Source organism: Coregonus lavaretus (assembly GCF_964263955.1).
Source record: "Coregonus lavaretus genome assembly, contig: HAP1_SCAFFOLD_2041, whole genome shotgun sequence".
Classification (NCBI taxonomy): Eukaryota; Metazoa; Chordata; class Actinopteri; order Salmoniformes; family Salmonidae; genus Coregonus; species Coregonus lavaretus.
This window is the reverse complement of record NW_028162739.1, coordinates 10,338-77,500: the sequence shown is the minus strand read 5'-3', so window position 1 is coordinate 77,500 and position 67,163 is coordinate 10,338. Positions and strand designations below refer to the sequence as shown.

The following is a 67,163-nucleotide window of genomic DNA, read 5'->3' as shown; positions in this document are numbered from 1 at the left end:
ACAAACCCCAACATGCAGATTACAGCAGGAAACAGCAGGATTAGTGTTATCCTCTGAGCCGGACTCCTTCACTAATTTGATGGAGACTTTCCCTATTAGATTGATTTCTCTCTCAATGGGTCGCTCCGACCCCTGGTATGATACTAGATGGTTAGCTAACACTGATTTCCTCAGTGCTAACGTCCTAGTGTTTTCCCCAAGGAGGAAGGATCATAGCTTTCCCGTACCTGGTTTAAAAACAGGTAGAGAAACGATGCAGTAGCCCATCCTAAACTTCCATTCACACTGTATGTCACGATCGTTACATGAAGCGGACCAAGGCGCAGCGTGATATGCGTACATACTTTTATTGTACTGAATACACGATCTAAACAAAACAAACGATACGCGAAGTCCTAGGTTAAATAACACCAACACAAACCTTCCGGAACAAGATCCCACAAATAACTAGTGCCAACAGGCTGCCTAAGTATGGTTCCCAATCAGAGACAACGAGAATCAGCTGCCTCTGATTGGGAACCACCCTGGCCAACATAGAAAACACGAACTAGAACACAACATAGAAAATCACACATAGAAAATCCACACCCTGGCTCAACATATAAGAGTCCCCAGAGCCAGGGCTGGCTAGCTGGCTGACTCCACTGCAGAACGACAACTGTTCCGGCTGGTACTATCCTCTGGCTTGCGGCAGGCCTTTGCAGTGTCTAGACTATTATAAACCATGCAGCATCTGTCTGGGGTTGAACACCATCTCCCAGAAACACAACTCCTCTGTGGACTACAGTGATGAAGAGGTCAGGGAGGACAGGAAGGCTGGAGGGAGATACAGACACAGGAAGGAGGGGCTGGGTTGGCACGATAAGCTATGCTGTAGAACCTGTGCTGTGCTAAACAGTTTGGGATTTACTTGTGGTAATGGCAGCATTCTGATCTTGTCAATTCCTTGAATTGAACAGTGACTTTACCAGCATGTCCTTGTATTCAACAGCAATGTTCTTGTCTAATGAAAACATTCCAGTTGTTACGGTGACCATATTACTGACACACCGGCGGTCACGGGTCATGACGGCAGTCAAATTCCACGTGACCGTTTAGTCACGGTAATTAGGCTTCTCCGAGCTCTGATGCTGCTGATGGTCATTAGTAGCCTACCAAACTTGCTAACTGCCTGGTACTCAGCACTCTATTGTCCCTCTAATCACTCTGACATCAATGAAAATCTGATCAAAAATCTAATCAAACACTTCATGAGAGCCCATGAGCTCATGTTGTGGCCTCTATTAAAAAGAGGAGGATCCCATCAGCTTTCTATAGGCTAGCCCTACTATATTTATTTCTCAACTTTCCTAATATTAAGCACATTGCTTCTCTTTACAACAGGAGTATAGCCTACCTGGCTGGCATGAAAATGAACCATGGGAAAAGCGTCCTCCATTCGCTATTTAAGTGCATAGATTGCATGTATTTTTTTCCCCTGCCCCTGTTTCGAGACAGGCGCATGATAATGGTCCATTCTAAATCAAAACAAATTTCACATATATTATTTAGTATATGTAAAGACAAGATTAAATCAAGAATAGTCTGATGGGTGACAATATTAGCCTATCACTTGTGAATGATATATTATCACTTGTGAATGATGCCCAGCTTGTAAGGCAAGAAACAGCACATGCCTTTTTTTGAGACTATTTCAAATCACACCTCATGTAGCCTAGCCCATAGGCCTATATGTTTTGATAAGGTTTGTATCACAACTAAAGTGGCCAAATAACGTTTTAAAAATGAAGCACATTAATCCGCTTTACAACGGGTGTAGAGCCTAACTGGCATGCAGCGCGTGAGTTTCAAGTTTGGGGAAGATCATTTTCACCAGTGTTTCTATACCAGTATTTTCTGTTTGTCTGTTGCCAGTTCCGTCACGTCCTACCAGCGTGTTCCCGTGCTCTAGTCTTTCCAGTTCTGACCTTTCTGCCTGTCCTGCCTGCCTGCCTGCCTGCCTGCCTGCCTGCCTGCCTGCCTGCCTGACTCTGATTTGGATTACGACTCTTTGCCTGCCTTGACCTACCTATTTCCTGCTCCTTGTACTGTAATAAACTCTGAGACTCGTGTTATCCACCTCCTGGGTCCGTGACACTACTACGCTTATAATATCAACATTTTAAGCTTAATGTTCTGATCTGTTGTGTCAGCCTCATTGCTTAAAAAATGTTTTGTTGATACTAGTGCTTGTGTTAATTTGGGATCTATCGCATCCCACAACTGTCCCAGACTATGTTTGGAATATTTCCTTCTCACACAGAATAGAATAGGTCAACTTTTGTACTATGGGGGATAGTAGATTGGTTGACGAAAAGTAAAATGTGGACTGTTCTTCCAATATCTTCAATATGCGCCTCGGAATTGGATAAGGACGCACGTAGTTGCGTCCCCGATGTGTCTGTCTTCACTTATAGCCTGTGAGAAAGACCTGATCACGTGACTGAGAGCCATGTGAGTGAGAGATGCTTCGGAGCACGCATCCGGGAGAAGGGAATTATAATTATTATATTCAGCCCAAGGGAACAATGGCCTCTGGCCGCAAAAGGCATGGATGTTTTAGGGGGCATTACGGCCATACAAAGGGGATGCCGCTGGGAAATTCGAGGCATATTCAAGTACTTGTCAAATTGTGAATGAGAGACTGATGAAGTGTGTATAGCCTGAGCAAAAAAACAAAGCAGAGCTCATACCTTTCATGCTACTTTTTTCAAATCATAATTAGAGTCGCATCATGCAGCCTTAGAATGTATTAAACATCTAAACATATAGCCCAACGTTTGTATCACAACTTAAAGTTGCATAAATAACTCTAAATTAAGCATATAGGAGGACCAGTTTCTTTGTTAACCGCTCAACACAGAATAGCCGCATGTATGCACTCCCTCAAATCGTTTGGAGAAAATATCATTTCGAATTTTATTCAGCTATGTTCAATTGTATTCTTCATACTATAAAATAATATAAAATAATGCCACCGAATTCTAAGCAAATTCTTGTCTGCTAAATGAGCCAGTGTAGCCCACAGCCATATGGCATAGCCAGATCAGGACCTAACATAAGGACAACTCAGAGTACGCTATTCTGTTCTTCTGAAATAGACTACATTTTCTTCATATCATGTTTCTTTAGACCTGTCTAAAATAAATAATGGATTTATTGTGATGGTGTAGGCTATATTACATGGATTTATTAGACTTTTTAAAATGTAGATGTTCCAAAGGTCTGCATCAGTGGCTTGTAGGCTATGTGTGGAAGCCAGGAAATGTTACATGTTTTTATGTTAATTAACAGTCAATTACCGTGAGACCGGCAGTTATTTGCTTAACAATCACCGGCTGACAAGATTTCATGACAGCCACAGCCCTAGTTACTGCTGTTGTCATAGTAACACCGGTAAGTTATTTCTGACATAATGAAGAAGAAATGTGTGAATGAGATTGCACTAAAATAGGAACAAGGAACTGAGTAGCTGCCAGACAATTATTGAATGTAGTGTAAAAGAATGGTGGTAAAGAAACTAAAGTATGTGGCTCTCCAATAATTCACCCATCACACAACAACGTTTCAGAAGAAAAGGAAGGATCCAGCAGCGAATCTCTCTCTCTCTCTCTCTCTCTCTGTCTCTCTGTCTCTCTCTCTCTCTCTCTCTCTCTCTCTCTCTCTCTGTCTCTCTCTGTCTCTCTCTGTCTCTCTCTCTGTCTCTCTGTCTCTCTCTCTCTCTCTCTCTCTCTCTCTCTCTCTCTCTCTCTCTCTCTCTCTCTGTCTGTCTGTCTGTCTGTCTGTCTGTCTGTCTGTCTGTCTGTCTGTCTGTCTGTCTGTCTGTCTGTCTGTCTGTCTGTCTGTCTGTCTGTCTGTCTGTCTGTTTCTCTGTCTGTATGTGTCTCTCTATGGTTGCTTCCCAATAATCTCTTCTTCCTCCTGAAGTGTGCACTTGTTCACTACTCCCTAGAGAGGTGGTGTCAGGGTGTGTGATATTATCAGAATAGAAAGCGAGCATCATGTTGAAATATCTGCAATCCTCCTAAAATGACACATATTGCCATGTATTACAGTATGGTACCTCTATAGATTCCCTGGTTTACCAGTGCGATGGGGGATAGATTTACCAGGACAATTCTAGATTTAGCGTTTTTACACACTTTCCTTAACATACTGTATATACAGTATTGCAAGGAAATGACCACGTCTGATTCAACCTGCTCCCTACCTCTCTGGCCCTATCCCCTGCTCCCTACCTCTCTGGCCCTATCCCCTGCTCCCTACCTCTCTGGCCCTATCCCCTGCTCCCTACCTCTCTGGCCCTATCCCCTGCTCCCTGTCTTTCTGGCCATATCCCCTGCTCCCTACCTCTCTGGCCCTATCTCCTGCTCCCTACCTCTCTGGCCCTATCCCCTGCTCCCTACCTCTCTGGCCCTATCCCCTGCTCCCTACCTCTCTGGCCCTATCCCCTGCTCCCTACCTCTCTGGCCCTATCCCCTGCTCCCTGTCTCTCTGGCCCAATCCCCTGCTCCCTGTCTCTCTGGCCCTATCCCCTGCTCCCTACCTCTCTGGCCCTATCCCCTGCTCCCTACCTCTCTGGCCCTATCCCCTGCTCCCTACCTCTCTGGCCCTATCCCCTGCTCCCTACCTCTCTGGCCCGTTCCCCTGCTCCCTACCTCTCTGGCCCTATCCCCTGCTCCCTACCTCTCTGGCCCTATCTTCCGCTCCCTACCTCTCTGGCCCTATCATATGTTCCCTACCTCTCTGGCCCTATCTTCTGCTCCCTACCTCTCTGGCCCTATCACATGTTCCCTACCTCTCTGGCCCTATCCCCTGCTCCCTACCTCTCTGACCCTATGACATGTTCCCTACCTCTCTGGCCCTATCCCCTGCTCCCTACCTCTCTGGCCCTATCCCCTGCTCCCTACCTCTCTGGCCCTATCTTCCGCTCCCTACCTCTCTGGCCCTATCATATGTTCCCTACCTCTCTGGCCCTATCTTCTGCTCCCTACCTCTCTGGCCCTATCACATGTTCCCTACCTCTCTGGCCCTATCCCCTGCTCCCTACCTCTCTGGCCCTATCCCCTGCTCCCTACCTCTCTGGCCCTATCTTCCGCTCCCTACCTCTCTGGCCCTATCTTCTGCTCCCTACCTCTCTGGCCCTATCACATGTTCCCTACCTCTCTGGCCCTATCCCCTGCTCCCTACCTCTCTGGCCCTATCTTCTGCTCCCTACCTCTCTGGCCCTATCCCCTGCTCCCTACCTCTCTGGCCCTATCCCCTGCTCCCTACCTCTCTGGCCCTATCCCCTGCTCCCTACCTCTCTGGCCCTATCCCCTGCTCCCTACCTCTCTGGCCCTATCCCCTGCTCCCTACCTCTCTGGCCCTATCCCCTGCTCCCTACCTCTCTGGACCTATCCCCTGCTCCCTGCTCCCTACCTCTCTGGCCCTATCCCCTGCTCCCTGTCTCTCTGGCCCTATCCCCTGCTCCCTACCTCTCTGGCCCTATCCCCTGCTCCCTACCTCTCTGGCCCTATCCCCTGCTCCCTACCTCTCTGGCCCTATCCCCTGCTCCCTACCTCTCTGGCCCTATCCCCTGCTCCCTACCTCTCTGGCCCTATCCCCTGCTCCCTACCTCTCTGGACCTATCCCCTGCTCCCTGCTCCCTACCTCTCTGGCCCTATCCCCTGCTCCCTGTCTCTCTGGCCCTATCCCCTGCTCCCTACCTCTCTGGCCCTATCCCCTGCTCCCTACCTCTCTGGCCCTATCCCCTGCTCCCTACCTCTCTGGCCCTATCCCCTGCTCCCTACCTCTCTGGCCCTATCCCCTGCTCCCTACCTCTCTGGCCCTATCCCCTGCTCCCTACCTCTCTGGCCCTATCCCCTGCTCCCTACCTCTCTGGCCCTATCCCCTGCTCCCTACCTCTCTGGCCCTATCTTCTGCTCCCTACCTCTCTGGCCCTATCACATGTTCCCTACCTCTCTGGCCCTATCCCCTGCTCCCTGTCTCTCTGGCCCTATATTCTGCTCCCTACCTCTCTGGCCCTATATTCTGCTCCCTACCTCTCTGGCCCTATCCCCTGCTCCCTACCTCTCTGGCCCTATCCCCTGCTCCCTACCTCTCTGGCCCTATCTTCTGCTCCCTACCTCTCTGGCCCTATCACATGTTCCCTACCTCTCTGGCCCTATCCCCTGCTCCCTGTCTCTCTGGCCCTATATTCTGCTCCCTACCTCTCTGGCCCTATATTCTGCTCCCTACCTCTCTGGCCCTATCCCCTGCTCCCTACCTCTCTGGCCCTATCCCCTGCTCCCTACCTCTCTGGACCTATATTCTGCTCCCCACCTATCTGGCCCTATCCCCTGCTCCATGTCTCTCTGGCCCGTTCCCCTGCTCCCTACCTCTCTGGACCTATCCCCTGCTCCCTGCTCCCTACCTCTCTGGCCCTATATTCTGCTCCCCACCTATCTGGCCCTATCCCCTGCTCCATGTCTCTCTGGCCCGTTCCCCTGCTCCCTACCTCTCTGGCCCTATCCCCTGCTCCCTACCTCTCTGGCCCTATCCCCTGCTCCCTACCTCTCTGGCCCTATCCCCTGTTCCCTACCTCTCTGGCCCTATATTCTGCTCCCTACCTCTCTGGCCCTATCCCCTGTTCCCTACCTCTCTGGCCCTATCCCCTGCTCCCTACCTCTCTGGCCCTATATTCTGCTCCCTACTTCTCTGGCCCTATCCCCTGCTCCCTACCTCTCTGGCCCTATATTCTGCTCCCTACTTCTCTGGCCCTATCCCCTGCTCCCTACCTCTCTGGCCCTATCCCCTGCTCCCTACCTCTCTGTGTCACTGGAGGTTGAAGGATGCAGACTTTCAGCTGCCCCATACATATAATGAACAGTAATGTATATAATGACCTTGCAGCAGAGCCCAGAAATTGCTGTCTCTGGATCTGTCTGATGATAGACAGCTCTACACTGAGGTGTCTGAGTGATGATAGGTCCATTAATCAACTGAATGGTCTCTCCTCCCCAGCAGCTGACAGCTCTACACTGAGGTGTCTGAGTGATGATAGGTCAGACTGTGCAGCTGGAGGTTTTACCACCATTTCACTACTTATCTTCTTAATTGTGTTGAGGTCAATAACCTCTAAACAAGGTGTTTTTATATGAAGTGATTTAGATAGTAATTAGTAACACCCAGGGATAGAACTGAAGGATTTTGGGCTGGCCAGTCTGGCTAGTAGGCCGCAATTCATTCTAGCCTGGGTAGCGTTCAGGTCCAACATCTGAGCCGTGCGATACCTCCTTCCTTCCTTCCTCTCTCTCTCTCTCTCTCTCTCTCTCTCTCTCTCTCTCTCTCTCTCTCTCTCTCTCTCTCTCTCTCTCTCTCTCTCTCTCTCTCTCTCTCTCTCTCTCTCTCCTCTCTCCCTCCCCCTCTCTCCCTTCCTCTCTCTTCTCTGTGAGCTTCAGCCTGGCTTCTCCCTCCTCAGAGAGATCTATTTTGCTATTTTCCAACTCCTTGCAGCTATACTGATTTGAATATCGATACTTGTTTTGATAACAGCCGGGCCAATGAGATTTGAGGGTTTAGCAACTCACACTTCAGGCCTGTTTTGCTTTTGGAACACCAATATGAGTTTGATGACCTCCTGCGTCTGGTGAGGTGCATGCCGGGACATTAGATGTTGTCACGAGGAATCAAATGGAAGAAGATGGTCTGAAACAGGGAGTTTTTATTTTCAGTTGCAAAATGTTTTTGCTACAGTGTGCACTAATGAACATGACCCAGTATAGCAGGTGGATCATTAGATGGCAATACATAAAGTAGAATCTCCTCTGTCTCGTGAAGGACTTTACTATCCATCCAGCCAGTAAGCCTATCAGGGGTCTGTTCAGGAGGGCAAAACATTACAGAATGTATTGTGTAGAATACATTTGATTGATTTCATTTTTACTAAAGTATAAACAATTCATTTAATGAGAATATCTAGATCTAGCCCAGTAACATTACAATTAATTAATTTCAGGGGGTTTGACACCACAGAAAAAATGACCAGTTGCTCTGTGCAAGGCTAATGGTTTAGTGACATCTGGTGTTACCATGATGTTACTGCAGTCCAAAATGAGCAACCTGAAGTTTATGCTTTTCCTACACTAGATGGCGCTCCAAACAACTAAGCGAAAACTATTTCATAATTGATTTCTACATGTTGCCTGTGATTCAATATAAAAGCTGTTTTTATAATTTCCCATCAGTTACACTTTTATTATAGCGGCATAAGGTAAGTCTTAAAAGTATGTGGACACCTGCTTGTTGAACATCTCATTCCAAAACCATGGGCATTAATATGGAGTTGGTCCTCCCCTTTGCTGCTATAACAGCCTCCACTCTTCTGGGAAGGCTTTCCACTAGATGTTGGAACATTGCTGCGGGGACTTGCTTCCATTCTGCCACAAGAGCATTAGTGAGGTCGGGGCACTGATGTTGGGAAATTAGGCCTGGCTCGCAGTCGGCCTTCCAATTCATCTCAAAGGTGTTCGATGGGGTTGAGGTCAGGGCTCTGTGCAAGGCCAGTCAAGTTCTTCCACACCGATCTCGACAAACCATTTCTGTATGGACCTTGCTTTGTGCACGGGGGGGCATTGTCATGCTGAAATAGGAAAGGGCCTTCCCCAAACTCTTGCCACAAAGTCGGAAGCACAGAATCGTCTAGAATGTCATTGTATGCTGTAGTGTTAAGATTTCCCTTCACTGGAACGAAGGGACCTAGCCTGAACTATGAAAAACAGCCCCAGACCATTATTCCTCCTCCACCAAACTTTACAGTTGGCACTATGCATTGGGGCAGGTAGCGTTCTCCTGGCATCCGCCAAACCCAGATTCGTCTGTCGGACTGCCAGATGGTTAAGCGTGATTCATCACACCAGCTGACGCAAGGCATTGCGCATGGTGATCTTAGGCTTGTGTGCGGCTGCTCGGCCATGGAAACCGACGAACAGTTCTTGTGCTGACGTTGCTTCCAGAGGCAGTTTGGAACTCAGTAGTGAGTGTTACAACCGAGGACAGACGATTTTAACGCGCTACGCACTTCAGCACTTGGCAGTCCCATTGTTGCTCCTAGACATTTCCACTTCACAATAACAGTATTTACAGTTGACCGGGGCAGCTCTAGCAGGGCAGAAATTTGAGGAACTGACTCGTTGGAAAGGTGGCATCCTATGACGGTGCCACGTTGAAAGTCACTGAGCTCTTCAGTAAGGCTGTTCTACTGCCAATGTTTGTCTATGGAGATTGCATGGCTGTGTGCTCAATTTTATACACCTGTCAGCAACGGGTGTGGCTGAAATAGAATCCACTAATTTGAAGGGGTGTCCACATACTGCTGTATATATAGTGTATCTCTATGTTCATGTACTACACCACAGGTAATCAATTGATCCTTTCAGTCACAAACAAAACCAACAGAGGAAATCCATTTAGACACACACACACGAACACACACACGAACACACACAGATAGACACAACGTCAGCAAAACAAAAGAGCTGATTGTGGACTTCAGGAGGAACCAGGCTGGGCACGGCCCCATCCTCATCAACGGGGCCGCCATGGAGACGGTCAAAAAACGTCAAGTTCCTCTCAGAGGAGCTGAAATGGTCAAAACCACACGGACACCGTTGAAGAAGGCATGACAACGACTCTTTAACCTCAGGGGCTGAAGAAATCTGGGAACTCCACCGCCACTGACCGCAAGTCACTACAGATGTTGTTGGTACTCTCAGCCGAACGAACCACTGGGTGGACACTGCCTGAACCTCCAGGACAGCTACAACACCAGGAAGAAAGCTAAGAAGACCATCAGGGACCCCAGCCACCCGAGCCATGCCCTGTTCTCCCCGCTTCAATCACTCAGACGCCCCCCCCCCCCAACTGACATTTTCCCTGCCCCCACCCCATTGGTCATTTATCATGTCAGAGTTGTAAATATGTACAGTGCATTCGGAAAGTATTCAGACTTTTTTCCACATTTTGTTAACGTTACAGCCCTATTCTAAAATGGATTAAATAAAACATTGTCCTCATCAATCTACACACAATACCCCATAATGACAAGGTGAAAACAGTTTTTTATAAAATAAATGTCACATTTATAAAAAAAAATCTAAACAGAAATACCTTATTTACATCAGTATTCAGACCAGTTGCTATGAGACTCGAAATTGAGCTCAGGTGCATCTTGTTTCCATTGATCATCCTTGAGATGTCTTTACAACTTGATTGGAGTCCAGCTGTGGTAAATTCAATTGATTGGACATGATTTGGAAAGGCACACACCTGTCTATATAAGGTCCCACAGTTGACTGTGTATGTCAGAGCAAAAACTAAGCCATGAGGTCGAAGGAATTGTCCGTAGAGCTCCGAGACAGGATTGTGTCGAAGCACAGATCTGGAGAAGGGTACCAAAAAATATCTGCAGCATTGAAGGTCCCCAAGAACACAGTGGCCTCCATCATTCTTAAATGGAAGAAGTTTGGGACCACCACGACTCTTCCTAGAGCTGGCCGCCGGGCCAAACTGAGCAATTGGGGGAGAAGGGCCTTGGTCAGGGAGGTGACCAAGAACCTGATGGTCACTCTGACAGAACTCCAGAGTTCCTCTGTGGAGATGGGAATACCTTCCAGAAGGACAACCATCTCTGCAGCACTCCACCAATCAGGCCTTTATGGTAGAGTGGCCAGACAGAAACCACTCCTCAGTAAAAGGCACATGACAGGCCGCTCTGAGTTTGCCAAAAGGCACCTAAAAGACTTTCAGACCATGAGAAACAAGATTATCTGGTCTGATGAAACCAAGATTGAACACTTTGGCCTGAATGCCAAGCGTCACATCTGGAGGAAACCTGGCACCCTCCCTACGGTGAAGCATGGTGGTGGCAGCATCATGCTGTGGGTATGGTTTTCAGCGGCAGGGATTGGGAGACTAGTCAGTATCAAGGGAAAGCTGAACAGAGCAAAGTACAGAGAGATCATTGATGAAAACCTGCTCCAGAGACCTCAGGATCTCAGACTGGGGCAAAGGTTCACCTTCCAACAGGACAACGACCCTAAGCACACAGCCAAGACAACACAGGAGTGGCTTCGGGAAAAGTCTCTGAATGTCCTTGAGTGGCCCAGCCAGAGCCTGGACTTGAACCCGATCAAACATCTCTGAAGAGACCTGGAAATAGCTGTGCAGCGACGCTCCCCATACAACCTGATAGAGCTTGAGAGGATCTGCAGAGAAGAATGGGAGAAACTCCCCAAATACAGGTGTGCCAAGCTTGTAGTGTCATACCCAAGAAGACTTGAGGCTGTAATTGCTGCCAAAGGTGCTTCACCAAATTACTGAGTAAAGGGTCTGAATACTTATGTAAATGTAATATTTCCGTTTTTTATTTTTAATACATTTGCTAACATTTCTAAAAACCTGTTTTTGCTTTGTCGTTATGGGGTATTGTGTGTAGATTGATGAGGGGTTAAAACTATTTCATCAACTTTAGAATAAGGCTGTAACATAACAAAATGTGGAAAAAGTGAAGGGGTCTGAATACTTTCCGAATGCTCATGAGAGGAAGGGGCCGAGAAAGGGGAGGGGTAAACTCTGGTGGGCGGGACCTGTGGCTGCATCCAGCCTCTCTGTCCCTGGTGTTGCGTCTGGGGGCCAGAGATGGTGGCTCCTCCTGGGGAGGGGGGAGGAGACCTAAGGGAGGGAGAGGGGGTGCTGGGATGGAGGGAGAGAGGGGGTGCTGAGAGGGAGAGGGAGAGAGGGGGTGCTGAGAGGGAGAGGGAGAGAGGGGGTGCTGAGAGGGAGAAGGAGAGAGGGGGTGCTGGGAAGGAAGACTGGGTCTCAGAGGAAAGATGTACTGAGTGCTTCATTGGACTTGCTATTCATGCATTGCACCCATCTCTAACATCTGCTCCTTTCTATAATAAAGCAAAATCACTATTAACGTTTTAGATACTATAATTACATTGCTCGCTTTCAAGATTTCATAGTCTACGATTCGTAAATCAACAAATAAAACCAAAATCACAACATTGTCACAACTAGATGCAATAATCAACAGCTAGACAGTAAGACCCAGTTGGTAAAGTGAAGATGGTGAGAGATCTTACATTGCACATGAGCTGCCTGGTGCAGAGTTTCTTCCTCTCTGGATCCAAAAGTCCACAGTGTTTGTCAAGGTCACTCTTTCTCTGGGGAAAGACAAACACAGGAGTCAGTCAGTCCGTCAGCAGCGGGATACAGAGTATCTACTGAAGGAGCTGGACCGTGAGACCACTACAGATTCTAATAAAGACCCATCAGATCCAATATAAAAGTCCAAAGGATGGACAGCATCAGCATGCGATTTGCGGTGAATCGGAACTGCTAAAAATGTCATTCTAAAAACAGGGTTATCACCAAAAGAAACAACTAAAAAAAACATGAAAAAAAGCCAAAGACTTGGCACTAAGAAGGCATGTGAAGGGATGACACCCAGACGCACTGTAGACTTTCTTGTAAGTCCTGCTGTACGTCCTGCTGTAAGTCCTGCTGTAAGTCCTGCTGTAAGTCCTGCTGTACGTCCTGCTGTAAGTCCTGCTGTAAGTCCTGCTGTAAGTCCTGCTGTACGTCCTGCTGTACGTCCTGCTGTAAGTCCTGCTGTAAGTCCTGCTGTAAGTCCTGCTGTAGGTCCTGCTGTAAGTCCTGCTGTAAGTCCTGCTGTAAGTCCTGTTGTACGTCCTGCTGTAAGTCCTGCTGTAGGTCCTGCTGTAGGTCCTGCTGTAAGTCCTGCTGTAAGTCCTGCTGTACGTCCTGCGTCCTCGGAGGTCCTGAGGCTTGTGAGTGTCTTCCTCCTCAATCAATCAATCAATCAATCAATCAATCAATCAAATGTTATTTATAAAGCCCTTTTTACATCAGCAGATGTCACAAAGTGCTATACAAAAACCCAGCCTAAAACCCCAAACAGCAAGCAATGCAGATGTAGAAGCACGGTGGCTAGGAAAAACTCCCTAGAAAGGCAGAAACCTAGGAAGAAACCTAGAGAGGAACCAGGCTCTGAGGGGTGGCCCTAGTCAAGATTCTAGCAGCCGTGTTTAGCACTAACTGAAGTTTATTTAGTGCTTTATCCGGGTAGATGGAGAGTAGAGCATTGCAGTAGTCTAATCTAGAAGTGACAAAAACATGGATGAGCTTTTCTGCATCATTTTAAGACAAAAAGTTTCTGATTTTTGCAATGTTACGAAGATGTCCTCCATCCTCCTCAGGCTGCCCTGTCCCTGTCCTAGACAGTTCTCAATTGCTATGAATAAGATGGTGTGAAGAGCTTGAGAATGTGTCACTTTTCGCAATATTCCAAAGAATCTCATCATCCAGGTATTTGACACGCTGAGGTGTAGAATGTAGTTGTCACCTGACTCTGTCCTGTTCTGAGGGGGCTGAATCTGTAGAGCTGTGGAGGGTTTACTGTCCTGGGGCTGAATCTGTAGAGCTGTGGAGGGTTTACTGTCCTGGGGCTGAATCTGTAGAGGTGCTGTGGAGGGTTTACTGTCCTGGGGCTGAATCTGTAGAGGTGCTGTGGAGGGTTTACTGTCCTGGGGCTGTATCTGTAGAGGTGCTGTGGAGGGTTTACTGTCCTGGGGCTGAATCTGTAGAGGTGCTGTGGAGGGTTTACTGTCCTGGGGCTGTATCTGTAGAGCTGTGGAGGGTTTACTGTCCTGGGGCTGTATCTGTAGAGGTGCTGTGGAGGGTTTACTGTCCTGGGGCTGTATCTGTAGAGGTGCTGTGGAGGGTTTACTGTCCTGGGGCTGTATCTGTAGAGGTGCTGTGGAGGGTTTACTGTCCTGGGGCTGTATCTGTAGAGGTGCTGTGGAGGGTTTACTGTCCTGGGGCTAAGGGGGCTGTATCTGTAGAGCTGTGGAGGGTTTACTGTCCTGGGGCTGTATCTGTAGAGCTGTGGAGGGTTTACTGTCCTGGGGCTGTATCTGTAGAGCTGTGGGGGGTTTACTGTCCTGGGGCTGTATCTGTAGAGGTGCTGTGGAGGGTTTACTGTCCTGGGGCTGAATCTGTAGAGGTGCTGTGGAGGGTTTACTGTCCTGGGGCTGTATCTGTACAGCTGTGGAGGGTTTACTGTCCTGGGGCTGTATCTGTAGAGGTGTGGAGGGTTTACTGTCCTGGGGCTGTATCTGTAGAGGTGCTGTGGAGGGTTTACTGTCCTGGGGCTGTATCTGTAGAGGTGCTGTGGAGGGTTTACTGTCCTGGGGCTGAATCTGTAGAGGTGCTGTGGAGGGTTTACTGTCCTGGGGCTGTATCTGTAGAGGTGCTGTGGAGGGTTTACTGTCCTGGGGCTAAGGGGGCTGTATCTGTAGAGCTGTGGAGGGTATACTGTCCTGGGGCTGTATCTGTAGAGCTGTGGGGGGTTTACTGTCCTGGGGCTGTATCTGTAGAGGTGCTGTGGAGGGTTTACTGTCCTGGGGCTGAATCTGTAGAGGTGCTGTGGAGGGTTTACTGTCCTGGGGCTGTATCTGTACAGCTGTGGAGGGTTTACTGTCCTGGGGCTGTATCTGTAGAGCTGTGGAGGGTTTACTGTCCTGGGGCTGTATCTGTAGAGCTGTGGAGGGTTTACTGTCCTGGGGCTGAATCTGTAGAGGTGCTGTGGAGGGTTTACTGTCCTGGGGCTGAATCTGTAGAGCTGTGGAGGGTATACTGTCCTGGGGCTGTATCTGTAGAGGTGGTGTGGAGGGTTTACTGTCCTGGGGCTGTATCTGTAGAGGTGCTGTGGAGGGTTTACTGTCCTGGGGCTGTATCTGTAGAGCTGTGGAGGGTTTACTGTCCTGGGGCTGTATCTGTAGAGGTGCTGTGGAGGGTTTACTGTACTGGGGCTGTATCTGTAGAGCTGTGGAGGGTTTACTGTCCTGGGGCTGAATCTGTAGAGGTGCTGTGGAGGGTTTACTGTCCTGGGGCTGTATCTGTAGAGGTGCTGTGGAGGGTTTACTGTCCTGGGGCTGTATCTGTAGAGGTGCTGTGGAGGGTTTACTGTCCTGGGGCTAAGGGGGCTGTATCTGTAGAGCTGTGGAGGGTTTACTGTCCTGGGGCTGTATCTGTAGAGCTGTGGAGGGTTTACTGTCCTGGGGCTGTATCTGTAGAGGTGCTGTGGAGGGTTTACTGTCCTGGGGCTGTATCTGTAGAGGTGCTGTGGAGGGTTTACTGTCCTGGGGCTGAATCTGTAGAGGTGCTGTGGAGGGTTTACTGTCCTGGGGCTGTATCTGTAGAGGTGCTGTGGAGGGTTTACTGTCCTGGGGCTAAGGGGGCTGTATCTGTAGAGCTGTGGAGGGTATACTGTCCTGGGGCTGTATCTGTAGAGCTGTGGAGGGTTTACTGTCCTGGGGCTGTATCTGTAGAGGTGCTGTGGAGGGTTTACTGTCCTGGGGCTGAATCTGTAGAGGTGCTGTGGAGGGTTTACTGTCCTGGGGCTGTATCTGTAGAGCTGTGGAGGGTTTACTGTCCTGGGGCTGTATCTGTAGAGCTGTGGAGGGTTTACTGTCCTGGGGCTGTATCTGTAGAGCTGTGGAGGGTTTACTGTCCTGGGGCTGAATCTGTAGAGGTGCTGTGGAGGGTTTACTGTCCTGGGGCTGAATCTGTAGAGCTGTGGAGGGTATACTGTCCTGGGGCTGTATCTGTAGAGGTGGTGTGGAGGGTTTACTGTCCTGGGGCTGTATCTGTAGAGGTGCTGTGGAGGGTTTACTGTCCTGGGGATGAATCTGTAGAGGTGCTGTGGAGGGTATACTGTCCTGGGGCTGTATCTGTAGAGGTGCTGTGGAGGGTTTACTGTCCTGGGGCTGTATCTGTAGAGGTGCTGTGGAGGGTTTACTGTCCTGGGGCTGTATCTGTAGAGCTGTGGAGGGTTTACTGTCCTGGGGCTGTATCTGTAGAGGTGCTGTGGAGGGTTTACTGTCCTGGGGCTGTATCTGTAGAGCTGTGGAGGGTTTACTGTCCTGGGGCTGTATCTGTAGAGGTGCTGTGGAGGGTTTACTGTCCTGGGGATGAATCTGTAGAGGTGCTGTGGAGGGTTTACTGTCCTGGGGCTGTATCTGTAGAGGTGCTGTGGAGGGTTTACTGTCCTGGGGCTGAATCTGTAGAGGTGCTGTGGAGGGTTTACTGTCCTGGGGCTGTATCTGTAGAGGTGCTGTGGAGGGTTTACTGTCCTGGGGCTGTATCTGTAGAGGTGCTGTGGAGGGTTTACTGTCCTGGGGCTGTATCTGTAGAGGTGCTGTGGAGGGTTTACTGTCCTGGGGCTGAATCTGTAGAGGTGCTGTGGAGGGTTTACTGTCCTGGGGCTGTATCTGTAGAGGTGCTGTGGAGGGTTTACTGTCCTGGGGCTGAATCTGTAGAGGTGCTGTGGAGGGTTTACTGTCCTGGGGCTGAATCTGTAGAGGTGCTGTGGAGGGTTTACTGTCCTGGGGCTGAATCTGTAGAGGTGCTGTGGAGGGTTTACTGTCCTGGGGCTGTATCTGTAGAGGTGCTGTGGAGGGTTTACTGTCCTGGGGCTGTATCTGTAGAGGTGCTGTGGAGGGTTTACTGTCCTGGGGCTGTATCTGTAGAGGTGCTGTGGAGGGTTTACTGTCCTGGGGCTGAATCTGTAGAGGTGCTGTGGAGGGTATACTGTCCTGGGGCTGTATCTGTAGAGGTGCTGTGGAGGGTTTACTGTCCTGGGGCTGTATCTGTAGAGGTGCTGTGGAGGGTTTACTGTCCTGGGGCTGAATCTGTAGAGGTGCTGTGGAGGGTTTACTGTCCTGGGGCTGTATCTGTAGAGCTGTGGAGGGTTTACTGTCCTGGGGCTGAATCTGTAGAGGTGGAGGGTTTACTGTCCTGGGGCTGAATCTGTAGAGGTGGAGGGTTTACTGTCCTGGGGCTGTATCTGTAGAGCTGTGGAGGGTTTACTGTCCTGGGGCTGTATCTGTAGAGCTGTGGAGGGTTTACTGTCCTGGGGCTGTATCTGTAGAGGTGCTGTGGAGGGTTTACTGTCCTGGGGCTGTATCTGTAGAGGTGCTGTGGAGGGTTTACTGTCCTGGGGCTGAATCTGTAGAGGTGGAGGGTTTACTGTCCTGGGGCTGTATCTGTAGAGCTGTGGAGGGTTTACTGTCCTGGGGCTGTATCTGTAGAGCTGTGGAGGGTTTACTGTCCTGGGGCTGTATCTGTAGAGGTGCTGTGGAGGGTTTACTGTCCTGGGGCTGTATCTGTAGAGGTGCTGTGGAGGGTTTACTGTCCTGGGGCTGAATCTGTAGAGCTGTGGAGGGTTTACTGTCCTGGGGCTGTATCTGTAGAGGTGCTGTGGAGGGTTTACTGTCCTGGGGCTGAATCTGTAGAGCTGTGGAGGGTTTACTGTCCTGGGGCTGAATCTGTAGAGCTGTGGAGGGTTTACTGTCCTGGGGCTGTATCTGTAGAGGTGCTCTGTCCTGGGTCTGTATCTGTAGAGGGTATACTGTCCTGGGGCTAAGGGGGCTGTATATGTAGAGGTGGAGGGTTTACTGTCAATGTAATGTTTTGTACACTGTATTTTTCAAGGTACACATATTTCTGGTAGTAAACTCAGTGCATACATGAACAAGACAAATGCTCATTATAGAAGACACACTTACCAGCTAGTTCTCTTTAATAATTTACAGCTTTTTAATGTTCAATTTAGACCGCTTTGTTTGCAATGGTGTGTTACATTACATTTGTCTATAAACCATACTGAATGAGAACTACCATTTGAAATATTTTTTTAAAAAGTGAGTGAAAAGGTTCCGCCTTCGCTTATCACACAACTGAGGTAGAAGAGACCCAAGGCCATACAGAACACAGAGTAACTAATTGAAATGTATTTTTGAACAGAGTTTAAACGGTCGTGACAAAACTCTTGTTAAATTTAAAACACATTAAATATTACAAACCCATGCAGCACAAAGAAAGAAAGGCACATTTCAAAGACTACATAAAAGGACTGTAGAACTGATCATGGCATCACAGAAATGTGGTAAATAACAAGTCCTTGTTGTAACGTTGTAATAAGCACAGTTTTTTTTTGGTTTATACATGAACAGCAAAAACAAGAAACTATAATAATAATAATAATAATATGCCAGTTAGCAGACGCTTTTATCCAAAGCGACTTAGTCATGTATGCATCAATTTTTACATATGGGTGATCCCGGGGATCGAACCCACTACCCTGGCGTTACAAGCGCCGTGCTCTACCAATTGAGCTACAGAGGACCACGGTCCACAACTATCCACAAAGTAACAAAAATAAATAATCACACAGCGACTCTTTTTAATAAACTGATTTGGATTGTTGCTTTGGGTTAGATATACTGTTAAATCAACTAAAGAGTTAACTACATGAAACAAAACTAGTTCTGACGTACATTTATGGTCTGCAAACCCCCCCCCCCAAAAAAGTATCCTTCCATATTTGCTGGATTCAATTTTGTACCTATTTAGAGAACTTAAAATGCACCACTTCGAACGCTTTTGAATAATAAATGTGGACCGGTCAATGTTGGCAATGCATGAAAGAAACTGTGGTTAAGTTTCCAGAAGACATTTCTAAGCAGCACTGTTCCAGATCGTCTGCAAAGCAGTCACACACACACCAAATCTCAAAACACCTGGATAAGTGTTTAACAAGTCAGAAATCGCATAGAGGGGGAAAAATCTTCCACAAAGTCACATTTTCTCCTATTGGCATCAATGCATGACAAAGTGAGAATTTGAGTGGAAGTTTGGATTCGCCTCCCAAAGATTGGTTAATTTATGCAGTGACTGCATTGCAGGCAGTCTGGAACGCAGCCGTTGACAGCAGAGACCTGCCCAGTTAGGAAGGCAGGGGCCTGACCCCTGACCGTTCCTCTACATCCGCAGGGGGGTTGGCAGACTTGTGGAAGGACGTCTCCTTGAAGAGGAACCAGCAGTTGCCACCCCACAATATCAGATTGAGGAATCCAAAGATCTGCCATAAGAGGGGGACAAAAACCATGTTTCTTAGTAAGGAAGTGTTACATTTTTCAATGACATGTTGCTACGTGCATCAGTTTCTTCGTGAGATTGAGAGAGGGCATTCTAAAAGAGGACTTAAGGTGAAGCAAGGCTCAATTCTATTTCAATCCAGTCAATTCAGGAAGTAAACAGATTTTTTTTTTTTATTTAATTTAAGCAGTTTCCTTGAATTTAAATTGAATTAATTGAGGTGCAGATTTTAACCAACATTAATGATGCGTATAGCCTACCACAGAGGAGTTGAGTCGCCCCATGTGAGGCACTGCTCCAGGTGTGCACTTGTTGCTGACGTCCTTGCAGGTGGAGATTAAGCCTACCAGGTTAGAGGGGCTGGTGGCCCACTTCACGTCAGTCAGGCCTTTACCCCAGGCAGAGGAGGACACCAGCCACAGGATGGCGAAGGCTCCTGTCACCAGCAGGTCCTGTTGGAAGGATGGGAGACGTGGTAAATAAACTTGACAATAAATTCAGGTTCAGGATGAAAGCTGGACTGTAAATCAGAGAAACCCACCTACACACAGTGCAGCGCCTTCAGAAAGTATTCACACCCCTTGACTTATTCCACATTTTGTTGTGTTACCTGAATTAAAAATGGATTAAATATATAATTTTTTTCCTCACAATACCCCAGAAAGACAAAGTGAAAACATGATAAGAAATATGCAAAAACATTTTTTTTTTTACATTTGCATTAGTAATTATTTTATTTCAGTTTACTAAATAGTTTACTAATTAGTAATATACTGGTAGTATTATATCAAATAGTATTATATTGTGTTGAATATTATAGCCGTCTTTTAGTAATATAATATCAAATAGTATTATATTGTTTTGAATATTATAGCCGTCTTTTAGTAATATACTGGTAATATTATATCAAATAGTATTATATTGTGTTGAATATTATAGCCGTCTTTTAGTAATATAATATCAAATAGTATTATAGTGTTGAATATTATAGCCGTCTTTTAGTAATATACTGGTAGTATTATATCAAATAGTATTATATTGTGTTGAATATTATAGCCGTCTTTTAGTAATATACTGGTAGTATTATATCAAATAGTATTATATTGTGTTGAATATTATAGCCGTCTTTTAGTAATATACTGGTAATATTATATCAAATAGTATTATATTGTGTTGAACATTATAGCAGTCTTTTAGTAATATACTGGTAGTATTATATCAAATAGTAGTATATTGTGTTGAATATTATAGCCGTCTTTTAGTAATATACTGGTAGTATTATATCACATTTCCAGCAAGATGAAAACAAGAACCTAAAGAGTTATGGGCTACCGTCTTCTGTAACTACACAATGTGTTGGTGTTTCAATCAATTAGAAACCCATTCTGCCATGCGATGCATATCTGAATATCCTTGAGTGGCCCAGCCAGAGGCCGGACTTGAACCCGATCTAACATCTCTGGAGAGACCTGAAAATAGCTGTGCAGCGACGCTCCCCACCTAACCTGACAGAGCTTGAGAGGATCTGCAGAAAAGAATGGGAGAAACTCCCCAAATACAGGTGTGCCAAGCTTGTAGCGTCATACCCAAGAAGACTCGAGGCTGTAATCGCTGCCAAAGGTGCTTCAACAAAGTACTGAGTAAAGGGTCTGAATACTTATGTAAATATGATTTCAGTTTTTTTAATTTTTTATACATTTGCTAAAATGTCTAAAAACCTGTTTTGGCTTTGTCATTATGGGGTATTGTGTGTAGATTGATGAGGAGGGAAAAAACTATTTCATCCATTTTACAATAAGGCTGTAACGTAATGCACTGTATGTGACTTGTTAAGCACATTTTTTGTCCTGAACTTATTTAGGCTTGCCATAACAAAGGGGTTGAATACATATGCACAAGACATTTCAGCTTTTCATTTTTTTATTAAATTTGTAAACATTTTGGAAAAACATAATTCCACTTTGACATTATTGGGTATTGTGTGTAGTAGGCCAGTGACAAAAAAAATCTCAATTTAATCCATTTTCAATTCAGGCTATAACAAAATGTGGAAAAAGTCAAGAGGTGTGAATACTTTCTGAAGGCATGTGTATTTAAACAGATCATATAACAACCTCACTTCCTACCAGCTTATTCCTGCATTCCACAATAATGAGTTATCAGACCTCCGTTTTTATGCATCTGATTGTGTGGGGCATAATCTAGTGAAGGAGACCTAGGTTAAATAAACAATGTCAAAAGACTTGAAAGTATTTGATGTGCGCGTGATTTAGCACTTTTGTGACAATTCCATTGGTTCCGTTGTGCCAGGCAAACTAAATCAAGCGTTTGACAAAAGTCTTTGACCCAGATCGGTTGGTCCACAAGTCTTTGACCCAGATCGGTTGGTCCACAAGTCTTTGACCCAGATCGGTTGGTCCACAAGTCTTTGACCCAGATCGGTTGGTCCACAAGTCTTTGACCCAGATCGGTTGGTCCACAAGTCTTTGACCCAGATCGATTGGTCCACAAGTCTTTGACCCAGATCGATTGGTCCACAAGTCTTTGACCCAGATCGGTTGGTCCACAAGTCTTTGACCCAGATCGGTTGGTCCACAAGTCTTTGACCCAGATCGGTTGGTCCACAAGTCTTTGACCCAGATCGGTTGGTCCACAAGTCTTTGACCCAGATCGGTTGGTCCACAAGTCTTTGACCCAGATCGATTGGTCCACAAGTCTTTGACCCAGATCGATTGGTCCACAAGTCTTTGACCCAGATCGGTTGGTCCACAAGTCTTTGACCCAGATCGGTTGGTCCACAAGTCTTTGACCCAGATCGATTGGTCCAAAAGTCTTTGACCCAGATCGGTTGGTCCACAAGTCTTTGACCCAGATCGGTTGGTCCACAAGTCTTTGACCCAGATCGGTTGGTCCAAAAGTCTTTGACCCAGATCGGTTGGTCCACAAGCAACCAAAACGTTCAATGACCGTTTCTTGGAATATGACTTTAAAAAGAGGCTCCACTATTGACATGAGTGTAGTTTTTCTTTTTGCAGAGCAGCTGATTCCATGAGGAACACACCCCTCACCCTCCCCAGTTCCAGCAGATGATTCCATGAGGAACACACCCCTCACCCTCCCCAGTTCCAGCAGCTGATTCCATGAGGAACCCCACCCCTCACCCTCCCCAGATCACCCCACCCCTCACCCTCCCCAGTTCCAGCAGCTGATTCCATGAGGCACCCCACCCCTCACCCTCCCCAGATCACCCCACCCCTCACCCTCCCCAGATCCAGCAGCTGATTCCATGAGGAACCCCACCCCTCACCCTCCCCAGATCACCCCACCCCTCACCCTCCCCAGTTCCAGCAGCTGATTCCATGAGGAACACACCCATCACCCTCCCCAGATCCAGGTCATCATTGACACACCCATTAAGTGTGCTTTCTCTGACCTTGTTTTAGACTCCATGGAGGTGATGTTAAGACTTCCTTGTAGTGAAACAGAGCTAGAACAAGAGCCTGAGTTGTTCATTGTAGAAGAATCCGAATGTGATCCAAATTGTTTGCAGAATGTTTTCAAAAGTGCAGATATCTGTCTTGATTTACACTCCAGCCGTTTAGTGGGTTTCATGCCACCCTCTCAACAAAAACCTGTTTCGACTGAAAATAGTTCTAGGGGGATTTTGCTCAACAACACCTAACATCAACGCCATCTCACCACTACCACAGAGAGCATAACGTTCACCATTCCAGTTAACTCACCTCAAAAAATGGGGCCAGGTTTACAGAATATTTGCTTGTTCCCAAAGTCTCACACAGATTTCAAGTGTCTTTAACGACACAACAACATCTCTCAAGCTCTTTAGTGTTAAAGTTGTTCTATAGACGGGAATTTGGCTCAACGCCTACCACCTTCAACACCTTTTATCTTACCACTACAAAACAGCACGAACAGAACCATTTCCAGTTAACTCACCACAATGGGGCCACGGCTGGTCTGGCTGTAGACGTGTTGGTATCCAAGGTAGATCACCAGGCTGGCGGCACTGTAGAGGAAGGCAAACACCCCAATACAGACGTAGAACTCAGCTGAGGAGGAGTGGTCGCCGGTCAGATAGAGCTGGATGGTACTGGAGTCGTTCTTACAGGTGGGGACAATGTATGGGTGGGCCATGAGTCTGTGGGAGTAGAGTGGAACAGGGTTGTGTTCACAAGGGAGAAACACTCACACAGACACTTCTCAGGTCAGTCATAGTCGTACGTAAATGCATGATTTGCATGTTTTTACTTATGTTCTGCTTACCTGAACGGGTAGTTAAAGTCAGCCGTGATTTCTTGGCTGACGCTTCCCTGGCACTGCACGTTGACGCTCGTGGAGCCGGCATAACCCGAGGTCGTAGCGAAGGCAAATATGGAGAAGACCTGCAGACAGGCAAAAGCTCAAATAAGGACAGGACACAATCAGATGAAAGAAGGAGCTGACACACAGGACATAACTGGAAATAACTTTCTGAAATTACATTCAGTCCAAAAACCTGAAGAACATATGACTATGTCATCCTGTGGAAATTAAACACCCAGTTTACAGGTCTAAAGCAGTCGGAAGGTGTTGTGACGGGAGTTGACCGGTCAGGAAAACGGATCAGATAAAACTACTGACAGTAGAATGTGGAGCAAGACTGGATCATGTGCCTTCATGTCATCGTGACAGACTCCCTCTCACACTCTCTACAGAATGACATCCTTCCTCACAGGAAGTGATTTTTATCACTTGAATATAGAAGAAGAAAACCCTTAAGAGAAATCAACTGTGGTTGTAGAACGGTAGTGACGGTCTGGGTTTGATACAGGTGTTAGATATGGGGGTTAGATACATGTTTATTTCGACATTATAATGAAATGTTTTTATAAACAATGGCAACACTGCCATGCTACTCTGAGCCTTGCAGTTGGAAACCACATTAGTGTCCGACTTTCGGCTGTCGCAGATGCACCTCCCCCGACTATCGTCTACAGTCCGTTGCTTTAGCCGTACAACTTAAACACTCCCAATATCTGCAGTGCTGCTTGTGGCAATCTCAATCTGCCAATCTCAATCTGCCAATCTCAATCTGCCAATCTCAATGTGACCGGCCAGATTCAGAAGCTTGAAAACCGCATTAGAAAAAAAATTAAGCTTAAAAAGCCCCATTTGATTTTTGCCCCTGCCCAAAAAAACAAAAAAATATTATGAATTATGTTCCGTTTTAATTTAATTTAACTTAGTTTTGGAGTAAAATATAGTTTCAGTATAGTTTTTCAAACAGGTTTGTTAATTATTTTATTTCAGTTTACTAAATCGTTTTTTCGTGATTCGTTTTCGTTTCAGTTTTATATGCTAGTGGCAATGACCCCAAATTTGTGCTGTATGGTCCTGCCTGAGAAAAATACTTTGAGGACCGGCCACTAGCCTACTAGAACAGCCTTGAGGACCGGCCACTAGCCTACTAGAACAGCCTTGAGGACCGGCCACTAGCCTACTAGAACAGCCTTGAGGACCGGCCACTAGCCTACTAGAACAGCCTTGAGGACCGGCCTCTAGCCTACTAGAACAGCCTTGAGGACCGGCCTCTAGCCTACTAGAACAGCCTTGAGGACCGGCCACTAGCCTACTAGAACAGCCTTGAGGACCGGCCTCTAGCCTACTAGAACAGCCTTGAGGACCGGCCACTAGCCTACTAGAACAGCCTTGAGGACCGGCCTCTAGCCTACTAGAACAGCCTTGCTGTTTAAGTTGTTTTATTAGCCGAAACAAACACACCTTTTATACATACAGTACAAGATGCATGTCTAAACACTTCTCAATCTCAAGAAACACCACCTACAGATGGCTGTGCAGATGCTGTGAATGCCTTGATACTGACAGATTCGCTGCAATTATATATGGCAGATCGTATTACATTGTGTTGAATATAATAGCCGTCTTTTAGTAATATACTGGTAATATTATATCAAATAGTATTATATTGTGTTGAATATACAGTGGGGAAAAAAATTATTTAGTCAGCCACCAATTGTGCAAGTTCTCCCACTTAAAAAGATGAGAGGCCTGTCATTTTCATCATAGGTACACGTCAACTATGACAGACAAAATGAGAAAAAAAAATCCAGAAAATCACATTGTAGGATTTTTAATGAATTTATTTGCAAATTATGGTGGAAAATAAGTATTTGGTCAATAACAAAAGTTGCTCAATACTTTGTTATATACCCTTTGTTGGCAATGACACAGGTCAAACGTTTTCTGTAAGTCTTCACAAGGTTTTCACACACTGTTGCTGGTATTTTGGCCCATTCCTCCATGCAGATCTCCTCTAGAGCAGTGATGTTTTGGGGCTGTCGCTGGGCAACACGGACTTTCAACTCCCTCCAAATATTTTCTATGGGGTTGAGATCTGGAGACTGGCTAGGCCACTCCAGGACCTTGAAATACTTCTTACGAAGCCACTCCTTCGTTGCCTGGGCGGTGTGTTTGGGATCATTGTCATGCTGAAAGACCCAGCCACGTTTCATCTTCAATGCCCTTGCTGATGGAAGGAGGTTTTCACTCAAAATCTCACGATACATGGCCCCATTCATTATTTCCTTTACACGGATCAGTCGTCCTGGTCCCTTTGCAGAAAAACAGCCCCAAAGCATCAATCAATCAATCAATCAATTTTATTTTATATAGCCCTTCATACATCAGCTAATATCTCGAAGTGCTGTACAGAAACCCAGCCTAAAACCCCAAACAGCTAGTAATGCAGGTGTAGAAGCACGGTGGCTAGGAAAAACTCCCTAGAAAGGCCAAAACCTAGGAAGAAACCTAGAGAGGAACCAGGCTATGAGGGGTGGCCAGTCCTCTTCTGGCTGTGCCGGGTGGAGATTATAACAGAACCATGCCAAGATGTTCAAAAATGTTCATAAGTGACAAGCATGGTCAAATAATAATCAGGAATAAATCTCAGTTGGCTTTTCATAGCCGATCATTAAGAGTTGAAAACAGCAGGTCTGGGACAGGTAGGGGTTCCATAACCGCAGGCAGAACAGTTGAAACTGGAATAGCAGCAAGGCCAGGCGGACTGGGGACAGCAAGGAGTCACCACGGCCGGTAGTCCCGACGTATGGTCCTAGGGCTCAGGTCTCTCAGTTGGCTTTTCATAGCCGATCATTAAGAGTTGAAAACAGCAGGTCTGGGACAGGTAGGGGTTTCGTAACCGCAGGCAGAACAGTTGAAACTGGAATAGCAGCAAGGCCAGGCGGACTGGGGACAGCAAGGTGTCAGCATGCCCGGTAGTCCTGACGTATGGTCCTAGGGCTCAGGTTCTCAGAGAGAAAGAGAGAACGAGAGAATTAGAGAGAGCATACTTAAATTCACACAGGACACTGGATAAGACAGGAGAAGTACTCCAGGTATAACCAACTAACCCCAGCCCCCCGACACATAAACTACTGCAGCATAAATACTGGAGGCTGAGACAGGAGCGGTCCGGAGACACTGTGGCCCCATCCGAAGAAACCCCCGGACAGGGCCAAACAGGAAGGATATAACCCCACCCACTCTGCCAAAGCACAGCCCCCGCACCACTAGAGGGATATCCTCAACCACCAACTTACAATCCTGAGACAAGGCCGAGTATAGCCCACAGAGGTCTCCACCACAGCACAAACCAAGGGGGGGCACCAACCCAGACAGGAAGATCACGTCAGTAACTCAACCCACTCAAGTGACGCACCCCTCCTAGGGACGGCATGAAAGAGCACCAGCAAGCCAGTGACTCAGCCCCTGTAACAGGGTTAGAGGCAGAGAACCCCAGTGGAGAGAGGGGAACCGGCCCGGCAGAGACAGCAAGGGCTGTTCGTTGCTCCAGAGCCTTTCCGTTCACCTTCACACTCCTGGGCCAGACTACACTCAATCATATGACCTACTGAAGAGATAAGTCTTCAGTAAAGACTTAAAGGTTGAGACCGAGTCTGCGTCTCTCACATGGGTAGGCAGACTGTTCCATAAAAATGGAGATCTATAGGAGAAAGCCCTGCCTCCCGCTGTTTGCTTAGAAATTCTAGGGACAATTAGGAGGCCTGCGTCTTGTGACCGTAGCGTACGTATTGGTATGTACGGCAGGACCAACTCGGAAAGATAGGTAGGAGCAAGCCCATGTAACGCTTTATAGGTTAACAGTAAAACCTTGAAATCAGCCCTTGCCTTAACAGGAAGCCAGTGTAGGGAAGCTAGCACTGGAGTAATATGATCAAATTTCTTGGTTCTAGTCAGGATTCTAGCAGCCGTATTTAGCACTAACTGAAGTTTATTTAGTGCTTTATCCGGGTAGCCGGAAAGTAGAGCATTGCAGTAGTCTAACCTAGAAGTAACAAATGCATGGATTCATTTTTCTGCATCATTTTTGGACAGAACATTTCTGATTTTTGCAATGTTACGTAGATGGAAAAAAGCTGTCCTTGAAACAGTCTTGATATGTTCGTCAAAAGAGAGATCAGGGTCAAGAGTAACGCCGAGGTCCTTCACAGTTTTATTTGAGACGACTTTACAACCATCAAGATGAATTGTCAGATTTAACAGAAGATCTCTTTGTTTCTTGGGACCTAGAACAAGCATCTCTGTTTTGTCCGAGTTTAAAAGTAGAAAGTTTTCAGCCATCCACTTCCTTATGTCTGAAACACAGGCTTCTAGCGAGGGCAATTTTGGGGCTTCACCATGTTTCATTGAAATGTACAGCTGTGTGTCATCCGCATAGCAGTGAAAGTTAACATTATGTTTTCGAATAACATCCCCAAGAGGTAAAATATATAGTGAAAACAATAGTGGTCCTAAAACGGAACCTTGAGGAACACCGAAATGTACAGTTGATTTGTCGGAGGACAGACCATTCACAGAGACAAACTGATATCTTTCCGACAGGTAAGATCTAAACCAGGCCAGAACTTGTCCGTGTAGACCAATTTGGGTTTCCAGTCTCTCCAAAAGAATGTGGTGATCGATGGTGTCAAAGGCAGCACTAAGGTCTAGTAGCACGAGGACAGATGCAGAGCCTCGGTCTGACGCCATTAAAAGGTCATTTACCACCTTCACAAGTGCAGTCTCAGTGCTATGATGGGGTCTAAAACCAGACTGAAGCATTTCGTATACATTGTTTGTCTTCAGAAAGGCAGTGAGTTGCTGCGCAACAGCTTTTTCTAAAATTTTTGAGAGGAATGGAAGATTCGATATAGGCCGATAGTTTTTTATATTTTCCGGGTCAAGGTTTGGCTTTTTCAAGAGAGGCTTTATCACTGCCACTTTTAGTGAGTTTGGTACACATCCGGTGGATAGAGAGCTGTTTATTATGTTCAACATAGGAGGGCCAAGCACAGGAAGCAGCTCCTTCAGCAGTTTAGTAGGAATAGGATCCAGTATGCAGCTTGAAGGTTTAGAGGCCATGATTATTTTCATCATTGTGTCAAGAGATATAGTACTAAAACACTTAAGTGTCTCTCCCGATCCCAGGCCCTCGCAGAGCTGTGCAGATCCAGGACAGCTAAGCCCTGGAGGAATACGCAGATTCAAAGAGGAGTCCGTAATTTGCTTTCTAATGGTCATGATCTTTTCCTCAAAGAAGTTCATGAATTTATTACTGCTGAAGTGAAAGCCATCCTCTCTTGGGGAATGCTGCTTTTTAGTTAGCTTTGCAACAGTATCAAAAAGAAATTTTGGATTGTTCTTATTTTCCTCGATTAAGTTGGAAAAGTAGGATGATCGAGCAGCAGTGAGGGCTCTTCGGTACTGCACGGTACTGTCTTTCCAAGCTAGTCGGAAGACTTCCAGTTTGGTGTGGCGCCATTTCCGTTCCAATTTCCTGGAAGCTTGCTTCAAAGCTCGGGTATTTTCTGTATACCAGGGAGCTAGTTTCTTATGACAAATGTTTTTCGTTTTTAGGGGTGCAACTGCATCTAGGGTATTGCGCAAGGTTAAATTGAGTTCCTCAGTTAAGTGGTTAACTGATTTTTGTCCTCTGACGTCCTTGGGTAGGCAGAAGGAGTCTGGAAGGGCATCAAGGAATTTTTGTGTTGTCTGAGAATTTATAGCACGACTTTTGATGCTCCTTGGTTGGGGTCTGAGCAGATTATTTGTTGCGATTGCAAACGTAATAAAATGGTGGTCCGATAGTCCAGGATTTTGTGGAAAAACATTAAGATCTACAACATTTATTCCATGGGACAAAACTAGGTCCAGAGTATGACTGTGGCAGTGAGTAGGTCCAGAGACATGTTGGACAAAACCCACTGAGTCGATGATGGCTCCGAAAGACTTTTGGAGTGGGTCTGTGGACTTCTCCATGTGAATATTAAAATCACCAAAAATTAGAATATGATCTGCTATGACTACAAGGTCTGATAGGAATTCAGGAAACTCAGAGAGGAACGCTGTATATGGCCCAGGAGGCCTGTAAACAGTAGCTATAAAAAGTGATTGAGTAGGCTGCATAGATTTCATGACTAGAAGCTCAAAAGACGAAAACGCCATTTTTTTTTTTGTAAATTGAAATTTGCTATCGTAAATGTTAGCAACACCTCCGCCTTTGCGGGATGCACGGGGAATATGGTCACTAGTGTAACCAGGAGGTGAGGCCTCATTTAACACAGCAAATTCATCAGGCTTAAGCCATGTTTCAGTCAGGCCAATCACATCAAGATTATGATCAGTGATTAGTTCATTGACTATGACTGCCTTTGAAGTGAGGGATCTAACATTAAGTAACCCTATTTTGAGATGTGAGGTATCACGATCTCTTTCAATAATGGTAGGAATGGAGGAGGTCTTTATCCTAATAAGATTGCTAAGGCGAACACCGCCATGTTTAGTTTTGCCCAACCTAGGTCGAGGCACAGACACAGTCTCAATGGGTATGGCTGAGCTGACTACACTGACTGTGCTATTGGCAGACTCCACTAAGCTGGCAGGTTGGCTAACAGCCTGCTGCCTGGCCTGCACCCTATTTCACTGTGGGGCTAGAGGAGTTAGAGCCCTATCTATGTTGGTAGATAAGATGAGAGCACCCCTCCAGCTAGGATGGAGTCCGTCACTCCTCAGCAGGTCAGGCTTGGTCCTGTTTGTGGGTGAGTCCCAGAAAGAGGGCCAATTATCTACAAATTCTATCTTTTGGGAGGGGCAGAAAACAGTTTTCAACCAGCGATTGAGTGCTGAGACTCTGCTGTAGAGCTCGTCACTCCCCCTAACTGGGAGGGGCCAGAGACAATTACTCGATGCCGACACATCTTTCTAGCTGATTTACACGCTGAAGCTATGTTGCACTTGGTGACCTCTGACTGTTTCATCCTAACATCGTTGGTGCCGACGTGGATAACAATATCTCTATACTCTCTACACTCGCCAGTTTTAGCTTTAGCCAGCACCATCTTTAGATTAGCCTTAACGTCGGTAGCCCTGCCCCCTGGTAAACAGTGTATGATCGCTGGGTGATTCGTTTTAAGTCTAATACTGCGGGTAATGGAGTCGCCAATGACTAGGGTTTTCAATTTGTCAGAGCTAATGGTGGGAGCCTTCGGCGTCTCAGACCCCGTAACGGGAGGAGTAGAGACAAGAGAAGACTCAGACTCAGACTCCGACTCGCTACATAATGGGGAAAACCGGTTGAAAGTTTCTGTCGGCTGAATGAGCGACACCGGTTGAGCATTCCAACAGTATTTCCCTCCAGAAGCCATGAGAAAGTTGTCCGGCTGCGGGGACTGTGCGGGGGGATTTATACTAACGTTACTATCTGTACTTACTGGTGGCACAGACACTGTTTCTTCCTTTCCTACACTGAAATTACCCTTGCCTAACGATTGCGTCTGAAGCTGGGCTTGTAGCACAGCTGTTCTCGCCGTAAGGCGATCGTTCTCCTGTATATTATGAGTACAGCGACTGCAATTAGAAGACATCATGTTAATGTTACTACTTAGCTTCGGCTGTTGAAGATGTTGACGAACCATGTCCAGATAAAGCGTCCGGAGTGAAAAAGTTGAATGAGGGAAAAAAGTTGCGATGGAAAAAAGGAAAATAAAGTAAAGTTGGCAGCAAAAACGCACAGGCGTTGCAGGACTAAGTGATAGATAACCTTTAAACAACTAAACTAATCAATAAATATATACACCCCAAAACCCAATAGAGTGAGAGAGAAAAAATCCAGTCGCTCTCACAATCGTTCCTGCTTCCTGACTCACTCCCAGCATGCACTCAGAGAGATAGTCAGAGATGTGTCATGATGTTTCCACCCCCATGCTTCACAGTAGGTATGGTGTTCTTTGGATGCAACTCAGCATTCTTTGTCCTCCAAACACGACGAGTTGGGGTTTTACCAAAAAGTTCTATTTTGGTTTCATCTGACCATATGACATTCTCCCAATCCTCTTCTGGATCATCCAAATGCACTCTAGCAAACTTCAGACGGGCCTGGACATGTACTGGCTTAAGCAGGGGGACACGTCTGGCACTGTAGGATTTGAGTCCCTGGTGGCGTAGTGTGTTACTGATGGTAGGCTTTGTTACTTTGGTCCCAGCTCTCTGCAGGTCATTCACTAGGTCCCCCCGTGTGGTTCTGGGATTTTTGCTCACCGTTCTTGTGATCATTTTGACCCCACGGGGTGAGATCTTGCGTGGAGCCCCAGATCGAGGGAGATTATCAGTGGTCTTGTATGTCTTCCATTTCCTAATAATTGCTCCCACAGTTGATTTCTTCAAACCAAGCTGCTTACCTATTGCAGATTCAGTCTTCCCAGCCTGGTGCAGGTCAACAATTTTGTTTCTGGTGTCCTTTGACAGCTCTTTGGTCTTGGCCATAGTGGAGTTTGGAGTGTGACTGTTTGAGGTTGTGGACAGGTGTCTTTTATACTGATAACAAGTTCAAACAGGTGCCATTAATACAGGTAACGAGTGGAGGACAGAGGAGCCTCTTAAAGAAGAAGTTACAGGTCTGTGAGAGCCAGAAATCTTGATTGTTTGTAGGTGACCAAATACTTATTTTCCACCATAATTTGCAAATAAATTCATAAAAAATCCTACAATGTGATTTTCTGGATTTTTTTTCTTCTCAATTTGTCTGTCATAGTTGGCGTGTACCTATGATGAAAATTACAGGCCTCTCTCATCTTTTTAAGTGGGAGAACTTGCACAATTGGTGGCTGACTAAATACTTCTTTCCCCCACTGTAATAGCCGTCTTTTAGTAATATACTGGTAAGCTCCCTCACGACGCCAGGACAGCGGAGTCACTCACCACCTTCCGGAGACATTTGAAACCCCACCTCTTTAAGGAATACCTGGGATAGGATAAAGTAATCCTTCTACCCCCCCCCTTACCCCAACCCCCCAAGAAAAACAAAAAAACATTGTAAAGTGGTTATCCCACTGGCTATAAGGTGAATGCACCAATTTGTAAGTCGCTCTGGATAAGAGTGTCTGCTAAATGACGTAAATGTAAATGTAATATTATATCAAATAGAATTATATTGTGTTGAATATAATAGCCGTCTTTTAGTAATATACTGGTAGTATTATATCAAATAGTATTATATTGTGTTGAATATTATAGCCGTCTTTTAGTACTATACTGGTAATATTATATCAAGTTGAATATTATAGCCATCTTTTAGTAATATAATATCAAATAGTATTATATTGTGTTGAATATTATAGCCATCTTTTAGTAATATACTGGTAATATTATATCAAATAGTATTATATTGTGTTGAATATAATAGCCGTCTTTTAGTAATATACTGGTAGTATTATATCAAATAGTATTATATTGTGTTGAATATTATAGCCATCTTTTAGTAATATACTGGTAGTATTATATCAAATAGTATTATATTGTGTTGAATATTATAGCCGTCTTTTAGTAATATACTGGTAGTATTATATCAAATAGTATTATATTGTGTTGAATATTATAGCCGTCTTTTAGTAATATACTGGTAATATTATATCAAATAGTATTATATTGTGTTGAACATTATAGCCGTCTTTTAGTAATATACTGATAATATTATATCAAATAGTATTATATTGTGTTGAATATTATAGCCGTCTTTTAGTAATATACTGGTAGTATTATATCAAATAGTATTATATTGTGTTGAATATTATAGCCGTCTTTTAGTAATATACTGGTAGTATTATATCAAATAGTATTATATTGTGTTGAATATTATAGCCGTCTTTTAGTAATATACTGGTAGTATTATATCAAATAGTATTATATTGTGTTGAATATAATAGCCGTCTTTTAGTAATATACTGGTAGTATTATATCAAATAGTATTATATTGTGTTGAATATTATAGCCGTCTTTTAGTAATATAATATCAAATAGTATTATATTGTGTTGAATATTATAGCCGTCTTTTAGTAATATACTGGTAATATTATATCACATTTCTACCGTCTTCTGTAACTGCACAATGTGTTGGTGTCACAGCTATGCAAAATACATTGTTTCAATTATGAGATTGTTACTATGTTTAAAATGTTCAGTTTGCTACAATGAAATTGTTACAATATAGGTACAGATGTTCTAAATTGTTACATTGTAGTTACATGATGAACAGCAGGAACTCAAAAGTGAGACCACCACTATGGGCGTGCACTGGACCAAGACCAGCTAGTTTCAATCAATTAGAAACCCATTGTGCCATGTTATGCAGGGTGACCGGCAACACGGTTTAAAAAGTCACTGGTTGCATAGGCCTAAATATGATTTAGCTAAATAAAATGCATTCTATATTTGATACATTTAATTCCTCCGCTTGCATGCGAGGCCACATAATAGCAAAGTGAAACTCAACTCCACGATGTACTTTACATCAACCGCGTTGAGCCATTCATTGTCTCTTGTAATCGAGGCTATTCTTTGATTTGCCAAAAGCCGTATTTATTAAAAAATAAAAACGGCATTTTATGTGACGTAGGAGGGCCAGTCCGCTCACACTTATCGCCGCTCAACTCCGTTGATGTGTACATCGTGGGGTTGACTTTTACTTGGTTGGCCACATAATAGCCTAATAAGTCAATTAGAACAGAAACAAACTTACCCATTCGAGCACTCTAATAAATGCCAAGGGCTCTTTCAAGGGTCCGAGGTCAAGAGTAAATCCTAACAGACTTTTCTTTTGATATTCAGGGACGAAGAGGTAAACAGCGTTTTTATTAGCTAAAACAACGTTTTCATTACAGCATCGGCATGCAATCAACCACCACATAAATAGATGTCCAAGCAATATGTTTGCGCAATAGAAGTGGGTTGAAAATTATATTTAGCACATAAACACTTATTTGACACGCTGTTGTTACCTGGGCTATCCCGTCCATCGTACCACTATCCAAGTTTATTTCTCGGACAGTATGCAGCACTTAGACGATTGTTGGCAGGGGAAACTTGGATGACTCGCTTGATAATTTTAGAAATGTATGTCAAACTTTTTTTTTTTTAAGTGAAGAGCGCTGCACACGTGATCACCAACGTTCTTAAAGTGACACGAGGACAACGTCGTGGATGGATAGTCAACCTTTCTATGTCTTCTTCTTCTTCTTCTTCTTCTTCTTCTTCTTCTTCTATGATATCATGGCGGTCCGCAAACAATCGTTTAAGTGCATGCCACCACCTACTGTGCTGGAATGTACGATCAATCATGATCAATTCTGTACTACCATGAAAATAACATTCAAAACCAAATAATTCCCTAACTTCTACCACATATTTTATTTCCTTTACACTGAGCAGCTACAGTGTAGCATCCTCTCTGTATCTTTGGCATTTAAAACACCGCAGTGCATATGGGACAACTTCTCAAGCATTGAAACTAAGGAATCCTGTCTGTACTTTTCCCAACAAGACTTTCTCAAACCTCAGCATCACCTGATAAGCTTTCACTTCTTTGACCCTCTTTCCTACTGATCAACCTTTTGGCCTCAATCACTCTGCCTCCCGTCACATTGTCTTTAATATCATCTGTGGCCATAGATATTGGGACCCCAGTGATGACTCCCCTTAACCTAGCATAAGCACCAGGGACATGGCTTTTAATCTTCTTCCCATTACGTTTTTCCATTTTCTGAATCTTCCCTTGCTGAGCCTGGCTACCACACAATATTAACAATCTCCGACGAACCGAGCTTCACTTCACCTACCTCTTTCTCTACAGCATTAGTCAGTCAGATAGGGGTGTAAGTGAGGCCCTGTGGTCTCATCAAACACTATCACCACTTTCCACTGCAACGCATCACTACTCTTGCTTCCTACCTTGGTCCTTTTTATGCTTTCTATACTAGACGCTCCACTGCTTTCTGTATCATCATCCTGTGTCTTTCCACTACCGACCATTCCGGTCCTTGACCCTCATCCTCCCGCTCCATACCATCAGAACTGACAGCCATATTGTTTGCATTCCAGCACAGCTGTTGCTTCACCAACTTTTTCTCCACATCCTCCATTTTGTCCACACTACTCGCCTTTCATTTCCCATGATCCTCTAACTATGTATCAACTCCACACCCTTCACCAATCAAGGAACCTCATGAAAACAACTTGACCACCCACGGGACAGTGCTGCCCTTCCATCCGCGCTGCAGCCCACCCCACGACCACCTTTCTATGTCACCTTTTAATTTCACTTTTCTATTTCTGTGAAGGCTGATTTTGGGCCCAGTTATCCCTCTAGATTTGTCTCTTCTCTCTCTGTATCTTTTCATCGCCTTCTGTAAACAATCAAAGTAACAATCAATGTAAAATATATATAAAATATTACGTACAATCACAAATTAATCGTGAATAATGATGAGTGAAAAAGTTACAGAGGCATACCCCTAAAAAAATGCTAACCTCTCCTGTTATTCATAATGGTGAGAAAAATAATAAATAAATAAAAATAAGTCCGCATATTTTAGGGACATAATCTTTGTGCATCTGTAACTTTCTCACTCATCATTCATTCACGATTATCCATAATCATGGTAGCATACACATAGAAGTGTTCAGAAACATATTATATTCTCATTTACAATAAAAGTGACTGCAAAATGACACAATACATTATTTACTATTCATTTCTATTGGGCACAACATAATCCGAAACACAACCAAAACAAACGAGTTTGTAGTCACAAGCTTGATGTAGCCATTACGTGCTATGAATATTGGACCAAATAGACGATCCGATCCAAACATTTGACTAAATATAATACGCTATAAGTGAATTTGTCCAAATACTTATGACACCTTCAAATGTGGTGGACTAGATTTTACATTTGACATTTTTAGTCATTTAGCAGACGCTCTAATCCAGAGCGATTTACAGTTAGTGAGTGCATACATTTTTCATACTGATACACAAAGTGCATTAATTTCTAAACGGTAAAAAGGCGAAACCCTCAAATAAACGGTGATATTCTGTACTGTCGCCTCATTATTATTATTATCTCAAATCCAAAATGCTGGAGTAGAGAGCCAAATTAAACGTTATAGCTTCACTATCCAAATAAATACGTATGGGAGTGTATGTTAAAGACAGATGCATGACATAGCTTTATTTAAAGGTTCATAACATTGATTTGTATGTCCTCTGTTGAACAAGTAGAGGAACTTCAGAGATGTCCTTCCTTTCTCTAATCTCTGTCAATTAATTCACTGGTTTCTCTCTGAACACGGAAGCCTAGTCCTGTAGCCCATTTAATTTAATTTTTTAACCTTTATTTAACTAGGCAAGTCAGTTAAGAACAAATTCTGACGGCCTACACCGGCCAAACCCGGACGACGCTGGGCCAATTGTGCGCCGCCCTATGGGAATCATTGCCGGTTGTGATACAGCCTGGAATCGAACCAGGGGGTCTGTAGTGACGCCTCAAGCACTGAGATGCAGTGCCTTAGACTGCTGCGCCACTCGGGAGCCCATCAAGTGGCCTGGACCTGGAACCACCAGACGTTAATGTTATAAAGGCTCCAGTGACAGTTTTCTCCGTATCGTTGTGGCACATCTCCAAGAAGGAATAAGACTTTGTTTGTTCTCCAGCAGTTGATAGTTGACTGGGCGTCCATGCTGGGGCCAGAGGGGAGGGGTGTCCTGTGCGTTGTACAGTTCTGTCTACGGCCCAAATGAATCCCTACTCCCTACAGAGTGCACTTGGCACAGCGGTTTCGGTCCACTCTAAAGATCGTCGCGAGCCTCAGTCGCCGGCCTCGTCAGACCGGTTGGCTATATATATATGTTTTCTCCAGTGAATCTGTATATGTAACCAGTGACCACTGGGGCGTGGCTGGTGTTGTGGTTTAGGAAGAGAAAGGAACGTGTGTACAACAGCTCACCGCACTGTTTGGATTGACGTGGCCAATGTTTAGACAACAGGTCACACACAGTCAGGCTGTTTCACGGTTAGCAGTCAGGCTGTTGTAGGGTTAGCAGTCAGGCTGTTTTAGGGTTAGCAGTCAGGCTGTTTTAGGGTTAGCAGTCAGGCTGTTTCACGGTTAGCAGTCAGGCTGTTGTAGGGTTAGCAGTCAGGCTGTTTTAGGGTTAGCAGTCAGGCTGTTTCACGGTTAGCAGTCAGGCTGTTGCAGGGTTAGCAGTCAGGCTGTTTTAGGGTTAGCAGTCAGGCTGTTTCACGGTTAGCAGTCAGGCTGTTTTAGGGTTAGCAGTCAGGCTGTTGTAGGGTTAGCAGTCAGGCTGTTGTAGGGTTAGCAGTCAGGCTGTTGCAGGGTTAGCAGTAAGGCTGTTGTAGGGTTAGCAGTCAGGCTGTTGTAGGGTTAGCAGACAGGCTGTTGTAGGGTTAGCAGACAGGCTGTTGTCAGGCTGTTGTAGGGTTAGCAGTCAGGCTGTTGCAGGGTTAGCAGTAAGGCTGTTGTAGGGTTAGCAGTCAGGCTGTTGTAGGGTTAGCAGACAGGCTGTTGTCAGGCTGTTGTAGGGTTAGCAGACAGGCTGTTGCAGGGTTAGCAGTCAGGCTGTTGCAGGGTTAGCAGACAGGCTGTTGTAGGGTTAGCAGTCAGGCTGTTGTAGGGTTAGCAGTCAGGCTGTTGTAGGGTTAGCAGTCAGGCTGTTGTAGGGTTAGCAGTCAGGCTGTTGTAGGGTTAGCAGTCAGGCTGTTGTATGGTTAGCAGACAGGCTGTTGTAGGGTTAGCAGTCAGGCTGTTGCAGGGTTAGCAGACAGGCTGTTGTCAGGCTGTTGTAGGGTTAGCAGTCGGGCTGTTGCAGGGTTAGCAGTCAGGCTGTTGTAGCGTTAGCAGTCAGGCTGTTGTAGGGTTAGCAGTCAGGCTGTTGTAGGGTTAGCAGTCAGGCTGTTGTAGGGTTAGCAGTCAGGCTGTTGCAGGGTTAGCAGTCAGGCTGTTGCAGGGTTAGCAGTCAGGCTGTTGTATGGTATTGGGGATTTATTATTCTCCTAAATTGATGGGATGACTAATTTAGAAAGAATGCAGTCTTGACTGGGCTAATGTAGGCTGTGACACCTGGCAAGGCTGTGATTGATGTGAAGAGCTGTTTTAGGGGTTAAAATAAGATAAGGATTGTGTCTTCAAATGCTAGACTATAATAGTTATTTGTGATCTGTGAGCCTTCCTTTGACTAGGAATGATGTCTAAGGGAGCTGGCTCTTCTCACTATGATAGGTTGTTATGATAATCTTGTGCCTGGCTGAAGTGTGCAACAAATGGCGCCGAGGAGATGAGAGCAACCCCTGAACCAACGGATTGGCTGAGAAAGTTTAAACCACGCTCAAGTCTTTACTCTAATTGGCCAGCAGAGAAGTGGGAAGTTCCCTCTGTCAGAGTATTTGGGTATTGTTTCTGGAACAATGTGTTAGTTGTCTGGGGTGTTCTGCGAGACATCTCAGCGAGCCCGTATATACGAAACATCATATTTACCATTGAAGGTTTTTTGCATTAATTAAAATAACTAGTATACCTTAGAAGTCGTGTTGACCTCTTTTGTTCCTGATACCAGATTTGAATTAACGCGACTTTGACAATGGTTAGCAGTCAGGCTGTTGTCAGGCTGTTGTATGGTTAGCAGTCAGGCTGTTGTAGGGTTAGCAGTCAGGCTGTTGTAGGGTTAGCAGTCAGGCTGTTGTAGGGTTAGCAGTCAGGCTGTTTCACGGTTAGCAGACAGGCTGTTGTAGGGTTAGCAGACAGGCTGTTGTAGGGTTAGCAGTCAGGCTGTTGTAGGGTTAGCAGTCAGGCTGTTGTAGGGTTAGCAGTCAGGCTGTTGTAGGGTTAGCAGTCAGGCTGTTTCACGGTTAGCAGACAGGCTGTTTCACGGTTAGCAGACAGGCTGTTGCAGGGTTAGCAGGGCATCTTACATCTGGTCTAAAGATATTCAAACTGTTTCAGTAAAGCTGGCTCATATTGTTTGTTTACCATGTTACTGTCCTTCTGTCTCTAGTTCTGAAACTATCTTCACCACCAAATGTTAAATAGTGGGCTTGAATATGGTATCAAGAGTCCAAAAATAATGTGGGAAATTACACTGAATCTATGGCTGGGGGTTGTGTGGATAATCACTGACCACCGTGGTTGGTATTGTGTTACATGGACGTGGTTGGTGTTGTGTTGCATGGACGTGGTTGGTATTGTGTTACATGGACATGGTTGGTGTTGTGTTACATGGACGTGGTTGGTATTGTGTTACATGGACGTGGTTGGTGTTGTGTTGCATGGACGTGGTTGGTATTGTGTTACATGGACGTGGTTGGTATTGTGTTACATGGACGTGGTTGGTATTGTGTTACATGGACGTGGTTGGTATTGTGTTACATGGACGTGGTTGGTATTGTGTTACATGGACGTGGTTGGTATTGTGTTAAATGGACGTGGTTGGTATTGTGTTACATGGACGTGGTTGGTATTGTGTTAAATGGACATGGTTGGTATTGTGTTGCATGGTGTTATGAAGAAAAAGGAGAAAAGTGGTTCCTCACAAAACTGTTCAGATGTGGCAACAGGTCACAGTCATGCTCAATGTTCCACTGCCTGGGCTAGGTGTCGGTGAAGGTCACGTGGTCGTGGTGGGAGACTCCCTCCAGGCAGTCCTTTTTCTCCAACACCACATGATCTCCAGTCATGGGTTCACAAAATCCCCCTGGCACTAGGGCTCTCCCATCACATGAACACATTTAAAATCTTATCAGGAAACAAAATCTGTTTCTGACTCACTCCTTCTCGTAAAATGAATTAAATCTCATTTGAGGTTGTGTACGGCGAACAAATAACACATTATGTGAGTTAAACAGACAGACAGGCAGGCAGGCAGGCAGGGAGACAGACAGACAGACAGACAGACAGACAGACAGACAGACAGACAGGCAGGGAGACAGACAGACAGACGGGCAGGCAGACAGACGGGCAGGCAGACAGACGGGCAGGCAGACAGACAGGCAGACAGGCAGGCAGACAGACATACAGACAGGGCAGGCCTGTTTGCTGTTTACTGAGGGTTTATTCAAGCTGAGTATCTCTGACCTGGAGCCTGCAGCCTCACAACACATTGCTTGTCCAGATGTTCATCCTCTCACACACTGTCACTCATCATGCAATGGGCTCTATGGAAAATGCTATGCATTTTTTATTTGTGGAAGGCACGTGCCACACGTGTGTTTGTGGTTTAATACGCCAACCTATTACGAGTTTGATAAGGGGATATGATACAACACTTTTTCTTGGTTGTTGTTGACAACCTTGGCAATTCATGTAGGCTATGTGACTACTTTCACTTGGTTTGGTTTGGCAAAATCAAAGGCAGGGATATTAACATGACCTTTAGACTTTTTTCCTTTTTTATTTTCCTTTTTAACCATTATTTTTAATTCATTTATTGATGTCTGCCCCCCCCCCCCTCCCCATACTACCCACTGATCCAACATGATCACGTGATTTTCTGGATTTTTTTTTCTCAATTTGTCTGTCATAGTTGACGTGTACCTATGATGAAAATTACAGGCCTCTCTCATCTTTTTAAGTGGGAGAACTTGCACAATTGGTGGCTGACTAAATACTTTTTTTCCCCCACTGTACACCTGATATCTACAGAGGCTGCCACAACTAGGCTTGTGTTTTGGACAAAGGATTTTTCTCAAATGTTATACATTAGGTAGGCCCTATACATGTTTACATGTTCTGCATGCTTTTAAACATGTATACCTATTCATGTATATTTCCTTTGATAATTGTACATATTCTAAATCATACATTTTTATTTTTATTTATTTTTCTTGTTTTTTTTTAGGGTGTAGATCAGCTTTAATATTGCAGATACAGTTGAAGTCGGAAGTTTACGTACACTTAGGTTGGAGTCATTAAAACTCGTTTTTCAACCACTCCACAAATTTCTTGTTAACAAACTATAGTTTTGGCAAGTCGGTTAGGACATCTAATTTGTGCATGACCCAATACATTTTTCCAACAATTGTTTACAGACAGATTATTTCACTTATAATTCACTGTATCACAATTCCAGTGGGTCAGAAGTTTACATACACTAAGTTGACTGTGCCTTTAAACAGCTTGGATAATTCCAGAAGGTACCACGTTCATCTGTACAAACAATAGTACGCAAGTATAAACACCATGGGACCACGTGTTGTGGAAAATAACCACCATACTTTATTACAAATAAGGTCTTACAGAGTTTTTGTTGCATCAAGAAATGACTTTATTAAAGTTTTCAACAAAGCCGATACCCGTCTGCAGAGGGGCACCCCTTCTTAAGGTCTTCCTCCATCTTATATAGTCCTCTTCAGTTTTCCCGCTCTTTTATTGCTCCGCCCACTTCCTTTGTCCCTGAGGACGGCTGAACTATTACTCCAACCAATCACCCGCTCCCCTGTACCTCACCCCCTCAAGCTGTAATCAATCAAGAAGATACCAAGGAGACAAAGGTCTATCCCAAACTCTATTCAACCCTGGTGCCGCTCCCTTCACTGTGTTTGAAGAGAGAGACAAAAGGCAGCCATGGATTCAAGGAAGAGAAAGCACTTTGACCCTAGGGCAGTTTTCCTCTCTACTCCCCCACACACACAGTGAAATGACCCAATAAAATTCCTAGCCCAGTAACAAACAATTCTAACTCAATGTTTGTGATTAACCCAGTTCTATCTTCTAATTTATTAAATAATATACATCATATCCCTCCTAATGGGATTACTAATCCCATAAATTTACAAAAGTATATCATGTTTATGCTATCAATCACAATCTTTGCATTCAAGGTTATACTCATAATAAAAATATCACTATTTCTACTCAAAATAATTCCAACATAAGTGTTAGTCTCCTAACACATTAAAACTAACGTAGCATTGTTTTAACCATACTACCTAGGACATGTTTAAGAATAGTGTCAACATCTTTAACTCACATATCTTCAATCAGATCAATCAGTCAGCTTACAATTCATAATCATACTCAAATTAATTACCCAAAACAAAATTAGAATGACAATTCTTAGTCAGTCACCTTGGTTCCATCATTCAAAGTTAAAACTCTCACCTTGGCACATATTGACACTAACCGAATGTACCTTTATATTATCCATAATATTAGCATTACCTTCCTCATAACGAGAATTACAACAGATCAGTATCTTAATGCATTCCTAGTCTAAATTACTTAACCCAAATATCTTAACCCAATTCCATTCGTTATTCAAGGATTGCTCTCCTTCAAGACTAACTCTCCCACTTCATCTTTGTCCTATTTGGGATGATATATAGGATTAATGCCAAATTATATACTTCTTTACAATTGCTTATTATAATGAACCCCTAATTCAGCATGCTTCCAAGATTGATAGTGTGGATGATCAGATCACACTATAAAGCCAGGATAGATTGCAGAGGTCATTGAAATCATTCAATTAATTGTTCCATCAAATAGTATACTACTCATTAACAACCGTCAAAACATTTAATAAATGTTGTATCCCAAGTGTACAGCATGTCTTTAGTACTGCTCTTTTCAAAATAAATCACACGTATTTACTTATCCCTCAGTAAATAAAAGCCCAAATTACATGTGTTTGCCCCTTTAAGATATTTCACTTCCATCCCGTGAAAGAACCCAAAATACAAATACAAATCCTATACAGCTAACATTTCATACTAAGTGGTTTGTTTGTGGTTATTTGAACACCATATAGTAAAACAATAAACAAACAAAAAAATGGCCAGGCCTTATTTATAATCTCAGCAAATATTTTTAAGAAAAGAGAATCACTCCCCCCTTTTTCCTGGAAGAAAAAGTACACATTTAGTTAGTTTCCATTTTGATACCTCTTAATCAGTCCACACAATCTAAATTCGAAATTCTCACTCTCTTGCCACATCTCCTGATCCCTCCTTTCAGACAACCCTCAAGAACATCACTTGTGACTGCTCCCTTCTCCGGTGAATTCCACAAACTAGTGCACATAAAACGAAATTAAATCCCATATGATTGAAACCCCTAGGCTTTTCCTTAGCCGCACTGCTACCACTCAATCATCCCCAACATGCTTCGTGACGTCGAAAACTCAAATATGCTATCTCTTGCCTCGTTGGTTGTACTTTCCCACATGCCCTGTGGCCCCCCTCCTATAAAATCATTTACTAATGTGATGATGGTTTCTCCCATTAGCGTCATCGTCATTCGACGCCCATAACACTTTACTACAAGCCATAACACACAAATTCTACCCCTCTAGCGATTGTTTAAACGCAGCGTGATACACCATTTGACTATTTGTAACCCTCATTCGCGCTGTCACCCATACATACTGTCAATTTACATTTCACCTTTCAGAATCCATTATCTTTGACCCTCGGAAGGATTCTTTAACCCCACTGAATGTAATACTTTTCCCTCTCACAAATACAGTCAATTCCTCAGTGATATTTGATCCCAAGTATCTATTAAAATGTTGTTTGAGACTTGGTCTCCTACATCTCCCTCATCATTCACACTGTAGGGGATTTCCATCAATCCGTGAAGAAAGACTCCCAATCAAGACACATCAGACATTTTAATGTTTCATTAAGTGGAATACACCTATAACATAACAAACCCATAACCACTTTCCAGTATACTAATCATTTCAATTTGCTGCCTTGATTTTAGTAAAAATATAAATTGTTGTGTAATCAATCCAGAACCTACAAAAAGTTAGTCCTGTCCTCTAGTCCAAAATAAATGCTTGTCTAGCTACCCTGATGTGGTCCTCCCCATGAGTTCTAAGACTGCTGCCATTCATCTTAGCTGGTGCCATTTCTTTGCCAATTTCCATGTTGTGGTTGCCTAGGAACCCACGGCTTGGTAGGACAATCCCTTCTCATATGTCCTAATTGATTGCACCCCCAGCAGACACCTGGTCTTCTTGGTCCACCACTCTGGTGTGTTTGATGCTGTGGTTGGTACCATTGATTCTTGGGTCCATTTTCATTATTCTTGTTTAGCCACGGCCCAGGGGATTGTTGTGTGTACACATTCACTACTGGTAAGACAGGAGCTCTTTGGCCTTGCTGCTGAGGCAGTGGTTGTTGACCTCCCTGGATGACAGGTGCCATGGCACCCTCCTCCGGCGGGACCAGAGTAATCATTGGAGTGGCGCAGTGGTCCAAGGCACTGCATCGCAGTGCTAGCTGTGCCACTAGAGATCCTGGTTCAAATCCAGGCTCTGTCGTAGCCGGCCGCGACCGGGAGACCCATGGGGCGGCGCACAATTGGCCCAGCGTCGTCCAGGGTAGGGGAGGGAATGGCCGGCAGGGGATGTTGGTAGAGCATGGCGTTTGCAACGCCAGGGTTGTGGGTTCGATTCCCACGGGGGGGGGCCAGTATGAAAAAATAAAAAAATATAATGTATGCACTCACTAACTGTAAGTCGCTCTGGATAAGAGCGTCTGCTAAATGACTAAAATGTAATGTAAAATGTGTTCTCTTTTTGTCCTTTCTTGTCAGCTCTTCCAGCTCTTCCAGCTGCATTTGTGTCAGTTTTCTTTGAATGTCTCTCCCTTGCTCTGTCAGTTTCTGTTCCTCCTTCCTGTATTTCTCCACTGCGTGGATAACATGGTCGCAGAACTCCTTGTGTGACTTTGCCGTTAGTCTCACCACATCTTCTAGTCTGCTTCTGACAGGCGTTGGTATTCCTTCCATCAGTGATGTCCTAAACAGTGTTGTCATCAGTGGATCCCCCTCCGGATCCCTTTCTGTTTCTTGTCGTCACCTCTTGAGCTGGTCCTCCAGATAACCTGCCGGGTTTTCTTTATCCCCCAATGGCTCCCCTCTTAGTGCGTTAGGGTCTATTTTGGCTGGATACTCTATTCTCAGAGTGTGCCACAGTCCTGGCCTATACTTGTCAAAGGCCACTCCATCCAGTATCGTTCTCCGCACTGCCGGTATGAGGCCATCCGCCTGCATCAAGTTCTCCATTTTGGCCACTCCCACCACCCTGGCCAGCAATGCCTTCAGGTCTCCCACCGCCAGTAGCTTCCCCATCGTTTGTTCTTCAAAATGTTCTAATCCATTTCCCTGCTCCTTCATGCAGGTTAGGCAGTCTAGTCACCAGACCTTCCACGTCCTGCGATCCCCAGGGCACATAGTGAACCTGTGTCCCCTTTACCAAAATGGGACATTGAGCTTCATATTTTTCTGGCTTTTTTATTGTCCTTTTGTTTCTTAAATTTGCTTTTTTCCAGATGAGCGTATTGTGCCTTACCTAATTCTGTGACTATAGGTTTGCCTCCCGTGGCTCCTTGCTCTGATGGTCGTCCCTCTGTCTCACTCTGTCCTTGATCAGAGTCAGCATACTGTCTAAGTTCTTCACCTTCCTCATCATTTGTATTTCCCCCCATCTCTTTGCCCATCATACTCTTGTTCATCTGTCCCTCGGTCCTCCATAACAGTCTATATCTAAATGTGATTTGTCTCCTCTTCTAGGTGTGGAAACCTGTTGTTTCCCCTTTTCTTCTTCTTCTGTCTCTATATTCCCTGTTATTGAGACTACACCTGTAACCTGTGAATACTACCCCCCTTCTGCGTATGGTGGTGGTGTAGTTGAACCAGCTGTTTTTTGGTTCACTCTCTCTCTCTCTCTCTCTCTCTCTCTCTCTCTCTCTCTCTCTCTCTCTCTCTCTCTCTCTCTCTCTCTCTCTCTCTCTCCTCGCCTTTTTTGGTTCACTCCCTCTCTCTTCTAATTTTCTTGTTATTCTTATTCATTCTTACATCAAATGTTCCCTCCTTTGGCCATTCAGTTACAATTTTCCTGGTCCTTTTTTCCCCATTTGTCAGAGATATTACCAATATTACTATTTTCTGGGAACCTTCTCTTCATGATTGCTACTGGTGTTCCTGCCATCTCTACTTCTTGTGTGGTCTGATGTCTATATTAGGGAGTAAGGTAAATTATTCCTGTTGTCTTTCTCAGCTAAACGTTTTATATCCCTCAGTTAATGGTATTTTTCTCCCTAATATATCTTCATACTCTTCTTCTTTCCTTAAATGAGATTGTATCCCTTGCCTTTCCTTTACTATCCTTCTATCATTACTGGATCAATGACACTTGTAATAACTATTTCGCATTAAATTGTGCCTTTTTCTGATAATGTTATAATTGTAGCCTATTGCATTACTTCAGTTTAAAATATAAGTTTGTTTATTCAACAAATCTAGAACCCACTATAAGTTGGTGCTATTCCCTCAGCACAATAGCCAAAGCTACTTGCATCCCCTGGTTCACGTAACGAAAATAAATTATCGTTCTAGAATTCACCAACTATTTGCATACACCACTGGTGTTAAGCAACCTATCGAATAAAGTAATAACAATTAGAATTTGTCAAAGAACTGTCTTCCAGTCAAGTATTTAGACCTCTACTTGAAATCTTACAGCTCAATTCGTACTAGCTGGACTGTCTCTATTTTACCCGCGAACCAGAGCCATAAATTATTTTCCTTTGTTACCAATCCAAACCATTACCACAGCCAGCCCGCTATTCAATTTCTGTAACCGTCCTTTCTGATTACGCTCTAATTAGTAAAACAACACTGGCTATAATTTACAAGCATACATTTAATTCACATCCATATTAAATGTTATTCTCAGTAGCTTTCAAATTATCAAATCATTCGGGCGGCGGGTAGCCTAGTGGTCAAGAGCGCCGTGCCAGCAACGGAAAAGTCACCGGTTCTAATCCCCGACCAGGCAAAAAATCTGTTGATGTGCCCCCGAGCAAGGCACCCAACCCTAACCGCTCCTGTAAATCGCTCTGGATAAGAGCGTCTGCCAACTGACGCAAATTTAATTAGGCACCACAGAAAATAACTATCTGTCTCCTATTCCGGTTGAATACCGGAGTCGTTCAATTTGAAATCAGCCAGCTGCTAAATCGTTCAGTCTTATAACACAAAATGAACATTGACTGTACTATCAATCTAAGCAACCCATAAACGTAATTGGAAAATCTAACGCAGAATCTATGCTTTATCTGAATGACAAGTAAATCCTCCGTTATTCTAATTCTAAATGGTCCGTATTTTTAGTATCTGGCACATACCACATTTATCACAAAATAGCTTTGAAGGACACAGATCTCACACGCTCAACGTAAATACCTTAGCAGCAAACGAGTCAAACCCACATTCACTGATTTGAAAACAGATATAACGACTTAACCAAATTAATTATATTTCCCCCCTAATATACTAAAATTCCTTGACTATATCACCTCTGCTTCTGGAATGATAGATAACTATTATAATGCTTAAAACCTTTTCTACCACCCGCTCTATGCACTGTCTCTCACCCCCCACGTACGTCTATGTGTTTGGGCGCTCAAGCCAGCACTTATATATTATTCCACTTTTATCCACTCTCCATTAATCAATTACCCACACATAACATACATCATTTTACATTTACATTTTAGTCATTTAGCAGACGCTCTTATCCAGAGCGACTTACAGGAGCAATTAGGGTTAAGTGCCTTGCTCAAGGGCACATCGACAGATTTTTCACCTAGTCGGCTTGGGGATTAGAACCAGCGACCTTTCGGTTACTGGCACAACGCTCTTAACCACTAAGCTACCATATGTCAATATTATTCATCATCCACCGCATTCGTATTTCTAATGATTCTTTATCGCCACACGCTCTATAACATTATCATTCTTTATCTCTTCATCATACCACATCCACACAACGTTGTTCTCAAACACGCTTCATCACTATTTGCATAACCTACCGGAATATTCCTTTACTATGGTCAATTTCACCATAATCCTATATCCCTTCTAACTTTCCCAACTTTAATTAACCCCTAAAAGCTTGAACGAAATTCAATGTGTCGACGTCATATGATCACCCCCGTACACGTGACCTGTTCCTCCAACAGGATCTCTCTCTCTCTCCTTTACGTTAGTAAATGAATATCCACGTACTATTAATTATTCTCTCCCTAATGCAAGATTGGGCTTTCCCTTTCTCCACCAGCCTTAGAAGCTTCAAACGACCTAAAATATAGTCCCTTTCCTTACACTTTCTCTACAAAGACAAGGCTATTATTTTCAGGATTTATGTTTGTTGTCCGATCACCCACACAAATAAGCCGCCACTCGTGCTTAAATGAGTCAGACAGAATGACAAGCAGGACGAACAATAGTGTCAGACGATTGAACGAAGGTGACCAAATGACAACTTAATCACAATTAAATGAACCACAGCTGCTCAAACAAATTATTCCCCCGCACAAGATGAGCAGACCTACTCTATCTTATTATTTCTCTATTCTTTGAAGCCCTGGTGGCTGTTCACAACCGTGTACCTACTCAGGATGCCCGGCGTTACTTCCAATTTATGGCGTCACCTTCTCAGGATGACCTACTTAATTTTAGCTGTCTAATTTGTGCATTACCTCAATCAGGATAATGCACACCTACCTGAGCAGTCCTCTAACGATGAACTCCAAGTTAGAGCGGTACCGTAGGCCCTCTCAGTCTTATGTACAACTCTTGGCTAGCCACCTGCTTTTCCAGCCCTCTGGAGTGCTAACTTAGCTCTCCACAGCGGTACCACAGGATTTGACTTATTTACACTTTTCAACAATCACATTGCATGCATGTTTATTCCTCATTCCAACAAAAACTCTGCTTCTTCTGCTAAATCTGGTCCTTTAATTTCTGGAGAGAACCCTTCTGTACCCCACCCTCAGATTCAGCTTGATCGAAACACACAGTTTAAGTAAGAACATAGCTTACCTTTTAAACAGCGGCCACTGAGTCTGTGTGAGTCGCTCAAAACCTCCTCCGATGGCAAAGCACTCAAGGATCTCTATAACCAATCACGTCGCGGTCACCAATTATGTTGTGGAAAATGACCACCATACTTTATTACAAATAAGGTCTTACGGAGTTTTTGTTGCATCAAGAAATTACTTTATTAAAGTTTTCAACAAAGCCGGTACCCGTCTGCAGAGGGGCACCCCTTCTTAAGGTCTTCCTCCATCTTATATAGTCCTCTTCAGTTTTCCCGCTCTTTTATTGCTCCGCCCACTTCCTTTGTCCCTGAGGACGGCTGAACTATCACTCCAACCAATCACCCGCTCCCCTGTACCTCACCCCCTCAAGCTGTAATCAATCAAGGAGTTACCAAGGAGACAAAGGTCTAGCCCAAACTCTATTCAACCCTGGTGCTGCTCCCTTCACTGTGTTTGAAGAGGGAGACAAAAGGCAGCCATGGATTCAAGTAAGAGAAAGCACTTTGACCCTAGGGCAGTTTTCCTCTCTACTCCCCCACACACACAGTGAAATGCCCCAATAACACGTAAGCTCTCGGATTTTCTTGTTGTCCTAGTGGGTCAATCAGAATGTTGTCAGGATGCACATTTGTTGGAAACGTATCTCTCAGTGCTCTCCACAGCCGATTTCTACTTGCAGCCAACAATTCAGGGTCGTTCACTGCAGTCCCCACATATCTATGAAGTCCAGCTCTCTGAAAAATTTCTTCCATGCCTGGAATCCCAAGGAGATTAGCCAAAAGTCTCTTAATGTCTCCTATGGCAGACTGTGTTCCCACCCTAATTTCTTCCAACTTTGAAATCCAAGGATATGCTCCATCTTGAAGAGTAGGCAGCTTCTCAAGTATATCTGACATATCGGTATTCTGCAAAGGCTTATATTCTAGGTTTTGTCCTCGAATGATCACCGGCATAATTTTCTTACTAGTGCCCTCTTTTCTTGGCCTCAATGTATATTTATTCTCAGATTCTTGGGATTCTTTTCTCAGCAGCTTCTTTTTCTTTATCTTCAGCTTCTGGAGTTGTTCCTCCAGTTTTTATACTTCTTCTAAACTAGTCACTTTATCCAGGCATGAGACACATCGGTCTATATCTCTTTCTATTTCTTCTGTGCTAGTCATTGTAGGATAAAATCCTCTTGAATATGAAGCACCTTTAATCTCCAAATCTTCATCGTTGTCTCCATCTTCATTTTCATCAGGACTCGAATCACTTGTATTCTTCTTCTTCCAACTTCCATCACCCCTTCTTTCCGCTCTGGCCAACCTCTGTCTGATGACAGGGTCATATCCACCCATGATCTCTTCTGAATCACTCTGATCATCATCATCGTCATCATCATCATCATAAAGTTCCATCCTCCTGAACCTCGCTCTACCCTTAGTTTCCAGACATCTCGTTTTCTTCCTGCTTTTGGAGTTTGGATTCATCTTTATGGTCGTTTCTGCTTGTCCTCTCTCTATTATTTGTTCATCTTCATCTCTGATGCAATAGTCACCCTCCTGAATGATCACTGGAAGCTGAGGATAAACGTCCTTAAACTTGGCTTCTTTCTCATAAGGTGGGGGTGTTTTTGCTGAATCCATATATGAGAAAGGTGTATTGACTTCTGCCATTAGTTTTTCTTTCACCTTCACCTCTTTTGCCATTTCTCTGTACCTCTGTCTCTCTTATCTTTTGTATCTTTTATCAGTTTTTGTCCTTCATTTTCAAACAGCTTAAGAACACCCAGCTCTCTTTGTCTTTTTTCTTTACGTAGTTTTCCTTTCTTCCCCTTCTTTTGATCTGCCTTATACGTGGATACAAGCACTTGCATTATCTTGATGACGTCTGGGTTAAGAGTCCCTTCCACTGGCCATGGTTGTTCAATGTCAGGCCAACGTTTATTCCATTTTTCAGATAATTTTGCTATACCATTAACTAGAGGATTACTATTCTGTACTACATCAAGAGGAGTAATTGCTTTTGTAGTTTTGATGTCCCTTTTCCCCATTGTAATGACTCTGTTATGTGTGTCCCTCTTTTTTATTTATTTTTATTTTATTTATTATATATTATTATTATTTTTTTTTTTTATATATATTTTAAATTTTTGTTATTTATTTTTAAATGTTTTATTATTTTATTATTTAATCAGAATTTTTCTTATTTATCAAAAACATTTTATTATTTTTTTAAATGAAAAATAATTAATCAATTAATCAAATCAATCAATTAACCAATTAAATCAATCAATCAATCAACTAACTAATTCAATCAATCAATCAACCAATCAAATCAATTTATCAATCAATCAATCCAATCAATCAACTAATCAATCAATACATCAACCAATTAAATCAATCAATCAACCAACTAATCCAATCAATCAATCAACTAACTAAATCAATCAAACAATCAATCAATCCAATCAATCAACTAATCAATCAATATATCAATTTATTTTGTGAATTTTATTTTACCAAATTAATGATTAGTGGCAGTCTTACCACATCCGATCAGGAAAAGTAAAGGAAAGTAGTCAACTTCAGAGCAATCCAAAAATAAAAGACCTGTACCAGCAACACTAGAGCACTCACAACCCAATTGCTTAATAAGCACCTAATTACCTTAATTTTACAGAATAATGTCAATGCTGGATTTCCAACACAACTCTAATCAAAACAAGTCATTCACAAAAACTCTAATGTGCAATTATCAATTACATCAATTCATCAGTCTGTTGCCAAGTTCCTGCGAAATGGTCACAACATGAAATATTCTATGTAGACACAATGTATCAATTATATCCTGTAAGGGAAAGTAGGTTTTGTGGATAAGAACAGTACTGGCCTTGATTGGACTGGGTTGTTGTCGCTGATGTCAGCTGATGTCAGCACCTCCTCTCTCTCTCTCTCTCTGTCTCCTCCTTCTCGTCTCTCATATGACAGAAAGACAAAAGAACAAACAAGAATTTAGTTTTTCTTTTCTTTTCACATTCACGCTAAGAAATAAGCAAACAGCTTAACTCAGGAATATTATAAATAGCTCAATAACATTTTATTTTATTTATTTATTTTATTATTATTATTTTTAATCCGTCAATATATCTCTCATTCACCAACTCAACCGATTATCAACCAAACAGTTTCACAGTCAAGCAACAGTTAATTCAACAAGCAGAACATTTCACTTGTGTGCAAGATTCCCCCTCCCTTTTTTGTCTGTTCTGAGACTGCCTCTCCCAGCAGTTCAGTGCAGGGGAGTGGCACATCTGTTGTACGTAACTCTAAACTCATAAAATCCTACGCGTGCGCAGTTCAGTCACCAATGCGATTTCAGAGTGAAAGGAACAACAGAGTAGACAGACCCGCTGTCACTCCATTCTCTCCTCCCATAGACAAACAATAACACAGCTCACAAACGAACACGGAATACATAGAACATACAACACAAATCCTACTTCCAAGTTTGTTATCTTCACTTATCCTAATCTGCAGATTTATAGTTATGTTGTTATCAATTACAAAACATCTCTATACACTCTTAAAAAAAGTCCTCCCTGTAGGCTCATGATTAGTTAGTAAACGTTCTCTTTTTATAGAGACTCATAAGATTTTTTAACTTATTGTCCTTCCAGGGGGCTCATAGTTTATATAGTTTAAGAATTATAAACGTTTTCACAAACAGAGACTCATAAGACGTTTAACCTTAACTTCGTTGTAGGGGCTTAACTTCTTTCTAGGGGCTTAACTTCTTATGAAAACAAAAATCCCTGTTCTCAACCAAAACATATATATATGTATAAATCTCTAACATAGATCTTATTTTAACATGAGTCGACACACAGCTGGAACTCATCAGGCACGCAGCCACTCTCTCTCTGTTTCACACAAACACACACACACACACACAGGCTCCGTTTTCTCGTACACACAGGATCCGTTTATACAAAGCATGCTTACCGCCGTTCCTATTTTTCCTTTATATTCCTTTGCTAAATTTCTGCTACCTTCAGGTTGTAGACATTCAAAAGAGAGGATTACTTCAGACAAATACTTCGTCAAATAGATTCTGAGCGGTTAACATACAATTGAATATCTTCTACAACCTGCAGTTCCCAGAACTGACTTGAGAGTTAATCTAATAACTATCAAGATTTATGGCCCATCATATTGATCGCCTCGTTTTCAAGGGCTTCCTTAAATTAACGGCGTCCTAAAAGTATACTGTCTTTTATTCCTGGCCTTATTTCTTCATGCTTTTCCTGGACACTCTCTCACACTTTTTCCAAGCCAAAATATGTGTGCCCAGTGTCAATTTCTATAGACACTCCCCCCTGTTTGCGTTGTTCTCAACGCAAACTAATTTAGAAAATTTAGAACGGAATTCCTATCATACAGCAAAAAACCAGCAAAACGCACGCACAAGTAATTTGACGGTACATCTTGAACGCACACACTCTGGACTCACAAAACGGCCAGCGCCCAATGTTAGGGATTAAGCTCACCTTATCTGCCGGCTTCTTGAGCGGGAGTCACTTTGTAGCCCAGGAATGGAATGCAGAGAAAAGATGTATCACGTCCCAAAAAATAAAACAACCTCGTCGCCATTAATGTGGTGTCAAAAAACAAACCTTTGCTGATAATGCCGTGATGATAAGAAGTCCGCCGACACTGTACTTTGTTTATAAAGGTTTATTATAACAAAGAGTTTCAGCGTCAGATTTACAGATACCTACAGATATCTGAAGAACAGCAGGAGCCAATTCTGTAATTCGCTATTCCCTTCTTCCCCCTGTTCAAGACATGGTATTTATATCATATATGACATAGTATGGCGTGATTTTAATACCCAATCCCTGGCCTTTCCACATATCTTCCCATATCCTTTTTTCCAGGAACTTTAGTAATGCTTTCCAGATGTTTCAGCAAACAGAGCCAAGTTTCCTCTATTCCAAGAAACCTCTGTAGCAATGCTTTTCCAAATGCTTTAGCAAAGTAGAGTAAAGTTCATCTATTACACCATTTGCAATGTCAGCACAATCACAGAGCCAAGTTTCCTCTAACACACTTTTTGCAAAGGTCAGCAGAATCACAGACTCTAAGACACTACACCATATATTTTTCAACTGTACTGTGATGTTTTACAAAAGTTCTGAACCCTTCTATTCTCATTGTTTCTACAGATTGTACATTGAAAATAAACATTTTTGCTAAAAGTATTATTATATTATTGATCGATTGACTATGACTTTTCAGATCACCCAGTAGTGCTATCTGCAGGGTTAGCTCCAGGTAAATATTGCAATCCTTTAGCCATTCCTGGACCTGTGTCCAAAAACAAGCTGCAAATGGACAGTACCAAAACAAATGATCTATTGATTCTGTCTCTTTCGCAGCAAAATCTGCAGAGCTGGGAAGATTGTATCCCCCATATAAATAACATTCTATTGGTAGCAAGAATTTTGTATAATAATTTAAATTGAAAAATGCTAAGTTTTTGAATCCGGCGTTCATAAACACTATGCCATGGAATCAGTACGTCAAAAATCTCTTCCCAACTATTTTGCAATCTATATGGGACAGCTGTCAATCCTTTGGTCCTTAAATGAAACTGGTATACTTTTTTATTTATCACAATTTTCTTTAACCAATTATGTTCTTTAATGCCAGGCCGACAGACAAGTTCCTTACTTTTTCCCCCTTCCTCTTTCCTCTTCCATTTTTGCGGTAATGCTGCAATTATTTGGTTGTAATTTTGGGTAGAGCAGACATTTCCATATGTTTTTGTTAGCTGCATGTGCGACATAACTCCACCAATCCTACCTATGATATCATTTACGAAGATTATACCTTTTTATTTTATTTTTTATTTTTTTTTAAATGTTTTTTTAAAAATCAATTAGTATTATTTATATTTGAGTTTAACCACAATATTTGTTGCATTATTTGTTCTGTCGTTTCTGGAGGATTAAATTGAAATTGCAACCAATTTTCTAATCATAAATATTAACAAATATTGATGAAGCTCACTGAAGGGACAAATAATTCCATAATTGAGAGAAATAGGCTAGTAATGGCGTCTTTTTGTAGGCTCCTCCTCCTCCATGGTTCATTGGACAAAGCCTGTGGGGAAACGAATGGTGTTTTTGCAGGGGGTTTTGGATTAATGCCGAAAACAAGGCCTGTGGTAAACACAGGCTTAGAAGATCTTATACATTTTGTTCTATGAGATAATCTTCATCAGCTAACGTAACTTTTGGTGAATTCTGAAACATTTATGTAATTTAAAAAAAGCACATAAATCACCTAAAGGCTTAATCATTCATAAAGGTCATGTTAACTGACTGCTATTATCACAAAGAACAAAACTTATAAGATCTCCTAAGCCTGTGTTAACCTCAGACCTTATATTTAGCATTTATCCTCAAACCCTATTATTTCCCCATTCATTTCCCCCATATGAATGGCTGAACCAACCAGAGGTAACTCATATCTGGTTTTTAGGACTGCAAGCTAGTTTCCACGAAATAGCACAGCCACAAAATATAAATTGGTAACTATATGAAAACAACAATGAGCTTTTTGGTCTTAATTTAAGGTTAGGCATACGGTTAGCAGTGTGGTTAAGGTTAAGTTTAAGTTTAAAATCACATATTAAGAATATAAATTGTAGAAATCATTGTTTAGATTTATGACTTTGTGGCTGTGACAACTAGTGACGACCCTGCACTGGCGAGTAATCCTTAAAACCGGAAATGAGTTACCTCTGGTTCGTTCAGCCATGGGGAAAATGAATGGAGGAAAGAATAGGGTTTTGGATAGACGATGATAAGGTCTGAGGTTAACACAGGTTTAGGAGATTTTACAAGTTTTGTTCTATGAGATATTAGTCAGTTAACATTACCGTATTTTCGACGTTTATCCAAAAACCCTACAAAAACTCCATTCATTTCCCCATAGGCTTTGTCCAACGAACCAGGATGGAGTTAGTGCCAACAAAAATGCACCATTATTATTGCTCTCTATCGGTATATCCATAATCTTTGTCTATAGAATAGCTGTCGTGCCCTCAACCAAGCTTGACAATGCTTTGACCGCTATTAGACGACAGTTGTGTAGTGGGAAGTGCGAATGGGGTCTTAACCAATCAGAAGACTCACTTTCAGTGTCAAACAAAGTAAAATCCAATCACAGCGGGCTATCGGCAAAGGTGTGTAATATCCATCCCATGGACACAAGTTGAAGCATCGTTACATTGTGTTATTTCTGGACAAGGAGTTGCACGGTGGACAATTGGACCTAATGCATCTCGGCAAATTAATGCGTCTGATTTGTTTTTAGCTGGAGACTTCCGACCTTTTTCCGCGCATCCGGACGTAAAACTAGGCGCTGTGGAGACCGCCTCAAATAGGAGTCTATGACTGGTGCAGCGCATACAAAGCCCGAAGTAGGCTACCACTCGCTGTCAGGACTACTGTTTTTGTTGATGTCATCGGTGGCCGTGTTTGAACCGGAGCGACCGTCAATTTATAGTCAGGATTACTAGAATAACAAAATATAGCATACAATAAAAGTGGTGTTTTTGCCGCACAGTGAATATGGGAGTTCTGGCGCACTGTGTTGTTATTTTTATATTCCAGCATTTGACGTCCGCTTATGATTTTAAAGAAGGACTATATAACAACGGACAGTATGAATTTGTGAAAGATCCCAGTTTGAATATCGAAAAGAGATCACCGGATTTAGATTTAGAACAGTTTGACTCTGAATCATCTGACCACATTAGGACCAGGAGAAGTGCGGATCAAGGGGACTGTAAAAGTCTCCAGGGATTCGACACCAAGTTGACTAACAACACCCAAACCGTAAGTTAACCCCGCAGGTCCGGTTAGGTTACACTCACCGATATAATAGGCTAATGTTCTGCAGGCGACACTTTACCTCGACAATTATCCTCATAATAAGAACATGACTACCCCCCCCCTTCTCAAATGACTTGGGTTTTAACATTGCACCTGATCTGTTACGGTTACCATTCAACTAACCACATATCATAATCTATTCTCCAGTTTTGTGCAACACTTCTTGCATGAGATCAATTTTTCATGTTTGACTCACTCAACTGTGGTCAAGCCAGCCCTTACTTTGAAACTGTAGTAAAAGTGCAGTAACTGCAGTCTACTGTGGTATTTTGGACGCATTTGCTGCATACTGCAGATATACTGCACTTTGACTGCAATATTTTTTTCGTGTGGATCCATAATAAATACAAATACAAATCAAGATAAATGTTTATTTGTAACATGCTTCCTAGACAAGTGTAGACTAACAGTGAAACACTTACCCTTTCCCCCCCTTAATTTACAGATCCTTTTCCGACAATGCAGGCTTGACACAAGTAGGCTACTGGAGTTAAACATTACTTCAACCCCATAACGAGCAGGACTATGGGTTATAATCTTCAGTTTAGCATCTCTGGAGATAATTGTTTAAGGGTGCCTGTAAATCATTTATCAAGTTTAATCTTAAGTGAGTTTAGCATACAGTTTGTCTTCTGTAATACAGTATAGAAATACAAAGAGCAGTTTAAATGTTTTATCCTGCCCAGTGCCTTACTGCATTGAGGCCATTCTGTAGTCTCTAGTCTGGTGTAAACATATACTTATGTGTCTCCAGTTACTCCTGTCTCTCAACTGTTCCCTCTCTAATGGGAATGAGTCTGAGCTATATTTCCCCATAGGAATGATGCTGCTGTACTTCATACTGGGCCTGGCATAGCTACCTTGTTTTCACATTGCATAAAACTAGCATTCTTTATCTATGTAAGCTATAGAGAATAGGTGTAACCCAGTGTACGTTTGATGGTATGATGGTGGTGTACTTCATACTAGGAATGACCTAACTCTAGACTATGCCAGGCCTAGATGGTCAAATATCCTGTGTAGTCTATGGAGGGCATTTCATATCCTGTGTAGTCTATGGAGGGTATTTCATATCCTGTGTAGTCTATGGAGGGCCTTTCATATCCTGTGTAGTCTATGGAGGGCCTTTCATATCCTGTGTAGTCTATGGAGGGCATTTCATATCCTGTGTAGTCTATGGAGGGCATTTCATATCCTGTGTAGTCTATGGAGGGCATTTCATATCCTGTGTAGTCTATGGAACGTTATTTCATATCCTTTGTAGTCTATGGAGGGCATTTCATATCCTGTGTAGTCTATGGAGGGCATTTCATATCCTGTGTAGTCTATGGAGGGCATTTCATATCCTGTGTAGTCTATGGAGGGCCTTTCATATCCTGTGTAGTCTATGGAGGGCATTTCATATCCTGTGTAGTCTATGGAGGGCATTTCATATCCTGTGTAGTCTATGGAGGGCATTTCATATCCTGTGTAGTCTATGGAGGGCATTTCATATCCTGTGTAGTCTATGGAGGGCATTTCATATCCTGTGTAGTCTATGGAGGGCATTTCATATCCTGTGTAGTCTATGGAACGTTATTTCATATCCTTTGTAGTCTATGGAGGGTATTTAATATCCTGTTTTTCAAGAAAGTACAGGTGTCATCAGGTGTGAGTTTGGTCGTTAAGCATTTAGGTTATCAAATTCACACATGCAAACCTTGTAGTTCATACATTTACATTTTACTCATTTAGCAGACATTTTTCATACTGCCCCCCCCCCCCCCCCGTGGGAATCGAACCCACAACCCTGGCGTTAAGCGGGACTACACTATACTGTAGTTCATACTGTAGTTGAGGCTACGTTGTGTTCACGTTCTGGCTCAGTGTGTCTGGATGGTAAAATAGGCTAACGTGATAGGCTTAGACATATAGGGGAAGGGAGTGTTTTGTTGTTATGTTAATACAGGTACAGATGCTACTGTTTCTGCTTCTGACATTTACAAGAGGCTACTTGGCAGAACTGATGAGAGTTGGGAGTAGGCCCATATTATTCGTTTTTTCGTGACTATACGTTGTAAGACATTTAGACTATGCATTAGGCCTATAGGCAGAACTGATGAGAGTTGGGAGTAGGCCCATATTATTCGTTTTTTCGTGACTATACGTTGTAAGACATTTAGACTATGCATTAGGCCTATGGGCAGAACTGATGAGAATTGGGAGTGTATCATGAACTTGCCACAGACTGTCTTTCTTAACGATGTTGTCCTCAAACACCCTGTAGCCAGCTCTTCCTTAGAGCGTAGTCTAATTTCAGATCACCAGATGTCCTTGAAGCAAGGGCTATATTACTATCTGGCTGTGTTAACACAGGACAAGGGTAGAGCAAATATAACAACATCTTACCCAATGCATCCGTGGTCTACTCGGATAACAGACAGCATACCCACAGACACCTTGTTGATTTTAGTTCGTAGTTCCTGGTAATAATTTGTGTATGTCCTGTTCTTGATTGTCCTTACCCCTGTCCTTCATTTCCTTCTAGCAAGTAGCAACAACTTATAAGATGTGCTTGCTTCTAAATAATACGTTCCTCCTATGTATGAATGTTGTTATTACACATTGGCTACATCATACATAAGGAAGCTTGACATGATTCAGCAGTTGGTAACGCTTATATTTTCTGCATCTGATGAACCACCAGGCCCCTGAGGGAAAAGATCAGGGACACTACATCTTGAACCCTAGTTAACCTCTGACAATGAACAATCAGCTTTATAGTCAGTCCTTGGCAACAAGTTGTAGGTCTCTGAACCAACCGTGAATAGGACTACAGCTATATTTCCAAACAATGACCACCTTACAAATTACGGGCTTCCCAAAACAAAATGCATGAATTCATTGCTATACATACCATATCCTGTTGTCACAGATCTTCTTAGAGTCATGCAGTGATAATGATTTACATAGTTTCAGATCTAATGCCACTAGCCATTCATCCAGCCATTCCAACACCATAGACTTTGCATAGTTTCTCCGTCCCAGACAGACCTTGAACCCAATTCAGGGTTATGGGTAATCTAGAGACTAAATATGTGTCCCAAATGGCCCACTTTTCCATTTTGGCCCTGGTGAAAAGTAGTGAACTTTATAGTGATTAGGGTGCCATTTTGGATTAACTCTAAAGACTGAAGGCAGAATTTCAAGAGGCTCACCTTAAATTCCCCCATAGGTCCAACATACTCCTGTTTGGGTACCGTACAGCATAGTTCCCACTGCAGCTTTAAGCAGACCTGGGTTTAAATACTATTTGAAATATTTCAAATCTATTAAATACTTTGAGAGTTTGCCTGGAGTGCCAGGTGAGCAGGGTTTGTACTTTTGGGACTGGTCTATTGGTTTCATTGCAACAGGCAATCTCAATCAAGCACAGATGAAGTATTTAAAATAATTTCAAATAGTATTTGAACCCAGGTCTGGTTTATAGATGGGGCTGCCCGGATGTGGCCTGGGCCTAATCTATGAATGTCCACATAGAGTAGAGTAACCGCTTGATGAGATTAAGAGTTTAAGTATCTTATTCTGGCTAGCTAGCAGCACCAGCAGCTCCGGTCAGAAATCCAATGCTTTGGTTTAGTTTCCCTGGCACTGTTTCCACATGCTAATGTTTTAGCAGTTGTAGCACAAATCCCATTCAAGTCATTGTAACGATATTAGCATTTTTCACACATCATTTTCAAATCCTCTATAAGTGACTTTGTTGAGCTTCACAATACATTTTAGATACTTTCGGATGATTTGGACAAAAACGCTAATATCGGTACCAGCCAGGACTTGATTGGATTCATGCCACAACTGCTAAAACTTTAGCATGTGGAAACAGTGCCAGGGAAACTAAACCAAAGCATGGATTGCTGTCATACCTTACAGGGTAAGGAAAACAACATGTAATTTTGTAATTTGGATGAACTATCCCTTTAAGTAAGTGCATGTTTGACTCTTCTTCTAAAGAGGATTTGGCAGTTGATTGACAGTTGGGATTGGTTGTACTATAGTGCAGCCTCCTACTGTGAGGATGTTTGGTCCAAGGCCTACTGGTCTGGTCTGGTCTGGTCTGGTCTGGCCTACTGGTCTGGCCTACTGGTCTGGTCTGGTCTGGTCTGGTCTGGCCTACTGGTCTGGCCTACTGGTCTGTCTGGTCTGGTCTGGTCTGGCCTACTGGTCTGGCCTACTGGTCTGTCTGGTCTGGTCTGGTCTGGCCTACTGGTCTGGCCTACTGGTCTGTCTGGTCTGGTCTGGTCTGGCCTACTGGTCTGGTCTGGTCTGGTCTGGCCTACTGGTCTGGTCTGGTCTGGCCTACTGGTCTGGTCTGGTCTGGCCTACTGGTCTGTCTGGTCTGGTCTACTGGTCTGGTCTGGCCTGGTCTGTCTGGTCTGGTCTACTGGTCTGGTCTGGCCTGGCCTACTGGTCTGTCTGGTCTGGTCTACTGGTCTGGTCTGGCCTGGTCTGGTCTGGTCTGGCCTACTGGTCTGGCCTACTGGTCTGGCCTACTGGTCTGGCCTACTGGTCTGTCTGGTCTGGTCTGGCCTACTGGTCTGGTCTGGTCTGGCCTACTGGTCTGTCTGGTCTGGTATGGCCTACTGGTCTGGTCTGGCCTACTGGTCTGTCTGGTCTGGCCTACTGGTCTGGTCTGGCCTACTGGTCTGTCTGGCCTACTGGTCTGTCTGGTCTGGTCTGGTCTGGCCTACTGGTCTGGTCTGGCCTACTGGTCTGTCTGGTCTGGTCTGGCCTACTGGTCGGTCTGGTCTGGCCTACTGGTCTGGTCTGGTCTGGCCTACTGGTCTGGTCTGGCCTTCTGGTCTGGTCTGGTCTGTACATTATAGTGATGCTTTGTAACCGTTGGGGATCTGGAGAGTGAGAGGCAGCGGTATGGCACAGCAGTAGGGAGGGAAAGGTCGTTAGGTTCACTTGTGCACAAACACAAACGAACACAATAGTTCTGTTACGTAGCTATTTGGGCACTTTTTAAAGTCAAATTAGGCGTATGACTTTAATACACTATATATACAAAAGTATGTGGACACCCCTTCAAATTAGTGGATTCGGCTATTTCAGCCACACCCGTTGCTGACAGGTGTATAAAATCGAGCACACAGCCATGCAATCTCCATAGACAAACATTGGCAGTAGAACGGCCTTACTGAAGAACTCAGTGATCTTCAACGTCATAAGATGCCACCTTTCCAACAAGTCAGTTCGTCAAATTTCTGCCTTGCTAGAGCTGCCCCGGTCAACGGTAAGTGCTGTTATTGTGAAGTGGAAACATCTAGGAGCAACAACGGCTCAGCCGCGAAGTGGTAGGCCACACAAGCTTACAGAACGGGATCGGCAAGTGCTGAAGCGCGTAGCTCGTAAAAATTGATCCTTGGTTGCAACACTCACAACCGAGTTCCAAACTGCCTCTGGAAGCAACGTCAGCACAAGAACTGTTCGTTGGGAACTTCATGAAATGGGTTTCCATGGCCGAGCAGCCGCACACAAGCCTAAGATCACCATGCGCAATGCCAAGCGTCGGCTGGAGTGGTGTAAGCCTCCCGAGTGGCGCAGTGGTCTAAGGCACTGCATCGCAGTGCTAGCTGTGCCACTAGAGATCCTGGTTCGAATCCAGGCTCTGTCGTAGCCGGCCGCGACCGGGAGACCCATGGGGCGGCGCACAATTGGCCCAGCATCGTCCAGGGTAGGGGAGGCAATGGCCGGCAGGGATGTAGCTCAGTTGGTAGAGCATGGCGTTTGCAACGCCAGGGCTGTGGGTTCGATTCCCACGGGGGGCCAGTATGAATTATATTTTTTTATAATGTATGCACTCACTAACTGTAAGTCGCTCTGGATAAGAGCGTCTGCTAAATGACTAAAATGTAAATGTGTAAAGCTTGCCGCCATTGGACTCTGGAGCAGTGGAAACGCGTTCTCTGGAGTGATGAATCACGCTTCACTATCTGGCAGTCCGACGGACGAATCTAGGTTTGGCGGATGCCAGGAGAACGATACCTTCCTGAATGCATAGTGCCAACTGTAAAGTTTGGTGGAGGAGGAATAATGATCTGGGGCTGTTTTTCATGGTTCCGGCTAGGCCCCTTAGTTTCAGTGAAGGGAAATCTTAACGCTACAGCATATAATGACATTCTAGACGATTCTGTGCTTCCAACTTTGTGGCAACAGTTTGGGGAAGGCCCTTTCCTGTTTCAGCATGACAATGCCCCTGTGCACAAAGCAAGGTCCATACAGAAATGGTTTGTCGAATCGGTGTGGAAGAACTTGACTGGCCAGCACAGAGCCCTGACCTCAACCCCATCAAACACCTTTGGGATAAATTGGAACGCCGACTGCGAGCCAGGCCTAATCGCCCAACCTCAGTGCCCGACCTCACTAATGCTCTTCTAGCTGAATGGAAGCAAGTCCCCGCAGCAATGTTCCAACATCTACATTTACATTACATTTTAGTCATTTAGCAGACGCTCTTATCCAGAGCGACTTACGAGTGCATACATTATTATTATATTTTTAATTTTTTCATACTGGCCCACCGTGGGACTCGAACCCACAACCCTGGCATTGCAAACGCCATGCTCTACCAACTGAGCTACATGCCGGCCATTCCCTCCCCTACCCTGGACGACCCTGGGCCAATTGTGCGCCGCCCCATGGGTCTCCCGGTCACGGCCGGCTACGACAGAGCCTGGGCTCGAACCATGATCTCTAGTGGCACAGCTAGCACTGCGATGCAGTGCCTTAGACCACTGCGCCAGAAGGGTGGAGGCTGTTATAGCAGCAAAGGGGGGACCAACTCTGTATTAATGCCCATGATTTTGGAATGAGATGTTCGACGAGCAGGTGTCCACATATTTTTTGACCGTGTAGCGTATACCCTTATTACATTATTAGATCTGCTGCAGGTAATATTGAAGAGCGTGTATGTCTAGAGACGACTGCTGTATGACACGCTGCATGACTAATGTGATGGCTTCCTTCCTTTTTAATGATGTAATAAATAATAAATAATAAAAATAGTCTTATTTTCTCTCTTTTCTTGTCAGTATTCCTTCGACGACCTGAGTGGGTCCGTGTCACTGGCCTGGGTCGGAGACGCCACCGGGGTGAGTTTTACTATCCCAATGTTCCATTCTGTCCCAATTTACGTGCTGATTTTTAGTTTTTTAATGATCATTATGTGTCAAACCAGGGTCTCAAACTCATAGATGGAATACAGGTGTTCCATACTAAAGCAGTAAGGCCCGAGGGGGTGTGGTATATGGCCAGGACAGCCTTTAGCCGTGGTATATTGGCCATATACCACCATCCACCGAGGGGACTTGTTGCTATTATAAACTGGTTACCAATGTAATTAGAACAGTAAAAATCTATGTTTTGTCATACCCGTGGTATACAGTCTCACATACTACGGCTTTCAGCCAATCAGCATTCAGGGCTCGAACCACCCAGTTTATACTAGTCCTTACAGGTGTTCTGTACTAGTCCTTACAGGTGTTCTGTACTAGTCCTTACAGGTGTTCTGTACTAGTCCTTACAGGTGTTCTGTACTAGTCCTTACAGGTGTTCTGTACTAGTCCTTACAGGTGTTCTGTACTAGTCCTTACAGGTGTTCTGTACTAGTCCTTACAGGTGTTCTGTACTAGTCCTTACAGGTGTTCTGTACTAGTCCTTACAGGTGTTCTGTACTAGTCCTTACAGGTGTTCTATACTAGTCCTTACAGGTGTTCTATACTAGTCCTTACAGGTGTTCTGTACTAGTCCTTACAGGTGTTCTGTACTAGTCCTTACAGGTGTTCTGTACTAGTCCTTACAGGTGTTCTGTACTAGTCCTTACAGGTGTTCTGTACTAGTCCTTACAGGTGTTCTGTACTAGTCCTTACAGGTGTTCTATACTAGTCCTTACAGGTGTTCTTTACTAGTCCTTACAGGTGTTCTGACTTGTTCTCTACAGGTCATTCTGGCTCTGACAACATTCCAGGTGCCGTTCTTCATGTTGAGATTCGGTCAGTCTAAACTCTATCGAAGGTAAGGGTTCTTCATGTTGAGATTCGGTCAGTCTAAACTCTATTGAAGGTAAGGGTTCTTCATGTTGAGATTCGGTCAGTCTAAACTCTATCGAAGGTAAGGGTTCTTCATGTTGAGATTCGGTCAGTCTAAACTCTATCGAAGGTAAGGGTTCTTCATGTTGAGATTCTGTCAGTCTAAACTCTATCGAAGGTAAGGGTTGTTCATGTTGAGATTCGGTCAGTCTAAACTCTATCGCAGTTATGAGCAGACTGATTCACCACCAGTTATGTCGGAAGAATGTCCGTGTAAGAATACAGATATTCTTTGAGCTGACAACTGGTTAAATATTAAAAGTGTGTGTATTTGGAAAAGAGTGTCCTATTTGACCGCCTCACCTCCTTCTCTTCCCCCTCAGTGAGAACTATGGGAAGTCGTTCCAGGACGTCACAAACCTCATCAACAACACTTTCATCAGGACAGAGTTCGGCATCGCCATCGGACCAGAGAACTCTGGGAAGGTAAGAAGCGTTTTGTGTTTAGAACCTGTGAACTAGCCTATAAGAAACACTTTACTGAAATCTTTGTTACTTTTCTAAGCTTTATAATAAGGCTTAAAAAATATGGTATGTCTCCATATGTAGCAAAAGGCTGTTCAATGTTCAGAATAGTTGTAGAAGTTAATTTGGTTTGCCTGTCCTGCTCCTCCCAGGTGATCCTGACAGGTGATGTGTCTGGCAGCCTGGGCTCTCGTATCTTTCTCTCCAGAGACTTTGGGAACAGCTTTGAGCAGCAGGACCTTCCCTTCAACCCCCTGATGCAGATCATATACAACCCCAGAGACGCCAATGTTCTCCTGGTCATCAGCAACACTGTGAGTGTGGGGGGGTCAGGGTGTTTGTGTGTATGTTTGTGTGTATGTTTGTGTGTGTTTGTGTGTGCTTGCGTATGGAAACTGAGGAGTAGTACAAAATATTTGTACTTCTCCTAATACCCAGTACTTTATCCAGTATCAGTACTTTATCAGTACTTTTACACACCTGTCGTCTGGCCAGTCTCAGGATTGACGAGCTGCTCAGAGCCTCTTTATCTAAGGCCTTATTCCCACTACGAGAGATGAAGGAGAGCGGAGTGGAGAAAGAGATATCTACTTTCAATTCACATCCTATATTATTATATATACTATATAATTCATGTTACATCCTTGCCTTACCTTTTGTTGTGGCTGGCAACGTGACATTCTTGGTTTGCAGCTCAAATTTACTGTAAATATCACAGTAGCCACTAGCCAGTAAGCTATTCAACAATCCAATCCAAAAATGTATAATAATAATAATATATATTATTAATATATAATCTCAATTTAATCAATTTAAAATTCAGACTAACACAACAAAATGTGGAATAAGTCAAGGGGTATGAATACTTTCTGAAGGCGCTGCAGCTATCTAGCAGGAGTTAGCTGTGTGTTGTCAGCCAATTGAATGTGTTCGGACGAGAAACTAGACCCTTTTAATAGTCTGCACATGCTTGTGAATTGTTGCATTATTCAATAGCGTAATATGTTTTCAGAGGTAGACTGGCTCTGGCAGCCAAAACCGCTAAATACTCCCATCTAAACATGAATCGATTCTCAATTGTGATATAGTTCTAGAAACATAAAGCCCTTTACTTTAATATCACATCAAAATAATTTCACTAATGCAAAATACACCCTTACTGTACACTGTGTTAACCGGCTTCATCACAGTTGCAGAAGACAGTATTATTCAGTGACAAAACATTTCTATGGCCTTCTTCCATTCCACACAGGTGTTCGGAGCACGCTAGATAGCTAATTAGCACAGGTGGTCCCTCTGTCTTCCGTCTGTCTTCTGTAA

The 67,163-nt window shown here is 43.8% G+C and overlaps 2 protein-coding genes across 2 annotated transcripts in view; one reads left to right on the top strand and one right to left on the bottom strand.

Annotated features, from left to right (window-relative positions):
* Nucleotides 1-18,077: 18,077 nt before the first annotated feature.
* Nucleotides 18,078-34,415, bottom strand: LOC311118943 (synaptoporin-like; the record flags this gene model as incomplete). The annotated part of the gene is made up of 5 exons (XM_084193692.1): nucleotides 18,078-19,030; nucleotides 19,308-19,499; nucleotides 23,005-23,206; nucleotides 23,332-23,450; nucleotides 34,398-34,415. The coding sequence occupies 5 exons, from the start codon at nucleotides 34,413-34,415 to the stop codon at nucleotides 18,896-18,898; spliced, it is 666 nt and encodes a 221-aa protein (XP_084049818.1). The 3' UTR covers nucleotides 18,078-18,895.
* Nucleotides 34,416-56,563: 22,148 nt separating this feature from the next.
* LOC311118941 (sortilin-like) overlaps nucleotides 56,564-67,163 on the top strand; it is a gene marked incomplete at its 3' end in the record, with an annotated part of 20,166 nt that continues 9,566 nt past the window's right edge. Inside the window, exons 1-5 of the mRNA XM_084193691.1 lie at nucleotides 56,564-57,189; nucleotides 64,323-64,382; nucleotides 65,231-65,304; nucleotides 65,702-65,804; nucleotides 65,996-66,157. Of these exons, the coding sequence (XP_084049817.1) occupies nucleotides 56,923-57,189; nucleotides 64,323-64,382; nucleotides 65,231-65,304; nucleotides 65,702-65,804; nucleotides 65,996-66,157 (666 nt within the window). The remainder of the gene's footprint in view (nucleotides 57,190-64,322; nucleotides 64,383-65,230; nucleotides 65,305-65,701; nucleotides 65,805-65,995; nucleotides 66,158-67,163) is intronic.